The sequence below is a fragment of the Psittacula echo genome (genome assembly GCF_963264785.1).
Source record: "Psittacula echo genome assembly, chromosome: 2".
Classification (NCBI taxonomy): domain Eukaryota; kingdom Metazoa; phylum Chordata; class Aves; order Psittaciformes; family Psittacidae; genus Psittacula; species Psittacula echo.
In genome coordinates this window covers 86204342-86271214 of record NC_137737.1, presented here as the reverse complement: position 1 = coordinate 86271214, position 66873 = coordinate 86204342, and the positions used below count along the sequence as shown (strand labels likewise).

The window sequence follows — 66873 nt, the reverse complement described above, 5'->3', positions numbered from 1 at the left end:
AAATAAGTTTACTCTATCCACACATGATTTGGATGTGATCACCAGTTGCATCTCATAGCCAGGGACACGTTGGGTGGCTTGCTGGCATTCTTTCTGAAGAGAGAATTAACAATGCTGGAATAGTTTTGTACAAACGTGTCAAATGTTTTGAAGCTATTGTCTTTTGTAAGGTTAATTCATTAAAAGTTTATATGTACTTTGTCTTACTGTTGCTGTCTCTTAGTTTTGCTTCCTTCTATGGCTTCTAATGCTCTAAACTTCTGCATCCTCTGCTGCTGCTGCTGCTGCTGCTACTGCTTTTTATTCAGCAGTTAGATGTTGAGGCAGACTATTAGCATCAACCATTACGAAGACCAAGGTTCTTAATAACCTTGGTCAATAATATCTGCTAGGCTTGCTATTTCCTTTCAGAAACTGAATCACCTCTATTGTCTTCCGTCTTGGGTGGCATCATAGGCACTTGCAGTCATTTACTCCCTAGGCGATACAGAAGACTTACCTCAAATCCATAACCACAAGCAAAATGGAGGATACTGGAGACAGCTGCAGTGTTGCTACTTTGCAAGTGGCCTACAATGCTTAATGGCTAGGAGAAACTGTTTAAGAGAAGAAAAGTCTTGTTTATTTTGCCCTTTGACAACCTCTTTTGCCCTTGCATGCCTATCACTTAACCATTACAATGCTGGATTCCATAGAATCTCTCAAAGAATCTATTTTATCAGGACATCAGCAGAAGACACAAAAATTGCTAATTTGTGGATATTTGAGATTAACTTAAATCCCATTTAATTTACAAGTCTCACACTTCATAGATGAGCTAGGTGAAAGACTGAAAAGGCAAGTAATTGTACTACCTATGCTCCTTTGAAGGAGCATAAAGATTAATTTTTGCTTTGCTCTAATCACTACTTGAAATTAACATATTCTTTCAGTCATAACATCCTAACAAGACCAAAATTAATAAAATCACAACAGCAATATAATATATAATTGCAAAACAGCATATAATTACAAGATTTTTTTTTTCTGACTGATACCATATGAATATAGAAGTCAATTTATGTGCTATTAGCTCTGGCATGTTCTTAAAATGTAAAAACTATTCCGATTTCTCAATCACTAAATAGATATTTATATTTGTATTGCATCGGTGTCCTTTCAGAAGGAGTTCTCAAAATTGTGGGTCACAAATAAACGGCATGAGGCCATGGTCTCAGAGTGTGGCATGATTTACTCACAGCAGCCACCTGCCCACTATGGGAATGATAGTAGATTTCAAAATGCCTACATTTGCAGTAAAATAGACAATCTGAATTTTGATCTCTTTAAGAGAGTCTAAAAGCAGAATGCAAGCTATTTCAGTTATGTCCAACATAACACACTTGATGTTTCACCCAGATCTGAGAACGTGATCAGTAACTCTCAAGATAGGTGCTAAGTCTCATAAAATATCAGTAAAAATATTTTGCTGTCTTTATGATTTCTTCCTTTTAATTAATAAGTTATGATAAATATTTTCCAGTGGAATTAAAAGACTTTACAAATAGCTCACATGGCAGCAGAAACAATGTCCCAGTCATTGCCTAAAACAAGCTATAACTTAGCTATGCTTAAGACTTCCCCTAAATCCCTCCTCCCCAATAGCTTATAAAACCTATAAAGGAACAATTAAAAAATATATGTATTAATCTCTTTCTTAGATTTTGAATGCACTCTGGGCCCTTAAAATCATTCTGGTATTATTACAGGTCAAAGCAATCGTTTCTTACTGTGTATGAAAACTCTTTCCGTAAAGTTGATTATATTGTCCTGTAGTATCTATGTGTATAAAACCTGTAGAGTCAGGATTTTGCTTTTCATTTCTTTTCTTGCACATCAGTAGCAAACCTTGTACATAGCTCAATAGCCTTGTTTCTATGATTTTTATAAAAGTGAAACAATATTATATTTCTGTAAGCCATGAAAAGTTAAAACATTTGAATGACTGTAAGCTGACTGGCCCAGTGAAATATAAGATAGATATGTGCCCTCCAAGAGCATGTTTAAAATGCCCTTGTTCAGAGCACTTGTATTTCACTGGTGTTCTCCCATTTTTTAGTTGCATTTGGATTATTGCAGCCAAATTCTGCTAAAGAACAAGAAAGCCGGCAAAAGATGATCATGTATGCAGTATGATGCCTAGACAAAGAGGTGCATACCATCCTCTTTCTAGCCTTCAGTTGCTGAGTATTATTATTATCTTTCTAGTGCCGAGAAGCTATTTGTAACCAATAAATACTTCTTGTCTTCCAATGCATTTTACATCTACTGTTTATACTGTTTTATTTTTCCCTTGTCTAGATTGACCTAGAGTTCTTGTATCTTCTCTCATCCTCTCCTGCAGCAATTTCATCTGCCTCAATAACTGGATGTAACGCTGCTCATGTATCAGTGTGTAACTTGAAAAGCTTTATCATAATCATGCAGATCAGTATTTGACATTCCATATATTCTGCATCACAGTAGGGCTCACCAGGTTCTACAGTTTCCATGTTGGTGCCATAGTTCCTAGGTTGGTAGCAAACTACAAAGAGTGTGACTTCCAAAAGTGCCAACGTCTTTCACACCATGAGGCAACAGCCAGAAGACCGATGTAAGAGTGACTCACTGCTGTATGGGAAAACGAAATCAAACAGGAACACCTGGGGAGCCTGCTGGATTTCTTTTTCAAAGGCAATGCTTTGCTCCAATTTATGGAGGGCTACCAGAAGACAGGAAGAAAGATTAGATTTGCAAATATTTTTGTGGACTACAAAAATATTCGAGATTACCTGTAAATTAATGCTATTTAGCTGCTGCTTCTAAAGAAACATTACCCTCTTACTTATGCTGTGTAAAGCATTTTTCATTCTCTTTATATTAATTTATGTTTCCTCTATTTTGTAAAATACCTAAAGACCTTCTCTTTTTCTACTGAGATACAGGTAGTTCAGTCTGCTTGTTTCTAAAGTGACAGCTGAGCATATATGAAGGTAGAGGTGTTGAAAGTCTGTCCTCTTTTCAGAACCTCATATCAGGACAAATAATTAGTTATGTTGTCAGGATGCTGCACATAGCAGGAGATTTCTGTTAAACGCAATGATTACTTTTGCCTTTGATGTGTAGTTTTCCTCTTGGTTGTGCTTCTGTGTGATGATATTTTAATTCTTTTCATTTTCAGTAGCAGATCCTCCTTCACCTGACATAAACAGAACTTTTCAACACTTTTTACTGGTGGACCCCAAATGATTTTAAGACTAGGACTTTTTAGTTTTACTTTTTCTTTCTTGTCTAGAATAGTGGAGTGACTCTGGGAAGGAAACAAATGTAGAATGAGATATATGTGCCTTAAATAAAATGCAATTAAGAGATTATTTTTGTTCCTTGAAGTACTTCAGATTTGTGTGGATTTGTCAAAGCTGGTGTATAAATCAACTGTAGCTGGTTTGCTACATATTCATTTTAAACATTTTCAAATTTAGAGACAGGAATTATTCATGTCAATGTCATTTTTAATATGCCAAAATGCAAGATAAGGACATTTTAATCCTGTTTGCAACTATGATGATATGAACCCCTTTATGTTGTAGGATGCCACTGTTCAAAACAAAGATTCTGCCAAGAATTGATTGAAATTTTTGATGGAGTATCTTTCAAATGTATCTGTAGCCATTGAGATGCTCTTCAGGAAAATCTCAATTTTGACAGGAAGAAATGAACATAAAGTAATTTGAAAGATTAACATTGCTCAACTAAAGTTTTCATGTTTGCATGCCAAAATGTTACAAATAACATCTGTTATGAAAGTCAGCTCATGTATAAAGTCATGTATTACTCTACTTACCAATAGAGTTATTGAACAGCATATTCATCTGAATTGGAGTATCCATTCAGCAGATGCCAGTCAGCTGTACTGGCTTTGCATGGCAAGGTTTTGGTAGTGGGAGGGCTACAGGGGTGGCTTCTGTGTGAAGCTGCCAGAAGCTTCCCCCAGTGACCGATGGAGCCAATGCCAGCCAGCTACAAGAACAGACCCACTGTTGGCCAAGGCGGAGCTCATCAGTGATGGGGGCAGCACCTCTGGGGTAACATAGTTGAGAAGTAGAAAAAGTTACTGCACAGGAGCAACTTCAGCTGAAGAGAGGAGTGAGAACATGTGAGAGAAGCAGCTCTGCAAACACCAAGGTCAGCACAGAAGGAGGAGAGGAGGTGCTCCAGGCACTGGAGCAGATCTCCAGCTGCAGCCCATGGAGGTCCATGGTGGAGCAGATCTCCAGCTGCAGCCCATGAAGGACCACACGCCAGAGCAGGGGGATGTCTGAAGAAGGCTGTGACCCTGTGGGAAGCCTGCACTGGAGCAGGATCCTGGCAGGACTGTGGCCCTATGGAGAGAGACCATGCTGGAGCAGGTTTGCTGCTGCGGGCGAGTCTGGATCCGTGGAAGGGACACAGACTGAAGCAGTCTGTTCCTGAAGGGCTGCACCCGTGGAAGGGACCCACGCTGGAGCAGTTCATGGAGGACTGTCTTCTGTGAGACGAACCCCAGGCTGGAGCAGGGGAAGAGTGTGAGGAGTCCTCCCTGAGGAGGAAGCAGCAGCAGAGACAACGTGTGATTAACTAACAACCCCCATTCCCTGTGACCCTACGTTGCTGCAGGGGAGGAATTAGAGAAAATCAGGAGTCAAGCTGAGCCTGGGAAGATGGGAGGAGTGGTGGGAAAGTGTTTTTAAGATTTGGATTTATTTCTCATTATCCTACTCTGGTTTGATGATAAATTAAACTGATTTCCCCAGATTGAGTCTGTTTTGCCCATGATGGTAATTGGTAAGTGATTTCTCCACGTCCTTGTCTTGACTCACAAGCCTTCCACTGTATTTTGCCCATCCTGCTGCGGAGTGGGAGTGATAGAGTGGCTTTGGTGGGCACCTGGTGTCCAGCCATGGTCAACCCACCACATCAGCATACAAATAATAATTGCAAATTAGATCAGTCAACGAGTTATAATTTTATAATTGCTTTTAAATTATTAAAATAATTAGGATTATTTGAAAAGTGTACTTCTCCAGTCAAGCACCTCCTTCAGAAAACTTCTGAAGTCTTCCTATTTGAGATGGGCAATCTTTCACTAATTAAGATCTAGAAGAAACAGGCACTTGTGTAAAATGACTGGCTTGGACCAAAGCTATGGTAGTGGAAAGGGGACAGAGGTTTTGAGCCATTTTTGTTCCAGCCTTTTCTCCAAGGGCCATCAATGGAACGTTTGTTGCTAAGATTGTATCTTTCGTGGCTCAGCTGAGGGTAGGGAACACACAGCAATCTGATACACATTAAATGTCAAACAGCAAGGACAGGAGATGAATTGCTAAGCCATAACTTGACAGCGGGCTAGCCATCTCAGATATAAGTGACATGAGTTTAAAACAGATACACCAGCCTGTAGTAAGAAAACAGCTACTGTGGTTTTTCTGCATATCAATAACCTGTCCAGTTATATATCATCTGTCCTCCTGTGTCCATCCTGTCTTCTTTCCCCGTCTTTGTTGTCTCTGTCATGTTCCTTCCTGTCCCCCTTACCATTTGCTTCACAAATTAAGAATTTTTTGCCTTTGAGACATTTATGGCTATAAAAGTACACATCCGGAACCTTAGAAGAACCTGAGAGAGATATTACTGCTCCCTAAAAAGGCAGGCAATTGAACTTCTCCTCCTTCAGACACTGAATTCAAAGCAACTTTTAACACTTTGGTCTCTGAGCTCAGCTGTATTTGAATGCGTCATTTTGACCATATAGCTTAAAAGTGCTCCATCGCCCTCTCACAATTATTTACATGTTCATATTTAAGTTACTAGGGAAAAAGACTGACCTCCTGTGCAACTCTGTAACCGGAACATGCACTTAACAGTAGCTCATGATCTCAATCTGGTTGTAACTGGAACAAACACCCCTGTGCATTAATATCCTGCTTCTGTGAAGCATACAAAAGGTGATAAGGAAGAAAAAGCCTTTGCAAGGTTCAAATAATTCTATAATTCTGAAGGGATTCATACCTTCATTAGGAAGGAAAAATTAACTGAAAAGCATTGGGTTTAATTATGTCAAATGGGGGACACACACACAGCACAGACCTATAACAGGCATCCAGCAATATTTTTAACAATCTGAATTACATTGTGTAATTCAGTTTAATGCCATCTTAAATGTTAATCATAATGAGTTACATGTGAACTGTAGAAGGAAATCTGGAGAGAAATCTTTCAGATGTGACTTCAGAGATCTTTTCTAGCTTGGTTTATATTTCTAGCGAATGGTTTCTTGCAGCTCTATTTATAGCTGTAGCTTCAGCTGAGCTGCTTTTTATAAATGGGCATGCTGTCTCTTGCTGCTTGGACTAAACTACAAAAAAAGCACTTGCACAGTGGCAAACGTGTCTCTGCACAGGAAGCTGACGTAAGACAGCTGCTAGGTTTTCAATTCCACTGCTCACGCTGCATTAATTCAGCCCATGCTACAGAAAGAAGAGGATCCTAATTGATAAGGAGATGTTATTAGATAAGCAGGTGGGAATTGTCATGAATGATTAAAAAAACACCCACCCAAGTCTGTAGAGTATAAATGCCTCCACATAGCATCTGCAAGGAAGTAAGAGGTTATGTTATTCAGTGCACTGATGGGAGAGTGGCAGCAGGGATGGGACTTGTAAATCAGTAGGCATGAATTATTGCCTGGGTCCAAGATGCCCAAAACAATCAGTTGTGAAGACTCCTGGTACTCTGAATGTTGGTGTTTATAAAATAAATCTTGCATGTTCAGTAGAATTCAAGATGCCTGGAAAAGCACTGTTGCGAAAGTGCTTGCCAAAAGACACTCAATAATAGTAATGCTGTACCTAGGGCATACTAGTTCTGCAACTGTGGCTGCAGAAAAGAAAGGTAAAACAAACCAAGGTAATCAGTCACACATCCCCAAGCAGCACAGTAAGAAGCAAGGCTTTGCTCTCACTCTCTTCCCCAGCTTGGAAAGACATAAGGGATGAGGGAGCTGGCCTGAGGGAGGGCACTGCTGGAGCCCCAGGGCAGCATGCGGGACATGCTATCTGCTGAGGTGGTACTGAGGCCGCTGCTTGAAACTGGACCCAAACCCTCACGCCTGGCTGTCCGGGCATCCGCACTTCCAGGTTTAACACCACTCTGTGGAAACGCCCGGAGCTCTCCCGGCGCCCCGATCCCATAGCCCAGCCGCGCCCGGGCGACCGGTTCCCGCCAGCCTGCACCAGACCCCTTCTAGGGAAGGCCTGATCCGGTGCCCCCCGCCTCGGCAGCCCTTTTCGCGGCGCTACGGACTCTGCTGCCCGCCTCGGCCCAGCAGCTTGGGCCCTCCCTCTGGGACGGCGACAGAGCGTTGCCGAGTAACGGTGCCACTCGGCATCATGGCCTCTCCCGCCCCGGGGGGCGCAGCGGCCGGCCATGGCCCAGGAGGGTCGGGAGGTGCTGAGGAGACGCTCGATTTTGCGGCAGGAAGGAAAAGACAGCCTCCCCTCGCCGCCCAATCCGCCTTTAGCTTCATCCCGACCAGTCGGCAAGGCCCTCCGGAGCTCAGCTACTTCAGCCGGAAGGCCAAGGTGAGGGAGGGAAGGGGACGAGCCAGGGAGTCTAGCAGGGCCCAACGAGGCAAGGGACAAGGTTCCCCCGTGGGTTTCCCTGCGCTAGCTAACAACATTGTGCTCAGTCTGGGTGCAAGGGCTCAGCCCTCTTCATGAGGGACCTGATCAGGCAGGTGCCTAAAAAGTTCCATTCATATTTTAAATGCCAGCGGAAATGCCATGTTGGCCATGAGCAAGGCTATTTAATGCCTATATAGCAGGTTTCATTTTCAGAGGCCTTTGCGAAGTGTAACGTGTGCCTGCTATGTGCGGATGGAAAATCAGGGTAATGTCTTTCACTTGATGGCAAGAGAAGGCAGAGACATAGTATGCTGGGGATTAAGGTACGTGGTATCACTAAAACCTGAGATATCTTTAGGGAGAACACTAGCAAGGCATCTTGTGTCAGTGGGGTTGGATGCAGCACATATGTTTTTTCTGGTAATGTACAGTCTCAGACACGCTTTAATAAGAAACTGCTCCATTTTCAATAGAGGGAAAAGGCTTTCAATGTGCCTTGCTGAAATTTTCCATATGCTCAGCTTTAAGCAAATCAATAGAGATATTTGAAACAATAACATCAATATATACCTTGATAACTGAATGCTTCTGAAGGTGTTACACTGACACTTAACATGTAACTCAAATAGACTAGCAGGGAGCCTCACTCCTCAATGTCTGCTGTGTTATGTTATCCCTTTCCCTCATTCTGTCTTCATATTTTAAAATTATAAATTAAAGCAATCTTACACCTTCAGCTCCAGTTGCATTATAATTCCTGGGTGGCAAATCTTTCTAAAGAGTTATGTGAGACATTGAACTGTAGAGCTTTTTCCTCAAAAAAAAAAAAACAACCAAAACTAACCCTCCCCCAAAAAAAAACAAAACCAAAAAAACCCCATTAAAAAGTTCTGAAATGTCTATTAGATCGATGTAATATAGCAATATTCTAGCAACATATTTATTTATAATAATAAATATACTCCATGAATCCTCTCCCCACCCAAATGACTGACTGGTGAATGCAGAGCTCTGGGCAGTGGTGAGTTTGCCCATTGTGTGGCCCTGGGATGTGGGTAGGGTGCAGACCACAGCACAGCACTGGGCATAAAAGGGACAGCATATTTCCTGCATTGACCAGGTGGCCCTGCTAAAAGACAGGTAGATTTGTACTGTCATACTCTTTTGTGTTGAATTCTGTGTTTCCTTGGGAAGGTGTCTGAGCCAAACCTGAGCAGGCACAGTTGGTGCCATGCTTAACAGAAAACGGTAAAGAGAGTACAACAAGAGTAAAGCTGGAGCAGGTCAGAGGGCTGGCATGGTGCTCTTGGGCCTGGTAGAGCTTGCAGTCTGTGTAGAATTAGCAACCATATGGTAGACCCTTTGCTTACAATATGAGGACTGTTTTCACACTAGTGATTACATGGTTTGTGGAAAATGCTGCTCCAGTGGCATGGATACAGCTGTTTAATAGGTTTCTTCACAGCACAGGCCTTGGCCACAGGGGAGGAAGCAGAATCGACCTATTCTTCTTCACAACTAAGGAACCAGATCATTCAAATTTTTTATTTATACAGGAAAAGGAATTGCATTCCTTTTTGCAGGAATGTCACTAAAATCAACTGTGTGTCAGAGACAGAAATGGAGAGACTTAAGAGGAAGATGTGTCCAGCACATAGCCAGAAGCCAGAAATTCCTGCCTTTTAACCCACTGGCTGACAGTTGCTCCTTTGATTGTTTTAAAAAAGTTACTGTAGCCACCTTGTGTGGCTTTTTCTCTTCTTTGACATGGAAAACGCTATTACTTATTTTTTGTGTGTCTGGAATATTAATGAAGTGCTTAGCTTTAGTAGTGGTACACAGAGGATGCCCACCCTGAGTGCAAGCTTATTATCTGCTCTGTATGATTAACTTGTTCTGATGGGTTTAGAAAGCAGGTCACCACCACCGCCTATGCCAACTAAGTCAGCATTTAACAAGGAGAAACAACAGCAAAAGTTCATCGGTATACTGAGCACAGAAGTGTTGCCTCTTCTGGCAGATCTTAAACAGATCACCTGGGACAGGGCTAATTTTTAAAATAACAGCCTGGCTACCTATCTGCGGAATCCAGAAAGAATGAATTATCTACTCTGACATAGGTAACAAATAATGGATGAATAATGCCACATGAATGAAAACAAAGAAGCAAATAACATTCCCAGTGGTGAGCACAAATTAGATGCCCTTTAAAATTCTGAATGCAACCGGTAGCAGCGGAAGGAAAAGAGAAACAAGGAGGTACAGAAATAATAGTAATGATGGAAGCGAGAAATCAAATGCAGGATGTTCTTAAATGTGCCTGAAATTCTCTGATGCTTGCTAGTTTCTCAGAAATGGAGGTTTAAATCAAACCACCTCTCCTCTTGCCAGAACCAAGTAATGGAGATACTCTTCCAAATTAAGCCTGTGATTAACAGCAGTGCCTCACTACACTCTTAACTATGGTTTCTTTTTAATCTTTCAATGGAACCATTACAGCCTTCTTGACCTGCCCAGAGTTGATTATTTTTGGAAGATAGCATTGTGAATTGTAAGACTCAAAGTACAAGAGGTTTTTCATGGCTAAATTGGGCACACTGTAAAATTAGAGGAAAAGAAAACCCAACAAAATGGACAATTTTTCAAATTTGTAGTCAGCCATGCAAAAAAACAGTGATTGATTGACATGTTTACAAAAATATGGACCTTTTAATGAACTGACAGCATATTTCAAAAGAGGATTTTGCTTTTCTTTCCTTGAAAACTTTTCTGGTTTTGAAATACCTTTGATTCCATTCATGAAACTTCTTGACTGGATTTCACAAATGCATTTGTTAGCAAATCAGATCTTTAATGTTGCATATTTGGATGCAACTATGTCAACAGGTACCGTAAACAATAATCTGGCTTGGGTTGTGCTGTATTTTCATACATGACAGATAATATGCATACTAGAGGATCACAAGATTACCACTGTGGCATGTTTCTGAATTCTTCTCAGTTCTGCTTTAATCAGCAATTAAATGGTGATTCCACTGCAGGATACCTTTGTCTTTTTCATTCCAAATGATTTTTGAAACTGCCTGCTTTCCTTTCACATTACAGTGACAGATCATTTGACAATTACATGGAATTAAGAAGGAGAATATAAAGTTCAGAAATTAAAAACAAATAAAGCGGTTAAATTTCCAGAAGTTACAACAGATTACAGAGGAAAATGAGCTAAGTTGCCACAAGGGAAATTTCAGAGCTGAACCGACTTAAAAAAAGATGTCACATGTCATTAGGTTTTTGTATTGCAGACTGATCCAAATGAGTGACCCAAACTTGCTAATGGTAGCTTAGTGATACTACAGTTGTCATTGTCTAATGAGACATGTGAACCGTTTAAGTACTGATTTGACTACATATATTCTGTAACCTGTAAAGTTAAGCAATAGTGTGAATTAGCCATCTTCTCCCCTTTTCTCAAGACAGGAGATGTTTCCACTTATGATGCCATTTTTAAAAGACAAGAGGGTTACAACAAACATCTTCACCGAAGTGACAGACAACATGCAAAGAGTCGTGGTCTTAACATTATTGAGGAGGTAACCCTTTGATAAATTCACAGTTATCTTTGTTAAAGGTATTTCATACTTTTTGACATGATTGGCGACCTTAGGCATTGTTTTACCCTTTATAATGCAGTATGGTAGCAAAGGAATCGGAAGGAGGACATTGTTGTCCTCAGCCTGGAAGTTTAGGGGAAAGCATTAGCTAGAGAAGATACCTGAGTTAGTTCCTGCTCTTTGGCATCCTGTAGATTTTCAGGTGACAAGGCATATGTGAGATATACACACAGCAAGGCAAACCCACAGCTGTTTCTGTTATCCTTGGAAACTCCTTTTCCCAAGAGGACTGGATTCAGGGCCCCAAATCAACCACTGTCCTCTGACATACACCCTCCCTATGACAGCATTAGTGAGAGAGCCCAAGTGCCTGATGCTGGTGAGTTTGTTATACAAACTTAAAACAGATTGCCCTGCAGGAAGGAAATTCACAGTGAGCTGGTGCAAATGAGAGGTCAGTCAGAAGACCATGGACATGCCAGGAAAGGCTGGGCAAAGCATTCAAGGCCAGCAGAATCTGGGTTTGGCATGCAGCTTGATAGCTAAGGAAGTATGCAGCCATGTTTTTAAACAGCTGCCTTGAAAACAGAAATACTGTAATATATATGCATATATATACACATACGCATTTTTCCATGCAGGAACCTGAACAATACACGTGCATACAAAAGTGTTTATACATTTCTGTTTCTACACACACACACAAAAGCTGTCAAAACCCAAATGAAGTGCAGCTTCTGTGAGTTAATGGCCTCAAAATCCTATTGGGTTCATGGGATGCAAAGAGATGGGTAGGCTAGGAATGGCTCCCATTGATGATGTTGGTGATTATATATGATAGAGGTGGAAGAAAGGAGACAAAAATTAAAATTAGTTTAATTGGTGTGCAAAAAAAAGGTTGATATTTTGTGACAAAGGCCACTGCTTATGATTCGTCTCACTAGCAGCTATATATGCCAGACATTTCAATGCAAGTGCGTAACCATAATGCCCCTCAACATTATCACACAGTGCAGGGAATATTAGGTGCTCCCAAAGGAATCCCAGGAGTGCCCATTCCCATCAGCTGCTCATGCCTAGTAACTCAACTGCAAATCTGCATGAGACCAAAAGCCATGCAAATGACTATACTCCAATTAAAAATTAACCTCTTTTTTTATTTAAACAAAACAAATATAAACCTCCTTCCCCAGTTTCAAGACCAAACTCCAGATAGGAAATTTGTATATAAACATTTTATCAGTGTAGAGTTAAGGTTTCTTACTGAGCTCTTATATCAACTAGAAAAACATGTATGGGCCAGAATTCATGCCAGCTTTGCTGGGCAGTGCATGCAAGGGACTCTGCCTGAACAGGTGTCCCTTAATCCAGCCCTTGAATTAGCATGGAGACAGATCAAACCCACAGCTGTTACAACATGATCCTCCTGCACTTCATGACACCCAACACTGGACTTACCCATAGCTAAGTTCAGGTCACATACTCAACTCCTGCCTTAATTACCTCAGTGGTCCTCACAGACTTTTTATAATAATAACTACACTAGAAAACATTATAAATAAGAAGGCCACAATTCACATCTTTCTAGTACAATGCTGAAAGCAGACAGGCTGAACCCCCCACAGTACACTGCTTTCCTTGAAGTGGAAAAAAAACATTGCAAGTAAGCCCTTCATTTGCCGCAGAGCCTGGGTGCACCCTAGGAATCCAATAGTACCGTCATAGATTCTTGGTTTAGCTACATGTAGCACTGTGACTGCAGCAGAGTGTTTGCAGAAGGCTGCTTTCAAGTGTTCACAGTGCTAGAATTACACTTTGTGAAGGCGTGTAGCAGGACACTTCCCAGCCAACTGTTGGAAAATCTGCTGAATGCTGAAGCCACAAAGATGAAATGCCACTGTGCACAGTCAGCGCTGTGCAGCTACCAAAGATGCTGAAAACTCAATCATTTATTTAAAGGGAAAACAAATTATCGAAATTACATACTGCTGCCTGTCATCAGCACTGTAAACCCTGTATCACTAGCAAAGTCCTTCTTGATGGTATAAAGATTCTGTTGTTTCTCCTTTTTCAACATTTTTCCTCAACTGGGGTGAGGGAGGAAATGTTCCTGGTTTTTGACTGCCACTCTTCTTGACTTGATTTTTTGTTCTGGTGGAGTTAAAGGTTGGTGTATCAAGTAACTTTTAAAGGAGTGGAGCAAGGAAGGCAGGAAGGGTCAGTGGAGAGTTGAGGAATGAATGGTTGTTTTGGAATGGGCTTTTCTGTTGGGTTTTTGGTTTATTTTGGGACTCTTTTTTTTTTTTTTTTTTTTTTTTTTTTGGCTTTGTGGGTTTTGGTTTGGTTTTTGAAAAAATGGTTTATAGCATCTTCCCAAGAATCACAGGTCAAGTTCTGGCCATAAGTCTAGAAGTGTCTCTCAGCTGACTGCCCAGCTGAGACCTCTTGGATCTGTGCTCCCACCTGCATCCTCACAGGAAACATAGGGGCTCATGGGTTCTATCATAAGTGCTGATATGGCTCAGGCTTGCATCTGTTGTAGCAAAGAAGTCATTTGTTTGCACTTGAACTGGGGTGTGGCATCAACATTTTGATTCTCCTTTTAGATATCATTTATATCGTAAGACTAGATAAGCATATTGGGGACCAAGACTTACTGTGTTAGCCACTGTGCAAACATACAAGCAGCCTGATAAATGTGAGACCTTTGGCTAGGGAAAGAAAAACAAACAATTCCCGTCTTTCCCTGATGACTCCTGAGCATCCTGTTGCTGTAGCACACGAAAGAACTGCAGATTGCAGATAGTAATTGCACAGTCACTTAAATACAGTTTTCTAAGAAGAGGCTTAAAATAATCTTTTCTTGGTTAGGTTATTGTTCACAAAGTCCACTTCCCATCATTGCAGAGCAGTTATTTCTGTAATCTTACAACTACAATAATTTTTAGTAAATCCTTTCATTGTGCAAAAATACACCAATATATGCTTTATATCCTTCAGGGAAAGTTTTCATGGACTAATGGTTGCTCAGAGTTTTTCTTTAGGCTCTGAATTTTTTCATATGGGGCTTTCACTGAATTGTGCAAGCAGCATAGGTGTTCCTGTAACAAGGGACACAAATCTCTATTTTTCAAATGAATCACACAAGTCACTGTACAAGAAGAATATGAATGAAGGGAAAATCTATGCCACTTTCCAGTAACATAGCATTTAGTTTGCCAGTAATCACATAGTAATCATCTCTTTGTGTGTATGTGTGTGTGAGTGTATAAAAAGTTACCAGTCCACAGTAACTCATGGCACAGACCCATATCTTACCATCTTGTCATCTAGTGATACATTCATGGTTTATTAATATACATAAAAAACTAGATCAGGGATGGAACAGTCAGAGTAAAGATCACTGCTAAGTACATATACATCTGTATAGCAGATGCTGTACAGTCCTGTCATTTTGCCTCTGGCCACAGCACATTTAGCAATAGGTAACTGCCAAGTATTCATGCTGTGATTTTCTCATAAGGAAACTTCTATATTTTCACAGGAAATGACAAGACCTGTCGCTGTTTTGTCATCTTCAGAGTATGGGAAGCGCATAAATAAGCCCTTAGAGCAGCCAGTTAAAACTCATGCAAGGATTAATCATGTGAAGGCAGATTTCTACAGGAGAAATGGCATCATCTGCTTAACAGAAAGACCTTGTCCAAGCCTGGATCCATGCTAAATCTCTCGTATCTGTCATTGCCAGCAACATTTATGTGGGAAAAAAACCCACCTCCTGTCAAAAAGCAATATGGTGCTCTTTTGCCTTTTCCTCTACATTTTAGTTAATGAGAATGATTCAGATTAAAAATAGGATGAAACAGCAACTGTACTTTTCCTCATACTTATTCAAATGCATGTCTTCTTCATACAATCTCATGAAAATCTCATGAAGAACAGCCATCAGCAAGAGCTGAGCATTTTGGGCAGCAACACTAGAAGCAAGACCTAGAAGACAGCTGTCTCTCTGCAATTTTAGGCAGTGCTTCTACATAATTATACACAGACTTAACATTTAAGCAAGATTGATCCTCAAGGAATCAGTTGTCACTGACTTCTTAGTCCTTACAATGTTGTTACAGAATTTCCAGGTGCCATTTGATCTGCCTAACAGCTGAATGTGGATCCAACCCAGATTTTCCACAAACGGTGGGCTTACCCATAAGAAGACAAGTAAAGAAATTATCTGACTTCCAGAAGTGCTTAGCAGTTTCAGTAGACTTCAGGTGGATGACCAAGTAAAGGGAACTTCTGTGTATTTAGCATTTCGATAGACAAAATCTGGGTTTAGCTGATTTCGGACATCCATTTTGCTGACTTTCACTATACAAATGATGTCTGAGGGATTTGATCTGTTCAAAAGTATCACAAGAAAAATCATCTCTGGTTCTGTACCCAGTGCTGAAAAATAGAAATAAACACCACCAAACAGTAATACTAGCAGAGCAAGCACTAAATAGTTTAGCAGAAAGAATGGAAAAAGCATAAGGATTTGAGCAGTAGTCATTTAAAAAACATGTTTAGAGTAAATGTCTAATCTTGCTTAAACATTCAGTGTCTTGTATTCTCACTGAATCCAGCACTAAGGTAATTTAAGGTAATTTCAGGAGAAAGAATATCTCCTACAGGGTATGCATCAGTTTGGTTCTCAAGAGCCATTGATCCTCTTGCTATTTAAAGCTGATGCAGTATTGTTCAAAAAAGAACAACAGCCAGGCTGATTATACCAGAACAAGGACTGGAAGTCCACAGCTTTAACTGACACTGGAGTTCTGTCAGGTAGTTACATAGTATCATTTGTGAACACAGTGAATCTCTTAGTGAAAAATAATAAAACCAAATAACTTATTAATCTGGGGCCTGGATAAGTAGGCAATCAATAGCACTTGTCTGGCATGATGTGAGAAGCTAGGGACAAGAAAGCAGTAACTGCTACATTCCTTTACAACAATAAATACTTCGTTAAACAAATCCAGTAGCATTAAATGAATCACAGTAAGAACAAAGTGAGAAGGAAATGTTTTCTAACAATACCAGAATGCTTTCTCAAAAATCAGTATCAGATGTATACCAGAGAAGAATGAGCTGGAATACAGCCCTATTCTAGGCAGGTTATTTTTAGCTTGGGACAGTCAGTACAAATTACTTGTTTTAATTAGTCTTACTATATTTACAAACCATCTGTGTTTGAAAAACTACTGGAAATCAAATTTGTTTGGGAACACCGCCACCTTCTGGCCTACGTGAGAAATAGGCATCACCGGCTCATTTCCACTGTGGCGAATGCCGTAATTCATCAAAACACCGGTCTGAGTTTTCCTATCTCATTTCTTTGCTTATGTCACCCCCCCTTCTCTTTCAGTCCCTTCTCATCCCTCCTCACTTTTGAACTTTTCACAAGTTGTTACAACTACTACTTGTTTCTCATTCAGCTGAGTGGTTGACTTTTCCCTTCAGCTCTGTGTCAGAAAAGTACCGTAATGATTTCTTCCATATTAGGGAGGACTTCTTTATAAATGTCTGCAAGGACATTTCAGTCCTTCTTCAGTTTGTTTCACTAGCATGACAACTGCTAGATTACCAATGTGCTGTGAGCTTGCCGCTGTACAGTTGTAAAGTATCTCATTACCTCTTTATGCTGCCTCACCTGTTAGTGCTGAGGTACTACTTACTGTAAGGGTTTTGTACATGCAACAAATTAACGTGAACAGACTGCACAACACGACACAATGTAAATCATATTTTGGATCTGGATTTTGCATAAAAAAATCTCCAGGGATTGTTGGGACACCCACAACTCACAAAACAGTAGCCTTAAAAACTAAAAATGGCCACGTTCCGTATCTACTGGTGAAACACAGAACTTTAAGGATGTGCAAGTTTCACCTTTTTTGTATCAAATCCTAACAGTTAAAGTCAAACCAAGTGATGCTGGGAATTCTGCTTTGCTACTTACAAATAACAATTCCACACAGGACAGGATGCACAAGCTAACATGAAAATGTATTTACATGGCAGCTCATCAAGTATTAAAAGTAAGGTTATGTTCATCTGTAAAGAAAACATGTTGACCCAAGTTAGGGCACCCTTGTTCCAGCTGACATGGTTACTGATTCCAGTTCTTAGTTCTACCCTTCTGCCAGAATTAATACTCACACAAACAAAAGGACTGCGCAGGACATAGCTATTCTGAGCTTCAGAGTGTGTTCAGTTTAGGCTTGAATGGCAGACTGTAAACTGAAGAAACTCTGGAGCATATACAATACCCCATTTAGACAGTTTAGCTAAAACTGCCACCAAAGACAAAATTACAATTAGTATGTATTAAGAACTTCAGATGGCCCTCAGAGAGACAGCTGTGCAAGTCCACTATCCTGTGGCAGCTTTCTTTTACAAAGTAAAGTGAATCTTTAATAAAAACACTCATTTTCTATAAGGCACTGCTATTTAGTGAACAGCCGTCTGAATCTCTTTAAGCATGAGCCATAAGCCAATATTGCTTGTGCAACTACTGCATATTCTGGGTTTATGAAGCACTGGGGAAATCACATGAACAGCTATAAGCAAGTTGCACAGTTCCTTTTTATACTGTTAAGAAAAGCCCTGACTGGTAGGTAGCATGGCACATTAGGTACATTCAGACCAGCCAGTATCCCTGATTTGTCTATCTGCAGTTGTGAGAACCAGTGATGATACAAAGGAAACACAGCACTGACTGGCACTTATATCTGTTAGCTTATAATAAATATTTACACAAAACTTAAAAAAAAATGTGTCTCTTTATTGCTGTTTACATATCAACTGTTCCACTTATTGGAAGGTCTCATATTCAGAAGCTCAAATTATCTTAGGTGGAGTTATTTTAGAAAACAGAATTGTTCTTCATGCACAGTATTTACAATATCTACAGTAGAGGAAGCCAACCTGTGATTTAGTATTATTCTCCAGTGTCAGCAGCTGAGTCCATATGTATGAGAAAAGATTTTTTTGTGTAGATATTCTGCCATTTTTCTGCAATTTTGTAGACTCTCTATCTCAAAAAATGGAATCTGGAAACAAAACAAAAATGATTGCTGGAAATACATTTAATAAACAACTGGATAAGACTGATGTTGGTTAAACAGATGTAAAATCACCCATCAAAAGATTTGTCTGTTTTAAAATTAAACATTTAAACCCAATAATATTACTGGTCTTTAAATCACCTGAATAAAGATTACTGTAAAATAAAGAGTGATAGCTGCTACAGTGTAAGTTAAATATAATGGGTAACTGATTATAAATAGAAAAGAAAACCTCAAAAATCTGAAAGAACTGTTTTGGTCCAAAGTATGTTTAAAAAAACCCCTATTAATTCAACAGGCAAAATAAAGGATATACTGTATTGTGAAAATATTATTTACAATACAAGCAGTTTGGGGTTTTTTTTAACGCTTTTTAAACTCTGAATTCAGACCTTTCTAAAAAATTATTTAATTAAAAATTCCAATTCTACTGAACTCTTAGATAACATTTTCCTTTAAGTCAAGATTTGGACCTTAATCACTGCAGAGAAGTAGTCTTTCAAGCAGCCACTATTTGGCATAAAACACAGGAAGAATACACTAACTGATCCAAGGAAGAAAAACGAATTTCTGTAACACCCTCCAAAAGGCAAATCCAGGCAAAGAGAACACAATACAGAAAGGACAAGACTGTATCTGCCTTGGCAAGTAATTGCAACTACAGTTTTAAGCATTAAATATAATCATTTTTCACTTGTTTTGTTAGCCAGAGCAAAAGCAAACCACTGTCTTTGGACTTTACCTGTACAACTTCATAACCAAGTAACTGAAGATGTCTCTGTTTGATGGCTTCTTCTCCCAACAGATTGTGGCTATTAATGCAAAATCTATTTTGACCATCGACACAGAGGGCAATTCTACAATCAAGCACAAGAGTAGTATCAAAAAAAACCTAAACAAAACAAAACCCAAAACCAAACTAAACAACCCAAACAAAAAAAAAAAACAAAACACCTCAGTTATTTTAATAACCACAACTGCTGCAGTTCCTAAGAACCAGGAGACAGTGCCTCTACTCTTACTCCCTAATACCCCTAGAATTAGATGCTGTAGGATGGTAGTTACCTAGTTCAGGATGATTAAAACTGCTCACTTTAACGGTGGGAGGGGTAAAGCCTGAAAGCTCAGTGAAACTGATCTGAAAAGCTTATTTATATGCTCTGAACAAAAATAAGAATTGATAAACAGTTTTGAATTCTTCTAGAAGGAAAAGCAAACAGACTACTTGTCTCAGTCTGGAAACATTTCAGCAGTTATATTTATTCAACTTATTACTGTACCTGTTAAATCTGTTGGGAGTTCAAGTTAAGTTTGAGATAAATCTGTTCAAGTTAAACCTGTACGGATAGATGGCAGCATCATGGATTATAACTGTATTTTTTCTCCTTGGTGATAAAAATCACATCAGCTTAAATCAAAATTTGTATATCCACTGTAAAAAAGTTGCTTAAATTTTCAGTATGTTAAGTATATTGTGACCTTATTTACACATGAAAGCTGTAATTTAAAAAGGAAAAAATCAAAGCCCATTCTTAAACATTTAAACATGGGATTTTGGAAAGAATCTATATTAGTCTGTGAGTCTTGGGAAGGTTAAGCTGAAGAAAACATAACCTTTCCAAAGACTTTTTCTTAATCCACGTAAGTGCTGTTGCAGATATGACACAGGCAGGTTGCTTAACTTTGTATCTGAGGTTTCTCAAAATAATCCTTGTTTAAAGCATTTTTTAAACACTTGTGCATTTTCCAATTAAAAACAGCATCTGTGGCAATGGCAATTATCTTCATTACACAGGATTCCTTACAGAAGTAAATCTGTGAACTCAAACTGGCTTAAAATATGTTAAATCTATGCAGACATGATCAATTAGAATTAATTTGATAATTAATTACAGAACATCAAAATACATTACTATTCGGGATCACTTTGATCCTGATCATCTCTTTACCTGATCAGGTAAAGAGATCTGGGTAAAGAGATTGTCTGACACCCTATAGTCAGGAGAAAAAACAGTGACGAAAAAGTACAGATCATTAATTTTGCCAACTTTGTCCTTTTGTCAGTGGTTTCAATGTGAAACCGGAACTTTGTTAGAGGTCAATGGCAAAACTCCAATTATCTTAACTTTTGCAAGGGTCTTACCCTGGATGCTCTTTGTTAGTGTTAACTAACATTTTACCAGTGGTTTATTTGCTTCTCTTACCGTCTGTGTACTTCTTCACATTGGGCAGCAGGCAATACAAAACCTTCTTCGTCTAATTTAATCTCAATATCTAGTATGAATGAAAAGAGAAGTGACATTAAAACTTCATATAACAAACTTTACTGTAATTCTCATCTTCTTACAGTTCATTGTTATAACACTATTGCAATAATTTTTCTGAATCACAATGGCTTGCAAAAGATGTGTATAGGCTATTTAATACAGAGGGTAACACTTCACTCAACCTTTCATAACACTAACAGCAAGGCAGTATTGCAAGTTCACTAAAACGTATAATGTAGTTAAATGACACTAACTGTGTACAAAGTAAGTAAAAGAGGAGCTGATAATAAAATACAAGAGTTAGCAGCTATTTTCAGTGCAGACTGGCTGCCTAAATTCCAAGCAACACTGCATTTCTTTTCTCTCCCTGTCCTCTTCCTGACTTTGAAAAATGCATTTCCTTGAAGTTCCCATATTTCCTTATTGCAGACTTTCTACAGAGTTTTGTTTTCCCGTTTTCTTTTTCTGTATTTGCACAATTTAGAATTCCCAGAAAAGTAATAAAAGAAATAATTTTTATTTCTGGAAAATAACTGAGTTTAGACAATGTAAGCACACATTTTATTATTAATCTAAAGAAATTATACTTACCAAGTGTATAGAAATACGGTGTTGATACCTCTGACGAAAAATACATTCTTTTTTTCAGTAAATAAAGTAAACCAGCCTTCACCCTTTTGAGGAGCTGAACATCCAGAGAACTGTCAGATGTGAGAAAGGCCTTCACTTGATACTTTGGAAGGAGTTTGGGACCCTACATAATGACAGAAAACCAAATCAAACAAAATAAATGAGGAGATAACATTTTTTGTAATTACCTCATATTAATGTAGCAAAATGTATTCTGTGCATTTCAAAGCCAGGTCCAGCGAGAGAGACTTACAGTCCAAGGCATGATCGGCTGGAAACTTAAGCAAGCAACAGAACACCACAGAACAACCACCAGCACATCCTCAACAGGCTTCCATGCTATCACACTGAACATATCACTTATGAGAAATGCACAACTCTTTCTCTGCAGTCAGGCTAATGTCTAAGTGCCTGATCCCTTCTGTGCTCCAAGACTTCCCAAGCCAAGCATAAAAAAAAAAAAGAAGAGTTGTTGGAAAAATAGTTGGAAATACACAAAAAGGTACTTTAACTCTGAACTAGTCAGTTCTGTCAAACACACAAATATTGATACAAATATATCAAGTCAATCAAACAGGTAGAAATGCTTCATATTTTCATCAAAGAAAACAAAACCCAACTGTTTCATCCAATTCCTATGGTTTTATGCAGAAGACTGTCTTCAGCTAATTATCAAATTAGTTTGTTAACATCTGCTCTGGTTTCATATGCACCGTACCTCATAAAATGGGCACTCCAGGGTAACAGTCAGAAAAAGCTGGGTTAGCTGGGTGGCAACAGTTCTGTCCAAACCAGGTGGCTGAGCTGAAAGAATAATATTGAGGCTTTCAGGTGTACCTTCAACATAGTATTTTTACACAAAATCATATGGAGGTGTTCTAGAAGCTTACTAGACTGGGGCAAAAATACAATTAGGTGAAGGCAGCCCTTGCAGACAAGACAGTCTTAGAAGCACCAGGTGAACAGACTCTGAGATCTCCTAAGCAAGATGGGATAAATCATGGGAGAGATTTTTAAATGTCATCATGTTTTCCTCAGTATTTTAAGACGCAGGGCCAACGACAGGACTGTAGTGCTTGTCCAGAGGTAGAAAGGAAAGGAGCTCAGCGCATGGAACAAAGATGGGCACACAAAGCCTCCACCAGGGGAGTGCAGTTGCAGACAGGATGCCAATGGAAAAAAGCATCACATCACCATATCAGATTCTAGATTAAAAGTAATTTAAAAATCAGGAAGGAGCACCAATTTTATGCCTGTTAAAACATATGTGAGCCTTAGAATTCAATTTACAATTTTACCCAGATAATAAAATAAAAAAATACCAGCCTGTCCTTAACTGCTCACATTTATTATGCTGTTACGTTTTATTGGTTCAGATCTCACTTCTGGTTTAATTAAGCCAACAATTATACTCTGCAAATTAATTTTTTCAGCTTTATCCATTTACCCCTTTCATATATCACAAGGTGACTGTGATAACAATAAAAAAGAGAAATATACCAAGTTGGAAGCAAGAATGCAACACAATAATTCTTATTCTGAAAGAACAGAAGTGGAGATGACAGCAGAAGTCCGTATTTGGTTCTACCTTACCCCACAAGGAAACAACGTTCTCTGGACTCCTGATCACTACTCTCCATTCACTTCAACCAGGTCATTGTTGATTTGACAGATGGCAGTGGTAAGAAATGTGTGCTTGACAAGAAACACACCATGCAGCAATAAGAAATGCAGAATATTGCAAGAGAAACACTACTTCTTACCTTGAAGCTGTTGCAGAAAATAGGGACTAAATATTTTTGGCAGAAAATTTACTGGATAACGTTGAATAAGGACACACGAGTGCAGCAAGTTCAGCAAGGTGTGAGGCTGAAAGTGACGAAGCCGAGTATGCAGTACGGTTTCAAGCTTCCTGAACAAGGAAGAAGCACTTGGAGGCAGATAGTTTAATGTCCCAAATGGCGTAATACACTCAGCAATCTGTTCAGTGGTAAATCTGTCAGCATCAGAAATGAAATCTTCTGCCACTGCATCGAAAATGGGCTTAGAAAGGATCCTCTTTTGAGAGCAATACTTCATGACTTTGCTGACTGTTTGAGGCTGCATGGTAATGATGGACTTGGGAACATGTGCTTCCAGTGCCACTGTAAAAGTTTGTTCATGATGTCCAAAGTATAGGAAAGCTTCCAGTACATTTACCAGTTCATCACCTGTGAAATATGGAATATGCTTCACAGAATGCCTATACAGTGCTGTGACTAAGGGAACTGCCTGAGTCTGATGAAGGACCACCAGTGAATTCAGTATAATGCTTGTGAACTTCGGGCTTAGCTGGGAAACTATGGATAAAGTGACACCGTTCAGCCTGTTTAGCAACTCTTGGTATTGTTTCCCTTCCCCAACAGTCCCCTGCAGCATCTTATAAACCATCACTATTTCCCATGGAGTCCACATCTCCATGTCTTTTTCTTGCATGTGGTTCACAATTTGTTCCAGTGTCGCACAACTTGGGCCTTCCAACTCAAGCAAACTCTCCCCAAGAGCACAGAGATTTTTAACAGTCCACTGCCCTTTGCCAAGCCGTTCCTCAGCCTCTGAAAGCAAACTTGCCATCAGCATACTCCGCGGATCTATACGCAGTTTTATCAAAGCCTGCAATGCATTCAGCAGCCCAGTGTTTGACAGTTTTGAGGATTCAAATTCAAACTGGAAGCATAATGCCCTGAAAACTTCATTCTCTAACACTCCTTCAGGGTTTTTCAGACCATTGTCATCCATCTCAACTTCAGAAATCCTCTGCAGGGCTCCTGATGCCATAGTATCAGACATGATTTCCACAGAGTTGAGAAAGTCAAAAATCTCTTTTGATGTAGAAAGGCTGTTCAGCTTTTGGAAAAAGTGCTGTTCATCCATCCACACATTATTAGGTTTAGTACTGCTCCCAGTATCCCCACAAAGGTGCACAGTTTCATTAACAGAAAGGGACTGTATCCGCAGTTGTACGTGATTTTTTCTACAAAACATATACTGAGATTTATCTTTGAAACATAACATCCTCATGGTTACAGAGCTACAGCTTTGGGGCTTTTGCTGCCCACTGATAAAGCTCAACCTTCTGTTTAGGGTCATCAAAATGGACCTGCTTGCTGCTGCACTGGATGAATAAAACTGGAAACTTTTTTGGCTAATCAAAGCCATATTGGATCAAGTGGGTTCTCAAAAGATACCTAGAGGAAGAAAAATACAGTTTGGAAAACAGCACCAATGTCATTAAAATATAGCAAAAAAAACCCTACCCAACTTTTAGTGGCTGGACACATCTGGCAAGATCCGTCTCCCACGACCACGTGCATAAGGCAATGCAAAGAGAAGATGAAACTACCGGGAGTGAGACCTGAGTGACAGATTGCAGCGCATCTCTGCCCCGTGCCTCCTAAGGACACCACCGATCGCGTGCGACACAGTCGGCGCTCCACGCAAGAACCGCACGGCGGCAGCGCCGGTCTCTTTACCCTCGAAGGCTGGGCAGCAGAGGGACAGACCGCCAATACCCACGGCGGGAGCGGGCCCAGAAGGGCTCGCACCGGGGAGAGATATCTGAACGGGACAGGCGGAGCCGCTCCGTCCCAACCCTCCTTCGCTAACAGCAGCGAGGTACGGGCACGGCCCAAAGGCACCGCCGTGGATCGAGATGCGTCCCTCCCACCCCAGCGCCTATTGCTACCGGGCCCGGGGCGTCGCTCTCCATCCGCCTTCCTCCCCCCTCCGCAGCAGGGAGCACCGGCAGTGCCGGTGGCCGGGCCGCTGGAGAGCGGCACGCCTCACCTCCACCGCCATGACGGGCACCGCTGAGGTTGCCGGGAGCTTCCGGCTCTCCCCTGGCGACTACCTCCGGTCTCCGATAGCCGCCGCTTTCCGCTGGGGATATCTACGCGCCTCGAATTACCTCGGTCCGCCCATTCGCCTACTAGCTGCCGCCGGAGGTCTGGAGTGGCGCGACAGTTCCCGGGCGGCCGCGGAGTCGGATCTGTGCCTGTGTACGTGTGGATCACAAGCGCGCCCTCCAGTGCAAGTACTCCCGCTCACCGCGGGCTGGCGGGTGCGCGCTCTGGGGGGCAGCCGGGGCCGGGTGGGAGGCAGGCGAGGTGCACCGCCAGACTTGGCCCGCCTCAAGAGGGCTGGAGGTACCGGGTCTCTGGGGAGGCTGTTGCTGCTGCCGCTGGCGGTGTGTAGCTGGCTTTAACTCACGAAGATCGCTGTCCTTCAGAGACAGCTTTCCGCCTGCGTAGCGGGTTGGTACAGCCAAATTTTTCTGGGCGGAAGGTCAGCTCGGGGCCGCGGAGGGTTTCCCATGCGGGTTACATTGAAGGTTTTGTGGGGTTTTATGTTTGTCTTGGTTGTAGAGTGAAGGTGATTCTGAGCAAGTCACTAACTTAATAAAATGATAAGGGAATAGCTTCATGGCTCTGAAGGCGTGTCCCCACAGCCCGGTGTGAAGCCATACAGAAGTACGTAAAGGTAGTGGAGAAGTTTTTTGTGTTTTTACTCTGCGGCCATGCAGTTTGACATTTTTTGGCAGATCAGGTACATGAAGTAGTTAGTTGGGCTTTATTTACAGTACAGCTGTGTAATTGCTAGGGCCAGCACATCTGGTTCAGTGAAACTGCGTAGCTTGTTTGCTCGTATGTTGTATTGACTTATGAAGCTGATGGAATCCCTGCTAATCTTTTGCAGACTTTTAGTTTTCTGACTTCTGAGTAATGGATCAGACAAGCTATAATTTGAAATTTCTTCTTTAGTTTCATGTTAAGCCTTGGTTTGAGCCAGCAAATCCTGGGTTGTTTTCCTAGCCTAAACATTGTTTTGGGTTTCTTTGACATGTGAGTTCCAGCACATCACCATGTTAAAGGCCACTGATGTGGTAATACTTTTAAAGCTAGAGAGATTCTTTAGAAAGCTTACTAGTTTAGAATTACCATTTTTGCCCCTCTTTATTTCAATTAAACTTCTGTCACATAAGTAGAAGTGGCGTATCATCTTTGAAGAGTGGAGCAAAGCAAGAGCAATGTGGACAGTACATTCATCTGAGTGCAAGTGTGCTCCTGCTTTTTAATTGTGATCATCTGCAGGTAGGCATGATTAATTTTCTTTTCTCCTAGCAGGCATCACTTGATCAGTTTGTGCATGAAGCTTTTCTGTTTGATGACAGAAGATGCTCTAACAGGGAGAAACTCATCAACTTGTGTAGTTTGCATCACATCAGGATCAAAGGAGTTTATTGATCTATTGGTGATGTAATTAACTGCCAGGAAGTTAATTTAACTGCTGTTTAATCAGTTAATTGAACTATATATTCAAGGTCAATAACAACAGTGGAACAGATATGATACGAAGCACTTAATGTTAATAAATGTCTACAAATATTTAAACACCCTTCTTTATCTAATTCTAAGGATTTGTCTAATTGCGGCCTGCCACCTTCCCACAAGCACACGTTCTCACTGTTACATACAGGCAGTCCCCTCTCTCAGGAGGAGCACATCTCAAGCATGAGCCCCTCTTCTGGCCATGTGGGTTCTCTTGTTTACATACACCTTCTGTGGGAGGTGTGGTAGCTCTAATTTTTGTGTCTCTATACAACCTACTGGTCCCCACACCAATGAGAAAGCTCCCCACAAGTTCACAGTCATGCACCCAAGATCTGGGTAGTTGCTTTTTGCACCCTTTATTGTTACTGTACTAGCGGAGTGGAAGCAGCTCACAGTGTCTTATGTAGGGGGCTGCTCTGCCTGGCCTACGCAGGGGTCATAGCACTATCAGGGCAACATCTAGCCATGTCAGACCACATCATGACTGTTGTTCTTTTTTGTTGCTCTCTCCTCTTCCCCTGCCGTTGCAAATTTTCCTGCTTCTGTTATATATTTTCCCAAGCTGACTCTTGCTTGAAGTCTGTTGGTTATCCCCTTGCTTCTCTGCTGTGATGTGGTCCCTGTAGAAAATTGATTATCTTTCTCCCTTTCCGAGGTGTAAGAAAGAATGTAGTAATGACAGGCCACTTCATCTTTTGCTTTTCTCCATTTATAGTTGGGCAATGCCACCTACTGACAAGAGAACAATTGAAGTGAAAATATAGCCTATGACTAGGATAAATCTGTATTACTATAGGGATCTGAGGGCATTTAAATTATTTTATATGAATCACTGTAATTTGTGTGTCATCAAAGTTCTTTGTATTTCTTTTGGAAAAGGAGACTGAAAAAGGTTGTGGATTGTTTTAGCATATGCATTGTCTGTGCATATACATATACACGTGAAGCTGGTTATTTAAATGAATTTATTTAAAGCAACTGTTAAGGTAATTATTAATATTTTTAGGTAATTAATCAATTTAGAGTGAAAACTGTAATGGAAAATGTACAGAACAAAATACAAAGAAAGCCTTGAATTTTTCTATTAATTACATCTTTCATGGAATTCATGTACGGCACAGGCACTGTACTCTTAAGAAGCTATCACTTAGTTTCACCACATCTGTTTTCTCTTGAAAGGAGCAAGAAAGAGATATACCTCAAATCACTTTGCCACAGGTTTCCATAAATCACTGTTTGTGGCTTGGACACTGATAGCTTTTTGTAGTTGAATCTGTGTGGGAGCGGTAGGTGGAGTACAGCAAACTGGGCACAGACACATGAAAAAAATCTCAGGTTTGGAACTGAAAATGACTCAGTTGTAATTCTAGGTGTTTGAGTTCTACTGCAGCTCTCTAGCAGAGACAAAATAGAAGATTAGTTTGTAATATATGCATGAGAGACATTCTGCTTGTCTCTCCTTACTCACTGCTTCTTGAAGTTGTCCTTGATCTGTTGTGTTCTGTCTATGTCAAAATCATGAAATAAAGCTTCTCTCATTCGAACTTTTATGGGACAGGTGAATGGTGATGGATATACATCTCATTCATTGTAGCTGCTTGCAAGGCTGTGAGGTAGTGGCATTGTACACTACAGCAGATTTGTCTAAGATGTTTTCTTATTTTTAGGAGAGAAAAGCCCAAGCAGTCAGTGGTGTAGTTGCACTTATAGAAGAAGCTCCTTTTTGAAATATGAAATGAAACCCCATGTTTGTGTTCTAAGGTATAGACATCGTGGGCAGTGAAATATAAACACATTCAGGCAAAAAACACTGATTTAAGGAAGGAAGAACCTGAGAATTTTAATTTTTTTTTCTTAGGCAGTGTAGTTTGATTTCAACAGGTCTGTATGTTGTTTTGTTTTCAAATACATATCAGAAAGGTAACTAAAGCAATCACTGATTTTAAAGTGGAAATGTAACTTACATAATAAAAATAGTATATATTTTCATGAAACTAGTTTCTCTGTTGTATTGTTTACAAACTAGATTCTTGATAGAGGGATATTGTAATATGACTGCAACATTGAGGCAGTACAGAGCATACGACCAATACCAAGAGTTCTTTGCAACCTGGCCTGCAAAGCTTGGTTATGAGAAATGGTGCCTCTTCAGAGCAGATGCCTCATTTCCAAGTTAAACACAGATTCTGCTATCCTTCAAAGTATGATTTTTTAATTTAATAAGCAAAGCAAAATCTTGCTGTTTTGCATGTAATAAATTAACTTTTTCCCCTTCTTTTTTTCTCCTGCAGTGTCTTTAAAATAAAAACAAAACAAAACCAACTCTGTTTTGGGAAATGTGCTGTGGTTTAAAAAGGAGGTTTTTACTCCTCTATGCAACACAAAAGGGGCAGGCAAAAGCCATAGCTGAGGAAATATGGCAGCAGGCAGGTGCCCATGGATTTGAAGCTGATATGCACTGTATGAGTGAAATGGACAAGGTAAGATAATCCATGCTGTTTTGAAAGAAAGATATTTAAGAGCTGCATTTTTCTTCATGTGCTCAAGTAGTGGGTGTTGATAATCATGAAGGCTGATCACATGCACCCACCTAAAATACCATCTAGTTTTAAATTTTTAGTTTCTTATGAATCACTAATTTGGACCAGTACTCACAGACATTTAATATCCTTCTGCCAAGGGTACATCTTTATTGTGATTTCTGTTATTAGAACAGTAGATGAATATATCTTTGATCTCTCATCTAATAACAGCATGGTGAGTTCTTGAAAACTATTTATGTATGCCGACAAATTCTGTATTTTACTGGTCAGCATTCCTGTTCTTAGAAGTGCCACTTTTTTTCCCCCTGTTGTTTTTGTGTTGGATTGAGGCCCTGTGTTCTGTTACCTGAGCTCCAGCACGACCCTGAGATTTTTTTAGGGTCTTCTTGAGTTACTTAGCATATGCGCTCACTCCAGCTCACACTGGATATGTTCAAGTTGCATTCTAGAAAAAAGTTAAAAGCTTGGCCTAAGCAAGGATGTGACTTTTTATTGTTTGCTATTTTCCAAGGATAAGAATCTGAAAACTGTTAGCATCTGTCTGTAACTAAAGCAATATGGACTGTAATTTCCTTCACAAAGTATTTTCAACTATATGTCCTCAAACAAAAACATTTAAAAGAAGAACCCCAAAACAACCAAACAAAACCTGATAGTCTGGTATTTTATAGGAGCAGAAAATAACACCTGCTTTTTCATGCACTTGAAAATGTGAGAAGCTTATAAAACTAAGTTTCCTTTTAGCAAGTTGCTTTCTTGGGTATGCACTACATGGTAGGTAGCTGGACATCTGCTTTTGAATTAATGTTTACTAAGTGTGGAGCAAAGTGTTAGGAAGAGACTTATGCACCCAGTAGGGAAGGCGAAGTTTCTCCTTATGTTCTTCCATTTCATTTCTTCTGCATTTGACTTCTGCTTGAAATGAAACATAGTATCTCTTGCAGTCTTTATTTATATTTTCTTGTAACAGGGCTATTTTATTAAACTTGGAATACTGGGAGAGAGTTTAAACTGAAACCTACAGGGAGCAGTAAAAAGAGCTTAGGTTACTTATTATGGCAAAAAGGAGGATAAGGAGTGACCTAATAGCAGCCTACTTGAGCCAAATTCTTCTTGGCAGCAGAAAACAGGAGGCAAAATCCACTGAGTGCAGCCTGATAAACTCAGATTTCACAGTAGTGGAGAATTTCTGGTTGGAAAAGGCTGCCAGTAAAGTGAAATCTCTGCCCTTAGTTGTTTTCGGACTTCAATCAGTCACAGCTGACATAATGCAGTTTTAGCAGTTAGTCCCACTGAAGCATGGGGTGGGACTAGATGACATCCAGAGGTCACTCCCAAACAAGGTGTCTGTAATTCTGTGGAGCTGTGTTTCACATAGGTCACTAGCTGTTGATTCAAAACCCATAGCCTGCAGAGGTGCTGTGAAACGGCGTGTTATATGGGTGACCTGACAGACAGCATGCTAGCGCAGTGCTCAGTGCTGCAGCCTGCTATCTGTGGAAAGATGGAATAATCAAAGAAACAGAATGATTTTTACTTGATTAAAAATAAATGGTTCCATGAGGCCTGAATTTACGGAACTGTCACACAATCCCAAGCATAGGCAGTTCTTGACCTGATGTGATGAGAGAAGCTCCCATAAAACTGTGAGAAGTGTGGAAGATTGGTATTAGCAAAGGGTAGAGGAAAGAATTTGGGTCAGAGGAGTGGGGCCAAAATGAATTAGACTGTAGGGCACAGTGACTGATTATCACTATTCAGAGCTGCTTTAGTGTTCACCCAAGGCACAGCTTGTGGGTTTTCTTTTGGTTTTCATTTGGTTTGGTTTTCTTATGGCCAGGACAGATGTAATATGGAAGTTATCAGAGAGAACCAAGTGATCCCTAATGGAATTTGGAAATGATCCCCTCAGTTTGTATGGCCACCCCCCCGTTATCTGTGTGAATTTATTGGGATTATGGCTCGCTATGTGATTGTGACTGTATGTAGATAAATACTTTTTCCATTTTACAAAGCAAATACTCTAGGAGTTATGTATTTAAGCTGCCTGAGTGCAGTTGTGAAATATTCTTTGCATGCGGACTAGCCTGCTCAAAATGCTGCCCTTTGGCATTTGTGTGTGGGATCATAGGTTAATTCAGATTGGAAGGGACTTCATGAGGTCATCTCACAGCAGGGTCGGCTGAGGTCAGAGCAAATTCCTCAGGGTTTTACCCAATCTTGTCTTGAAAACACCACTGAGATTATAAATTGTATCCCCAAAATTACATGAAAGACTTTCTGTGGTTTAACACAGTTGAGATTAAACATTTTTCTGTGTACCTTTGGGGAAAGGAAGGATGACAGTTAATATCTAAGGCTACACATAGGTATCAAATGGCACCTTGTAACTTACTTGTTCTATTACTTGTAGTATAACCTGGAAACAGAAAAGGATCCGGTAGTTATTGTTATTTCCACTACTGGTACTGGAGACCCACCAGACACTGCCCGCAAGCTTGTAAAGGAAATTCAAGACACCACATTGCCATCTGATCATTTCGCACATCTCCAGTATGGATTGCTAGGTGATCTAGTATTTTGTATGTTATTGCACCACTTGTCTGTAGGTGAATAATTTTTGTTTTCCTTTACTTGTGAATAGGTTGTTTGAGGTTTTTTAAGTGCTGATAAAACATTTATTTTTATAATATGAACAGGGGTTTTTTTGTGTAATATCCTCTATGAGCAATAAAGGAAAAGTGTAACAGAAATTATCTGAATGTAAGCTACCAATTTCATTTATTTATAGTTTTACTTTCTTTGTATAAACAACATGACTCAAGCTATCTAGAATTGTTTGATTTCATGTCAAGTGTCTATGGACTAGATGGTTTTACTTGACTTTGCGAATAATAAGGCATTTTTCTATACACAGGGAAAGGAATTATAAAATGTCCTTAAAAATAAGGTTTTAAGATCATCTCATCCCTTTAAATTTGTAATATATTTAAAAAATTTTGAATGTCATACTCGTCAATAGAAGGAATGTAACTTCAGGTTAGACTAATGTGCAAAATACAGATTTGACAAAATACATCTGATATATCATGAGTTGATGGTAAGGTCAGTTTGTTGCTTCCAGATTGTATTTTAAGAAACTTCTGTTTGAACCTAGGTTATTTTTGCCTGACAAGTTTAAGTTGAGAGGTAGGAGTGAGGAAACTTCTAGGTTTCTAGTGAGGAAAGTACCCACTAGAAGGAGATTTCTAATGGATATATAATGTGGAAGTCTGAAATATATGCATTCTAGTCATGTAACATTTTGAGAAGTTGTTATGCTACTGCCGAGTTACATGTCACAGGTTTTGAAATGATCAGATTTTTCATTGCTGACTGAATGCATATATACCCATGCATATATGAAGATAAGCATTGTATTGATACTAATCTTTGTTGTAACAGATATTGTAGGATCTAAGTTATAATATGTTTTGTGATTTTAGTCTAAAAAGTTAACCAGTCTTAAAATACATTCATGGCGTCCATTTCATCTTATCCCATGAGGTGTGTACTGTAAGTACTGTACTTGAGAGGGAACAGAAGTATTTTTTAATAAAAAAAAAAAAGGCTGTTATAAAGAAGAAAGGAATCATCCATTGTTGGGTTGGAATAATAAGGATCTGCTGGTTTGAAACTGCACACAAGAAAGGGTCAGGCTGTGAAAAATTGTGATAGGATAGTGAAAGAGTGCCATTTTGGATTACGTACAGACTTTGTGAGGACTACCTAACTAGTGGTCTTTGGGATTGTTAGATAAGCATCTGTTAAGGATGAGTTATGTGTGGTTGATCACTTTTAGGGTGAGTCAGTGGTCCTCCATGAACATACCTCCTGATGCACCTCCTGATGTTTAATTGATGACAAAGAGCGTCTTCTTCTAACATAACATCTTCATGATTGTTAAAGGCAGAAAAGCTAGTGCAGTGAAAATGAGATCTACAAAGAAATCTCTGATTTCTGGGGAAGAGGATATTGGACCAGATGCCTTTTTCCTACATTTCTTATTTCATACTGTTTTAAATTACTTATATATTTGATAATTTTTTTCAGGTTCCAATATTTTTCAAATATTTTTCCAATATTTTCCAGTATTTCTTCAGATACTCTCTCAGTTACATTACTGACATATATTAAGAATTTTAATCTGAAGGTGAGAAAATTTAGTTTGGTAATTCACATACAGTTTATCAGTTTCACTCTTTTTAATTAATTCAACTTCTTACATTTTTCCTGTAATAGCAGTTTTGTATTTTTTCTTCTGAAATATAAGATACTGAAAACTAAATGTTTTCACAGAAATTCTGTCTTACATTTGTGAAGGAGAAACCACTTTTTCAGCTCTAGTTTAGGACAAGCACAATTTTTTTTCAGAGGTCATAAAAGTGTCCTGGTACTAGCCACTTTGCTATATCAGATTCTTTTGTCTGTCTGCAAGAAAACCCTGTGTTGTCTTTGCAGATCTTTTGCCTGTGTAGCCTGGGTGGCTGGCTGGTTGACATGATTCCTCTTTCCTTGAATTTGCTAGGTCTGGGAGATTCAGAGTATACGTTCTTCTGTAATGGTGGAAAGATAGTAGACCGACGACTTCAAGAACTTGGAGCCCGGCACTTCTACGACACAGGATTGGCAGATGATTGTGTAGGGTAAGAACTGGATGAGTTTGGATTTTATTCCATCAAGATGCAATAATTACATGTGAATTTGGCTAAATGTTCTGAACTCTTTGAAATCAGTTGGACCTGAAAATTCAGCACCTCATAGGAACAAGTCCTGTCCGAACACAGTATGCCTTTTCAATCTCAATCGCCATTAAATAAAACTCAGTTTTTAAAATGTGAGTGAACAGATATACTCCCTGGAAAAATAGAGGGTATTTAGCAGTTCTTGAAATTAAGTAATTCAAAATAAGTGGAGGGATTTAAAAATGTACTCTGTTTACTGAAGCAAATAAAAATAAATGCAGTTCCCAGAATGTGTGGTACTGGTAATGGGATGTCTTTCTACATACACGTCAGACTTTAATCCAAGCTCACATCTTGCAGTAGAGCTAATTTAGGCAAACCCTACAGCGTTTATTTAATTTCTCTCTCTCTTCCATAATACATTTTTCCTGCCTTTTTTTCTTTCTTTTTTGGTGGGATGGGGGTTGTTTGTTTGATTTTTGCTCACTGTAGAGGAATTATGAAAGAAGGGGGTAGGGAGTTTATTGCTGTAGAGGAATTATGTGAGAAAAGAGCTCCCTTCCAGTTCTGTTGCTCTGTCTGGCCAGTAGGCTGCAGTCTTGGCTTATTTATTTTGAACTGGAGACTATATCAGCTCTGTGCATGATGTTGCAAGACAGTTGAACACAAACATTGCCATAACCATAAAACTTATATGTTGTGTTCTAAAATAATAAAAATAGACCATTAGTGTAAGCTTTTAATGTTGCTGTTGCACGATGAAAAGTTGCATATTTTGCTACCATCCCTTTAACTTCCTGTCATAAAATTCAGCATGAGAAAATAAAAATGAAAAACTAGAAGAGCAAGGCTGTTATACACTTTAGACTCCATAAATTTAGACAGTTGTAATAACTAAATAAAAATAGCTTTTTAACAAAAAAGTCATCTTGATAACTGCTGCAGAGATATATTAAAAATTGAAAACAGTGGTTTTAAGTTTTGTGTTATTTTCATTATTTGTAAATTAACATTCCAGTAAATTATGATAATTCATCCATTCCTTTCTTTTTAATATTTTTTTTTTTTTCCTTCCCAGTTTGGAATTAGTGGTTGATCCTTGGATTCATGGACTTTGGCATGCTCTCAAGGAAGTATTTCTATTGCAGAAAGAAAGAGAAGGCATGAATAGTGCTGTTGATGCTGTTTCGAACTCTCTCTCTGCAGCCCCGCACGTTGTGCATGAGCTAAACTTAAGCTCCGAAGTACAGAACTTAAAGCTGGAAGAGGAAGGAGTGAAGAGTTCTGATGTTCTTTCACAGAAACTGGTTGACATCAGCCTTGTGGCTTCAAATAGAGACACTGAAGCTTCACTTGTTTATTCTGTCCCTCCAGTCTCTCAGTCTGCTCTTAATATTCCTGCCTTGCCACCAGAATATATAGAGGTGCAATTTCAGGACACCCATGGTGAGGTAAGGACTTAAATTTGTATGAGGAAAGCCTCCAGCTCTGGTAAAAGCATGAGTGTATATACTACTACATATATCTCAAAAGAGCAAGCTGATTCCTATATAAAGGAGATACATCCCTGAACACAGGAGGTTTTTGAATTGCAAGTGATCAGGTTCTAATATTGGTGCCTTAACTTCTTTGTAAATAGAGAAAAATAAGTAAATACTGCTTTCAAGCAGCAGATTGAAGAAGCTGAATCCACTAATCTGTGATTCAGTGTACAGGTTAAAGATTATAGTCTAAGTTTCAAGTATAAAACTGGATAGTTGTCTTGAGTCTTGGAAAGAATCAAATGGAGGTTTGTTTTCTTTTGGCACCGTTTTTGACATAGCTGGCTAGACCTTGTTAAACAAGTAGGTGCCATGTAGGATCAAGTATGATTTTGCGAATATGACACAGTTGTCCTTGGTTCAGCAGTAGCAGTCACTTTCCTCCTTAGTAGCGGCTGCAGTGCTGTGTTTTTGACTTTCAGCCTGGGAACAGCGCTGATAACATTGATATTTGTAGTTGCTGCTCAGTAATGTTTACTCTGACGAAGACCTTTCTGAGCCTCATGCTCTGCCAGGGAGGGGAAGCCAGGAGGTAGCAGAGACAGGACACCTGACCCAAATTAACCAAAGAGGTATTCCATACCACAGCATGTCATGCCCAGTATATAAACTGGGGGGAGTTACCCGGAAGGGCTAGATCACTGCTCGGTCAGGCTGGGTATCGGTCGGCAGGTGGTAAGCGGTTGTATTCTCTCCCCTTGTTATTTCCATTATCATTATTATTACTGATGGTAGCAGTAGTGGGTTTGGTTATACCTTAGTTACTGGACTGTTCTTGTCTCAGCCCGTGGGAGTTACACGCTTTTGATTCTCCTCCCCATCCCTCTGGGAGTGGGGGGACAAAGGGGAGGAATAAGCAAGCGGCTGCGTGGTTCTGGGTTGCCGGCTGGGCTTAAACCACGACAACAGTTCATGTCCTTTTCCAGTATGTCACATTGCAAAAACTGTAGGTATTTTTTGCCAAGTACATCTGAAATTGGCTTAAGAAAAACCAAAATGGAAAGACACCCTGCTATTTAAAGAAGGCTGGGTACACAGTCTCTTTAGTTGCTTATATGGTCTAAGTCCTGGGCAGTTGAGTCTCAGGACTGAATTAACAAGCTGCTGCTTATTAGTAGTCTTGCAGTACGGGTCTGCATCTTAAGCCTTTATAGCAAGTGTAAGATAATGCAATTTAGAATCATAGAATCATAGAAAGTTAGGGTTAGAAAGGACCTTAAGATCATCTAGTTCCAACCCCGCCGCCATGGGCAGGGACACCTCACACTGAACCATGCCACCCAAGGCATCATCCAACCTGGCCTCGAACACTGCCAAGGATGGAGCACTCACAACCTCCCTGGGCAACCCATTCCAGTGCCTCACCACCCTCACAGTAAAGAATTTCTTCCTTAGATCCAATCTAAACTTCCCCTGTTTAAGTTTTAACCCATTACCCCTTGTCCTATCCCTACAGTCCCTAAAGAAGAGTCCCTCCCCAGCATTCCTATAGCCCCCCTTCAGATACTGGAAGGCTGCTATGAGGTCTCCACGCAGCCTTCTCTTCTCCAGGCTAAACAGCCCCAACTCTCTCAGCCTATCTTCATATGGGAGGTGCTCCAGTCCCCTGATCATCCTCGTGGCCCTCCTCTGGACTTGTTCCAACAGTTCCACGTCCTTTTTAGGTTGAGGACACCAGACTGCACACAATACTCCAAGTGAGGTCTCACAAGAGCAGAGCAGAGGGGCAGGATCACCTCCTTCGACCTGCTGGTCACGTTCCTTTTTGATGCAGCCCAGGATACAGTTGGCTTTCTGGGCTGTGAGCGCACACTGAAGCTGGCTCATGTTCATTTTCTCATCGACCAACACCCCCAAGTCCTTCTCCGCCCGGCTGCTCTGAATCTCTTCTTTGCCCAACCTGTAGCTGTGCCTGGGATTGCTCCGACCCAGGTGTAGGACCTTGCACTTGCCATGGTTAAACTTCATCAGGTTGGCATCAGCCCACCTCACAAGCGTGTTGAGGTCCCTCTGGATGGCATCCCTTCCCTCCAGCGTATCAACCGAACCACACAGCTTGGTGTCATCGGCAAACTTGCTGAGGGCACACTCAATCCCACTGTCCACGTCACTGACAAAGATGTTGAACAAGACCGGTCCCAACACCGATCCCTGAGGGACACCACACGTTACCGGTCTCCAGCCGGACATTGAGCCCTTGACCACAACCCTTTGCGTGTGGCCATCCAGCCAGTTCTTTATCCACCGAGTGGTCAACCCATCAAATTGATGTCTCTCCAACTTAGAGACAAGGATGTCGTGTGAGACAGTGTCAGACACTTTGCACAAATCCAGGTAGGTGACGTCAACTGCTCTACCCCTGTCCATCAGTTTTGTAGCCCCACCATAGAAGGCCACCAAATTGGTCAGGCAGGATTTCCCCTTAGTGAAGCCCTGCTGGCTGTCACCAACCGCCTCCTTGTTTTTCATGTGCCTTAGCATGCCTTCCAGGAGAATCTGCTCCAAGAGTTTGCCAGGCACAGAGGTGAGACTGACTGGTCTGTAATTCCCCGGGTCATCCGTTTTCCCCTTCTTGAAAATGGGGGTTATATTTCCCTTTTTCCAGTCATTGGGAACTTCACCTGACTGCCATGATTTTTCAAATATGATGGCCAGTGGCTTAGCAACTTCATTCGCCAGCTCCTTCAGGACCTGCGAATGGATTCTGTCATGTCCCATGGACTTGTGTACATTTAGGTTTTTAAGATGGTCTTGAACCGGGTCCTCTCCTACAGTGGGCCTAGGGTCTTCATTCTTACAGCCCCTGTGTCCGCCCTCCAAGACTTGGGTGGTGCAGTCAGAGCCTTTGGCAGTGAAGACGGAGGCAAAGAAGTCATTAAGAACCTTAGCCTTCTCCAAATCCCAGGTAGCCAGTTCTCTCGATAGCTTCAGGAGGGGGCCTACGTTGTCCCTAGTCTGTCTTTTACTCACTACGTACCTATAGAATCCCTTCCTGCTATCCTTAACATCCCTAGCCAAGTTCAATTCTAACTGGGCCTTAGCTTTCCTAACCTAGTCCCTAGCTTCCCGGCCAACATCCCTGTATTCTTCCCAGGCCGCCTGTCCCTGCTTCCACCTTCTAGAAGCCTCTTTTTTCCTTTGAATTTTCCTGAGCAGCTCCTTATCCATCCAAGGAGGTCTCCTGGCCCTCCTGCTGCACTTCCTTCTAGTTGGGATGCAACACTCCTGAGCTTGGAGCAGGTGATCCTTGAATAACAACCAAGAGTCTTGGGCCTCCCTGCCCTCTAGGGCTGTATCCCGTGGAACCTTACTAAGCAGGTTCCTGAGGAGGCCAAAGTCTGCTCTCTTGAAGTCCAGGGCAGTGAGCTTGCTGCACACTCTTCTCACTGTCCTGAGGATCTCAAATTTGACCATCTTGTGATCGCTGCAACCAAGGCTGCCCTGGAGCGTCACATTTCCAACCAGCCCTTCCCTGTTGGTGAGCACGAGGTCAAGCATGGCACCTCTCCTTGTCGGCTTCTCTATTGCTTGCAGAAGGAAGTTGTCTTCCACACAATCAAGGAACCTCCTGGATTGCTTGTGCCAAGTTAGCTTAAATCTTTCTCTCATTGTGCCTTGAACTTGACTTGAAGGGAATATGAATGTGGACAGTTGTCACAGTCCAGCTGATCCACAGTAACTTGATATGGCCCAAGCTGCTATTCACCATGTCAAATTTTTCAAGAATAATAAAACTTCGAACTGTTGGTCTCAAGTAATTTTCTTGCCTTGTCTTTTTGTAAATAGGAAGTCTTCAGATTAACAAATACTCTCTTATTGGTAGAATAATTCCTTTCCATATGAGGGTATTGTTATGGACATTTGGTATCTCTTCTACCTCTTCATTTTTGTCTGTAACTCAGATGAAGTTTGCTGACAATAGTGATGGAGAAATGAGGACTGTAGTCTAATCTTCAGCTGACATCCTTTGACAGAGGTGGTCTGGGATTATTCTTTATGCCCATCTACAATCATTTGGGCACATTTTCACCTGTGTAGGAATGCAGCATAGCATGATGCTGTTTCATAGTGTGGAGTTTGCTGATTGCCTCTAAATTTAACAGTATTTTTAAAAAATCCTTTTATAAATTGTCTGTAATAATAGCCCTGTCTACTCCCTGAAGTCTTAAACTGTACATCTGCAATGATATTTTTAAATAAATTCTGTTCTTACTCCTTAGGTCTGTTCTGTGCACCTACTAATCCTTTAATTAGGTGGGAATTCTCGGCATTTTGACATAAATGCCATTCTCTAATTTGACTGTTTTCAAAGCAACTCTTGAAAAAGGAACAGCGAGCTGCAGTTGATGGTAGTTTAGGCCCATTATGCTATTCAAGCCTACTGACTTTTTATAGTTGAATATGTGCCTGTTACTGCTTGGATATGATTTTTAGGAAGGTAGAACAAAACAAAGTTATGTATGTAGAATATTCATGTTTTTCCTTATTGTTCTGAATTTTTTTTTTAAGATTGTGACAAAAAAAAAGTGGCAACAGTAATTCCTGTATATCATAATAAGATGTCATTCAGCTTTTGCATTTTTAGTGTAAGTTTTCATGTCCTTTTTTTTCAGAATCCACATTTGTCCTCACTGATTTTAGAGGGAACAGTCTTTGAAGTGCCAGTTACAAAAGCAGTCCAGCTCACTAGAGAAGATGCAATAAAAACAGCATTACTCTTAGAACTTGATATTGCAGTAAGTTTGTGATGGCTTCTGCTTTAGTGGGTTAAAATAAAGGGTGAAAAGCATGTGTTATATATAGTAGCTGGGGGAAATATGTTTACTAGACTGTTGAAAGTTAAAAATCCTAATTCCTTATACAACAGGATGTCAGCTTAAGCTGATCCATTTTGCAAATGCAAAGGTTGATTTATTCACTGAAAGGCATGACTATGTGGAAGTCAAAACAGAAATAAAATGTCAAGTTAATTTCTTTGTTGGTCCATGGATATTGTGTTGACTGAAGTACCTTTTTGAAGAGAATTTGCAGGGAAGAATGGCAGGCAGGGAATATTGAAAATTAATAATCTTTCATAAATATACAGTTCAGGGAATATTTACGAACAGTATAGGAAATTGTGACTATTCCTTGTGGTAGGTAATAATTTGATTAATACGATCAAGTGATAAGAATTGTTAACTCTTGAGCACTGCTTCTGCCTCTGGCATTCATTTGCTCTGACTCATTAACATACTATTCAAACTGTCAATCTCTGTTACTTTAGGTGTAAAAGCTGGTTTAGATTATTCAGGGAAGATCATATTTTGTATACTGGTTTGGAGATGAAAGGCAGAGAATGCTCAATATTACTTTACAAGAAATCTTTAAAAGGAAAATATCACAGTATCACAGTATGTTAGAGATTGGAAGGGACCTCAAAAGATCATCTAGTCCAATCCCCCTGCCGGAGCAGGAACACCTAGATAAGGTTACACAGGAATGTGTCCAGGCGGGTTTTGAATGTCTCCAGAGAAGGAGACTCCACAACCCCCCTGGGCAGCCTGTTCCAGTGTTCTGTCACCCTCACTGAGAAGAAGTTTCTTCTCAAGTTTAAGTGGAACCTCTTGTGTTCCAGTTTGTACCCATTACCCCTTGTCCTATCATTGTTTGCCACTGAGAAGAGCCTGGCTCCATCCTCGTGACACTCCCCCTTTATATATTTATATACACTAATAAGGTCACCCCTCAGTCTCCTCCAAACTATAGAGACCCAGCTCCCTCAGCCTTTCCTCATAAAGGAGATGCTCCACTCCCTTAATCATCTTAGTTGCCCTGCGCTGGACTCTCTCCAGCAGGTCCCTGTCCTTCTTGAACTGAGGGGCCCAGAACTGGACACAATATTCCAGATGCGGTCTCACCAGGGCAGAGTAGAGGGGGAGGACCTCTCTCGACCTACTGACCACCCCCCTTCTAATACACCCCAGGATGCCATTGGCCTTCTTGGCCACAAGTGCACAGTGTTGGCTCATGGTCATCCTGCCGTCCACTAGGACCCCCAGGTCCCTCTCCCCTACACTACTCTCTAACAGGTCGTTCCCCAACCTATATTGGAACCTGGGGTTGTTCCTGCCCACATGCAGGACTCTACACTTTCCCTTGTTATATTTCATCAAGTTACTCCCTGCCCAACTCTCCAGCCTGTCCAGGTCCCGCTGGATGGCAGCACAGCCTTCTGGCGTGTCAGCCACTCCTCTCAGCTTAGTGTCATCAGCAAACTTGCTGACAGTACACTCAATTCCCTCATCTAAATCATTGATGAATATATTAAATAATACTGGTCCCAGTACTGACCCTTGAGGCACTCCACTAGATACAGGCCTCCAACTGGACTCCGCCCCATAGACTACAACTCTCTGGCTTCTGTCCTTCAGCCAGTTTGCAGTCCACCTCACTACCTGATCATCCAGGCCACACTTCCTCAATTTAGCTATGAGGATGCTGTGGGAGACTGTGTCAAATGCTTTGCTGAAGTCAAGGTAGACCACACCCACCGCTCTGCCATCATCCATCCACTGTGTTATTTCCTCATAAAAGGCTATGAGGTTGGTCAAGCATGACTTCCCCTTGGTAAAGCCATGTTGACTGCCCCTCATAACCCTCTTATCCTTGACATGCCTTAAGATGGCATCAAGGATAAGGTGTTCCATCACTTTCCCAGAGATGGAGGTGAGGCTGACTGGTCTATAGTTACCCGGGTCCTCCTTCTTGCCCTTTTTGAAGACTGGAGTGACATTTGCTTTCCTCCAGTCCTCAGGCACCTCTCCCGTTTCCCAAGACCTTGGTAAAGATGATGGAGAGTGGTCTAGCAATGACTTCCGCCAGTTCCCTCAGCACCCGCGGGTGCATCCCATCTGGACCCATGGATTTATGGATGTCCGGATTGCCCAACTGGTCCCTAACCCATTCCTCATCGACTAAGGCAAACTGCTCCAGTGACCTGACTTCATCTGAAGTCACAGGGGTACAGGGCTCTTCAGGACTGCCTCTGGCAGAGTAGACTGACACAAAGAAGGCATTCAATAAATCTGCCATCTCTGTATCTTCTGTCACCAGGGCACCCATCCCATTCACCAGTGGGCCAACCTTGCCTCTGGTGTTAGTTTTATCAGCTATGTATTTGAAAAAGCTCTTTCTGCTGTCCTTGACCCCTCTGGCCAGATTTAATTCTAAGGAGGCCTTAGCCATCCTAGCTGCCTTCCTACATCCTCTAGCAGCAGCCTTATATTCCTCCCGAGTGGCCAGCCCTTCCTTCCATGACCTGTAAACTCTCCTCTTCCACTTGAGCATACCCAGCAGTTCCTTATTTAGCCACGCAGGTCTCCTGACCCTCTTCCTTGACTTCCTACGTGTCAGGATGCTCTGCTCTTGAGCTCAGAATAAGCAATCCTTGAATGCCAACCAACTATCTTGGGCCCCTTTACCTTCAAGCAGCCTTGCCCATGGGATTTCCCCTAGCAATTGCTTGAAAAGGCCAAAGTTTGCCCTGCTAAAGTCCAGGGTTGCAATTCTACTTGCTATTCTACTGATCCTACCACACAAGATCCTGAATTCCACCATCTCGTGGTCGCTGCAACCAAGGCAGCCCTCAACCTTTACTGCTTCGATCAGTTGCCTTTGAGTGATTTTTCCAAATTTGGAGAATAATGCCTTTTGGATTTTGTGATTTTGTCAGTAACCTTTATTGGACTCAGCCTCATCTGTGTCAGTATCCATAGGTCATCTTTAAATCCTAGTAATAAATAGAGTCTATTAAGTTTTGAGCAACTGAGGCTCTGAGATTACATGGGGTTTTGCGTTTATTTGTGTGTATACATGTATCCTGTCATCAGCACCCACTGAAAATTTGAATGTTTTAGGTCTTTTTTTCCCTAGCATTCTCAACAGTCGTGTATGCAGGAAACTATTTCTGGTGCATATGAGAAATATAATGATTCAACTGCAATTCTGTATGTTTCTATAACGGCAGAAGTTTGACTAGGCTTTCAGCAGTTGCACACAAGAACCTGTGATCTGGGCTGATTATATAACACATCCTCTTAATACATATTTATTTTCCTTCTGTTTAGGCTGCCAAGCAGTTTTTATTGAAGAGCGTCCAAATATTTAAACCAAATAAGGAAAGATTTTTCTATTTAGTAAGGTTAAACCTGAAAAGAAAACAAGTGTTTGTGCTCCAACATGTGCTCCAAGCAGCGAAGGGCTTGTACAGAGTAAAAGAACATGTGACTTTATGTGACTGCGATAGCGAGAAGATTGTTGTTAGGAATGGGAATGCTAGTGGTATTGGTTTGTGATACAGCTTAATAGAAATTATCTTATATTTTAAAACAGGATACAGTCTTTGACTACCAACCTGGAGATGCCTTCTGTGTAATGTGTCCCAATAGCATCAGTGAGGTAGAAGAACTTCTTCGCATCTTGGAACTTTCTGATAAAGGAGAGTACTTCGTTTGTGTAAAGGTTAAGCAGGGCACTAAAAAGAAAGGTATGGTGCGATGTGCTGGTCATGAACAGATACTCCTGTGTTAGTCGTAGCTGGTATGCATAGTTTTGAATGGTTTTATCTTTAGTATTGGGACACAGCAGTCACTTCATGGAGGCATGTTGGGAGTCACGGAGATGTGTTAAAAAAGAGAGGATGCACTGACTTCCATCCACTGCAGTTAGGAAGTTAAATGGTTTAGGATCAAACATAAATTAATTCCCCTGGAGCTTTTCTGGTGAGCAGAGACTCATTAAGTTACTGTAGCTTAATTGTTGCCATTCTTTACCAAAGGATTCATCTCTATAATGTAGTTTTGCAACTCCTAGCAATGTTCCAGTGTTGCTTTCCTTTTGAGATGGTTGTCTCTTAACTGTATTAAGATTTCTGAGGAATTTGTAGTAGTTACTACAAACTATTACGGTTTTGGGTTTACCGAATGTAAAGAACTGAAAAGCCTGGGAGAAGAGTGCAAACAGCAGGCTGTGACTCTGCTGTGTCGTCAGGATTTACCAGGAATTCCACTGAATTTTGTTCACAACCTCTCTTTGTTCAGTCTGTGAGTTCTTTGGTGAAGTAGATGAGATCAGCTGAGAGAAATTATTTGCAGTCTGGTACAAAGTCTGTTGTTCAAATATTGGACTTGAATTTGAAGAGCATCCTAGGAAGAGATTAAGTGCTCCTTGTAACATGCTATTTGCATGTTCAAGGAAAAGAAGTTTATATAAATGTGAAAGTGGATGCTTCTTTCCTGCATTATATTTATGCCAGTCCTCTTCTGAAAGTAAAATTTGTTCTTTGTAGCAAGGGTTCAGTCAAGTAATGCTGATACAAAGAGGTAATTTAGCAAGTTACATAGGTATGTTCTTGGAGCAAAAATTCTGTAGTATTAAAGGGCTCTTGAGCATGGAAAAAACACAGTAAGAATCAGTAGCTGGATGTCAAATCTGAGAAACATTGTAAAGAGAAATGCCAGCAATTTCAAACCTGCAGAGCTTATTAATTAAAGGTGTTTTGTCACATGAATGCTCCTAGATTGGTTTTGGGATTAATTTAGAATAACCACTTTAGCATGACGTGGCATGAGGCTGATAAGCCAAGCTGCACCCTAGCTGATTCCATGCAGGAATAGATGGGATGTCAGTGTACCTCCTTCTCAGAAATGGAACCTTTTCAGAGTAAAGGATGGATTATTTGCTTGTACAGAAACCCCTTGGGTCTGCTGGGGTTCTTGGAACCCTCAGAAGCTCCAGCATGGAACTGGCTGCATACATCTTTGGTTAGATCATTCGAAAACCTCAGCATGTTCCAATTTTCAGGAGTGCTTATTGATGGAGGGGAAAAAATGTGGATGTTCCTTTCTTTAGTAAGCCTTCCCCTGAATTCCCTCAAGGTAGAAAGTAGTAAGAAAGCCTTGAGTGGTTTAGCAGTGAAATTTATTTGAATACTGATGTATTGTACTCCTCCTTTTGTTTTCTGTAAGTTTTCCAGTAAGTTTTGACTTTTCATTGGAAAATTATTATTGATACTTCATTGGTAAACTGTCTTGCTGTTTAGTTTATAATTTTCACTAACTGGCTGGGGCATAAGCCTACAGAATTGAATGCAGTTTAGCTGTCTTGTATTTCGCGAAGGGAAAAGCACTCTCTGATGCCATTTTTGGATGTTAATAGACTCCCGTTTTGTTTTTCTCCCACTGAACTAGGAGCAGCTCGTCCACAACACATCCCTGAAAGAAGCACTCTGAAATTCATTTTAACGTGGTGTTTGGAAATAAGGGCAACTCCCAAAAAGGTGTTTATGTGTTTGTTTTCTTAAAGATAAATCCTTAGTAATTCTATGCTGTGTGGGCTTTTACAGCTCTGTACTTGCTTCATGTGCAGTTACCAGGTTTCTTGGTGCATAAGGATTGTCAGTTTGTATGCTACTGTTTGTACTTCATTGTGAGAAATTTCACTTCTGGTACTTTATCTGGCAAACTATGAGATACTGAAATCTCTATTCCTGTTCTGCAGTAACTTGATTCATAACTAGTCTGGACATAAACAGAAGAGTATTAGATGCTTGGTGTCAGATAACTGAAGGGCTGACTGAGGCTGGCCCCATAGGCATTTTAGAGAAATCATTCTTTCTAATCAGAGGGAGCTGTATCTGTCAAGTTTTGTTGCTGAAAATGTGCATGTTGCTCTATGCAAACATACCATAATGACTTTTAAATTATTTTAAAGCTTTTCTTTAGCATTTCAGTAGCCTGGCAGAATTTGAAGAAATATTTTTGCTTGTATAGTATTTGTTCTCAAAATGTGTGACTATTATTTTCTTTTCATTCTGTGCCTACAAAAAAATGGAAGCTTGCAAGTGGAAATGTGTGTGTATTTCTGGTACTGTCAAAACACATTGTAAAGATAACTTTGGATGAAGGATAAAGCTAAACAATTGTGTTGGTTTGGTCTCTGGGGAGAATCAGTTTTTGGAAGGACCTTTTCACTCAATTTAGTGGATTTTGCAGCAGAAGAGAAGAGAATCTTCCAATTGTTTCAACCTTTTCAAAACTGCATTTAACAATTTGGAAAATTTGTCTCCACAGTAAGAATAGGCAGAGAGTGCTGGCTGGGAAATATCACCCAGGCTAGTTTTTATAACAATCTGCTTTATTACCTGTTCATTGTAGAGTGTGCTTTATGTAACTCTGTACTCAGAACTGTTGTCTGAAAGCTCAGTGTTTGAGTACACTCAAATTACTTTCCAAGTATTCTTTTGTGTAGAATACGTTGTCTGATTGCACTTGGTGTTTTGGATCACTCGTCTTTTATGCACTGTGTTTATTTCCACCTTGCTTTTGGAAAAAAAACCTGTAACACATTACGTCTGATTTTTACTTTATCTTGCAATGCTCAGTTTAATTTTCCCTTAAGAAAAGCTTGCAGTACCATTATGTAGGCATAAAATATGGAATAAAGCACCACAGCAATATTTAAATGACTCATTAAATACCATACTTTATTTACAGTAATACCTTTCCTAAGACTTTTTATTCCTTTCCTGGCTTCTGAACTTAGCAAGTGGTGTTTTGTCTAGAATTAATTTGTATTATGGAGCTGTTTACTTAACTAAAGTGCAAATACATAAATAAGAGAGCCTTTCATAAATTTGTTTTTTTCAGGGAACGGGTTGTGACTGTTTATTTATCTCTTCCCTGCTCAGGTTAAGTAAGATTTTTCTGACCTGCTAGCTTGTAAATTTTTCATAGTAGGTGAAAGTGTGCATTGGGAAATAAATTGTGTTATCCACTAACCTGTCGGGTGACTGTTTCCTGTTCCCAGACATCCCAAGTTTTTCCCAGTTTGTTAACGTTTTTCCAAATGGACAAGTATTTTTACCCTTTACTCTCATTTTCTTCCCCCCAGGCATTTTTGCGAGCTCTTGTAGAATGTACGAGTGACGTGGGAGAAAAACGGAGGCTTCAAGAGCTTTGCAGCAGACAAGGAGCCTCTGATTACACACGCTTTATTAGAGATCCTAATGTTTGTTTGCTGGATTTACTACATGCTTTTCCAAGCTGCAAGCCTTCGCTTAACCTGTTAATTGGTAAGTGACCAATTTAGATTGAATTAGATTCAATTTCTGAAAATACATTAGTCTAAATGTTCAATTTTCCAAGAAAGCGGAATAACTGTTCATTTAACTGCTTTAGAAATATTATAGTATTCATAGTGATCAAACTAAAACTACTGTTGGGGAGCAAAGCTCTGTTTTTCACTTTCTAGTGTTTGGCCTTCATTCTGGAAACAGTTGGGTACATACCTGTGCTTCAGTTGACTCTGGATTGCTCCTGTACATAAAAAATAAGCATAAGGTGTTTGCAGGACTAGGGTCTTTAACAAAGAGTTCATAACTGCTTACAATTAAAAAAGAAATGTTTTTACAACTCCCGATGTCCCTGCCTACATGTTCTTTTCTTGCACTTTTACCTGTTAAAACCGAAAGCTTTTCTTAGTGTATTGATATTTATGTAATGTCCAACATGCTTATTGCATTCCTTATATAAAACATTGAAGGAATGAGATTCCAACTGAAACCATCTCAAATACATCTAAATATAATGACAGTTACTTTCCAGATGAAAAAGCCCCAGAATTTCTTGACATGTTGCATTATATGAAGCAAAAACAAAAATTGCTTTTTATTTCTTGCTGTCACCTTCTCCACACCTACCTTAAATCTCTCCTTCTTAGTACACTGTGGGGATTAAAAAAAAATACATACAAGCTGTGCTCTACTTTATACGAACACATGAATCTTCACAGTGAAAGCAAAACTACTTTGCTTTCCAAAGGTGGTATGGAATGTGCTGTAGCAACTGAACTGAACAAAAGGAAATATTCCAAGTTCTTGAAATGTGTTCCCCCAGGGAAGTAATGTTCTGAATGGTCTTAAAGTCATCTTTAAGTAATTTCACTGAACTAGCTTTTCTTCACACTGATTTGCAACTATTTTATGTAGCAGAGCATCTTTAAAATGTGTCAGGGTGTCCATGTACTTGTTGGAACATCTGCAAAAGGGTGGTACATGTAGAAAACCAACTAAAAAGCAGTTAAACTGTAGGTTACCCTGTTATTCCACTGTGTTTTCTGACATTTGCTATGCCAAATTTTTTCTGGTATTGGTCACTTACTGTGCCCACCACACTGTTCACTTAGTGATAGATCTGTCTCCTTTCAATATACTCCTCTCCTCAGCCAAAATTTGCAGTCTGAATCCAAGTCATTCCTTTGAAGGCATCCGTGAGTTTGACCTTTGCTGTATATGTAGATAAAAATGTGGTGCGTGATATATAGAGTGGACTTCTCATTGAAAAAATGCCAAATAAAATCCTGTGTCTGTTTGTTTTTTAGCTGTGATTTCAAAAAAATTTGCTTAAGTACTCGCAGTGATTTAAAATTGAACTGGCACATCTGTTTCTGGGACATTCTATATAGGAAACTTTAAGTGAAGCAATTCCTATTCTGATAGCTTTTGAGCTCATAGATGAAAAGTGGTCAAATTTAAATTTCAAGCTTCACCTTATCCACCAGCTCCTGGCATCTCTTCTGTGCACCTTACAGTTGTATTTAATTGACCAAGAGCCCCATTAATTAACTATTGTGGTCTCATTTTTATAGGTTCTCTAACAGATGTTCCATGAAGTTTAAAAACCATTCAAAATAGAGTTCAGGTCTTAATAGCTTATTTCTGAACCACAAACACTGAATGTTAATAGAGTAAAATTACAGTTAATTATAATATGCTTGTACTGTGTTGCAGTGTAAACACTTACTATATGATATTTGCATTTGGGAGAATCAAGTAATAAGTGACGCTGCTTTTTTTAAATTTTTCAGAACATCTTCCTAAATTACAAGCCAGATCCTATTCAGCATCAAGGTAATTAAATATTCAAACTGTATCTCCTTTATAATTTAGGTATGCTTTTTTATTCAGATATGCATGTGCATGGTATAAAGAAGAAAGAGAGAAATGAAGGCTAAAACCTGATGATAAAGTGATTGTATACATGTTGCAAAAAATCCCATGGGGTTTGACTGTTTCTGACAGCATTGATTTTGAATGTCTGGCAAGACTGTAGAATCATAGAATCATAGAATAGTTAGGGTTGGAAAGGACCTGAAGATCATCTAGTTCCAACCCCCCTGCCTTGAACACTGCCAGGAGTGGAGCCTTCACAGCTTCCCTGGGCAACCCATTCCAGGGCCTCACCACCCTTACAGTAAAGAATTTCTTCGTTATATCCAATCTAAACTTCCTCTGTTTAAGTTTTAACCCATTACCCCTTGTCCTATCACTGCAGTCCCTAATGACATCAACTGCTCTACCCCTGTCCATCAGTTCCGTAGCCCCATCATAGAAGGCCAGCAAATTGATCAGGCAGGATTTCCCCTTAGTGAAGCCATGCTGGCTGTCACCAACCACCTCCTTGTTTTTCATGTGCCTTAGCATGCCTTCCAGGAGAATCTGCTCCAAGAGTTTGCCAGGCACAGAGGTGAGACTGACTGGTCTGTAATTCCCCGGGTCATCCATTTTCCCCTTCTTGAAAATGGGGGTTATATTTCCCTTTTTTCCAGTTGTCGGGAACTTCACCTGACTGCCATGATTTCTCAAATATGATGGATTTGTTGGTGGTTTTAAGAACAAGCTCACATACATGTGAATCTGGTAGGAATTTGGATTCCCTTCTGTAGGTAGTGGCGTCTGAGTTCAGTATTAAGACATTTTCTGTCTATAGATAAATACCACACTGAATACTGAGAATCTTGATTCAGTTAATGTTGTTTGGACTGCAGATTGACCTGCTGTAAGGTTGTACAGCTATCTCTCAGGGTTGGTTGTTGTTGTTTTTGTGGGGTTTGGGTTAAGGGATTAATTTTGTTTGTGGTTTGGGGTTTTTTTGTTGTGGGGTTTTTTTAGGGGGTTTTGGTGGGGTTTTTTTGTAATTTTATTTATTAATACTTTTGTCTTTTCAGTTCAAACTTATATCAGCCAGGGAAACTGAGTTTTGTATTTAGTATTGTGGAGTTCGCTGCCTGTCCCACTCGACCAGTCTCACGGAAAGGAGTATGTACAGGGTGGCTTGCGGAGTTAGTTGCACCTCAGCTGCATGCCAGCAGAAACACTGTGGATACAAATGGAGAAAGCTGTTCAACTGAAAAGGTATGGGTATTAGATCTAAACTCCTTAACCATTAAATTTATGCATTTTTGAAACAACTGCAGTTATTTTGTTCACTGCTCTGGTGTAATGCAGGTGTTTTGGCAGTATGTATCTTCATTTTGCAGTTCTATCCTACTTGTAAGTTCACCCTTCCTTCTGTAATATGTCTAGAACTTAATTGCTAAGTTGCTAAACTTGTATTTTACTTTATCTGTGGATACCTGAATTGTGAAACTTCCCATTGCTGAAAGACCAGGGTTGTTTTCCACCCCATTGTAGTCCTAAGTGAGTCCTGGAGAATGTTCTTGTGGACTAAACTACTACTGTGCCAGTAAATGGTTATGACTGTTAGTGTTGTAGAGGAGAGGTGCTTTGTCACTTCCAGGAAAGGGTGGCAGATAATCAGGAAGAAACTGAAAAACTCTTTTTTTGTCAGGTCTTGCACAGTTTGCAAAGGCCAAGTTATTGAATATGATACAGGGTAGAGTTGTCTGTGGTATTTCTGATGTGCATCAAAGATTGTTTGACATAATGGGTATTATTAGGAGAAGGTACTTTATTTTTTCCCCTCTTTTCTTTTTGTAGCAGAGAATCTGTCTCAATAAACAGGCTCAAAGTTATTAGGTGTAAGCTAATTATTAAAAATTTGGAATTCTACTACATAATTAATAGAACAAAAGAACTACTGCCAGTCTAATTTATATTTGATTAAGAATAATGAAAACTAGCATAGAATTTGATTACAAGACAACTGTGCCAATAATTCAAGGTGCTGGTCTGACAAAATGGAAGGAAAACCCATGCAAGTTACCTTCCTTTATTTAAAACTAAGTCATAAGATAGACTGATTAATATGTGTATCATATATCTTATTCCAGCATTTACATCTGCTCTTTATTCAAAATATTAGTTAATTTACAGTATATTAACGATCAAACATGAAAAAGAGGTGGAGTTAAAAAAGATTATTACAAAACGAGCAAATGAATTTCACAATTATCTGCAGTATAAATGTGTTTACCATTTGCAGTATTTTTTAAAGGAATGATCAGTTTGGAATCATTAATAGGGAAAATAGCCTCCTAACTTAAGTGTGGTTTGAAGGAGTAAATTGCCCCCCACAGGCAATAATTGTAACATTATTTTTAATCATCATGAAACCAGAGACTTTCATCATCTTGTAAAGAATTAAAACTAGTCATCTCTCATTTTCTGTACATTGTTAACCATGCCTCAGAGAATAGTTATGGAGGTCCTATGAAAATTATGTTTAGATTTTTTTTCAGACATAGCTGATGATCAGAATAAAGTGTTTATCAGTGGAGTGATAAAAACCATTTTCCAAGATCTTTGAGCAGTTATCTGCCTCCTCTCACCTATATGCATTTTTGGAGGTCATGTAAAACTTAGGGAAATTAAGAAGACAAGCTCAGTATCAGTAGGCTTCAGTTTGCTGTAAGCAAATTCTCACCTCCACTGGAATATTTTAATATGTCCACAGTGTAAAAAAAGATTGAGTTGCTTATAATAGCAATAAACTAGCTTTATTTCCCTTTGGGTACCAACACCAAACTTTCCATGAATTCTGTAACAGTATTCCCTAAAATTTTCATAACCAGAAACTTATGTTCGTGTGGTTTTCCCTAGTTTTCCTCCAGATGGATTAATAAATTTGTAAATATGATGTGGTTTTTTTCCAGAAACTCATCTGAAATTTTATTCTAAATGTCTGTGTGGCATTAAAGATAAACTTTGAAGCTCAGGTTTTGGAATGTTGTGTCAACACATACACTGGGTAAATGTCCTCAAGGTTCTAAAAATTTCATGGTATTTTCACTTCTTAAGAATGATCTTCAGTTGTATTTTATCTAATTTCATTTTAGATATCTATTTTTGCTCGTCCAAACAATGCTTTCCACTTACCTGTAGACCCATCTGTCCCACTCATGATGGTTGGTCCAGGAACAGGAATTTCACCATTTATTGGTTTCCTACAGCATAGGTATGTACAAAGTTGTTATCTAGAAAGCAGCCTTCTTATGTTGAAGGCAATAAAGCCTTAGTTTTTGAGTGCAAATGCAGTTAATCTTTTTCTTCCTGCCTTCCTGCCTTCCTTCCTGCCTTGTATGAGGAATTGGGTGAATTGCAGAAATGTTTATAAGAAATTAAATCTTTTATCTGTGTGTTACTAGTGGAAGTCATGTAAGATGTTGGTACTTATAGAAACAGTGTTGATTAACTCTGTGGATTAAGTTTGGTATTCAAAATCCATTTCATTCAGAAGTGACATCTGTATTAAAAGCCTTGGCATAATGAATGTCAAGGTTTCTTCCATATTTTCTTATTTCTGTGTGTTTCTATATATTGATGTTTTAAAATGAGGAGCTTGGAACATGAACCCTCAAATGGGCAGTGGTCTTGGGTTTTGTGGGTTTTGTATTTAAGGGAAGGTAGATCCCTTTTTTCCCTTCCTCCAGCTCCAGTAGTGAAATTTTGCAAGGCTAGGTGTCGTGGTTTAAGCCCAGGCCGTAAATCAGAACCACGCAGTCCACTTCCCCCCCCACCTTTCTTCCCTCCGCTTCTGGAGGGACGGGGAGGAGAATCAAAAGAATGCAGCTCCCACGGGTTGAGATAAGAACAGTTTAATAACTAAGGTGTAACACAAATCACTACTGCTACCACTAATAGTAATAATGATAAAGGAAATAACAAGCAAGAGAATACAACCGCTCACCAACCGGTACCTCACCCCCACCCTGCCATGATCCAGCCCTTCCGGGAACTCTCCGTTCTACATCCTGGGCATGACGTGCTGTGGTATGGAATACTTCTTTGGCTAGTTTGGGTCAGGTGTCCTGTCCCTGCTTCCTCCCGGCTTCTCCTCCTCCCTGGCAGAGCATGAGACTCACAAAGACCTTGGTCAGGGTAAACATTCTGACCCACAACTGAAAACATCGGCTTTATCAGTATTATTCCCAGGTCGAAAGTCAAAACACAGCACTGCACCAGTAGAAAAAATGACTGCTACTGCTAAACCAGGACACTAGGAGATGCTTGTTTAAAAATTGACAGATACCACATCATCAAGAATGTGTAAAAATATGTTCATTTGGAGGAAATGGAAGAACAGGAAGAGTGAAATATTTGAGTGGGAATGGTTGCAAGTTTTGTAGGTAACCAATATACGATTCCTATGTAACTCATTAGTTCTAGCAAGATTATTCCTGCAGCAATTAATTTTAAACCATTTTAGCTGAAAGAAAAGTGAAAAGTGAAATTTGGACACAGTGTTTCTGACTCCATGCTTCCACTTTGACCAAATCATTATGTACAATCTTTATGTCCTTACTCCTTAACTTTACCTCCCTAATATACTTTTTTTCTCCCAGAAGTATTTTGCATTTTATTTTAAAGGATTCATAGCATTTCATAAGCATTTGATCAATGAGAAATGAAATCTCTCAAAATGTAACTAGAAAGTTGCAGCTAAAACCCCTCTAAAGTAATACCTTCAGCATTATTTCAAGAAAATGCAATAACTCTTCTGATGATGAGTAGTAAATAGATTATTATTCATAAAGTCTAGCAGGTTTCTACAGCTAAATGGAAAGCATGCTAAAACTGCTTTGTGCTGAGTTTTCCCTTTCCAATGAAGGATAAAGGGTAGTGATCTCCTTATTCAGCAGTCACGATTGTTTTGCGGGGTGCTTGGAAGTGTCAGTCTTGAGTATTCTGAAACTGGCAAAAAAAGACCCTCTTTGAAGTTGATTGATTTTGAGCTGTGCCAAAAGTGAGTAGTCAAGAAAATCCAGTAAGTAAGAAGGGTTTGACTGTGATTTACTTTAAGTCATTTCACATTTCTGCCAATTCAGAAATTTATTAAAGCACTACTTTACATGAGAATTAGGTTATAGATGTTTTAGATTCTGCACTTGATAAAACAGGATTGGATTTTTTTTTTTTTCTTTTGGTCTGTTTAGGCAAAAGCTCAGAGAGGAACATACAGACTGGGAATTTGGAGAGACATGGCTGTTTTTCGGTTGTCGCCATCAGGACCGAGACTATTTGTTCAAGCAAGTTCACTATTTAGCATTCATTTTGTATTCATGAGGAATGCTTCTCTCTGAGCTGTTACTAATAGCTGCTATTGCCTTTCAGAGATGAGCTCAGATGTTTTCTGGAAAATGGCACATTAAATCATCTTAAGGTTTGTTTCTCAAGAGACTCTTCTTCAAATGCAGAAGTAGCCCCACCTAAATATGTGCAAGATGTCGTTAGGCTTCATGCTAAGGAGGTTGCCAGAGTCCTGCTGAAAGAGAGAGGTTACTTCTATGTATGTGGGTAAGTATAGAGTGGAGATGGGCTGTCTCAGAAATAGAACAGAGTTGGCAGAAGTTTGAGGCTTTACAAAGACTTAGTGGTGTCTGAAAAAAAGGACCAACATGTGTCGTGGTTTAAGCCCAGTCAGCAACTCAGCCACACAGCCCTTGCTCACTCCCCCCCCTTCCTCCCCCTGCTCCCAGAGGGATAGGGAGGAGAATCAAAAGCGTTGTAACTCCGACGGGTTGAGACAAGAACAGTCCAGTAACTAAGGTATAACACAAATCACTACTGCTGCCACCAATAATAATAACGATAATGGAAATAACAAGGGGAGAGAATACAACCGCATACCACCTGCTGACCGATACCCAGCCTGACCGAGCAGTGATCTAACCCTTCCGGGTAACTCCCCCCAGTTTATATACTGGGCATGACATGCTGTGGTATGGAATACCTTTTTGGTTAGTTTGGGTCAGGTGTTCCGTCTCTGCTTCCTCCCAGCTTCCCCTCCTCCCTGGCAGAGCATGAGCCTCAGAAAGTCGTTGGTCGGAGTAAACATTACTGAGCAGCAACTAAAAACATTGGTGTTATCAGCGTTGTTCCCAGGCCGAAAGTCAAAAACACAGCACTGCACCAGCTACTAAGAAGGGGAAAAATGACTGCTACTGCTGAACCTAGGACAGTATCCACCCCTTATTCCATACCATTCACATCATGCTCAGATCCCACATTTTCAATGTACCATCACTCTTATGTATATATACATATAGATATACATATACAAACAGAGAGCGAGCGAGAGATCATTCCTTAGTGCATGAACCAATCCCTATAAAGCTGCTGAGTCCATCCGGTCCATGATGTTGGGCTCCATCTCTTGTAACAGTCTTTCGGAGCAGGAGAGGCTGTGTGCAGTGTTCACACTCAGAATAACCTGGGCAATAGTGTCCATTGCCAAGTCCACCCCTCGATCACAAGTCCATCTCTATGTTGCATCTCTGCCCTGATGGCTTGAAGTGTCATGGGCCCACCAGGCTCAAAATAATTCACCCTCCCCTGCAGCAGTCTCTGCAACTTGTCGCGGGGGACTCCACACAGCTGCCTTCCATCTCCGACACTTCCGAAGCACTGGAGGGGCCCAGTGGGCTACATACTCGCCCAGGCTGTCCCACACACCCTGCCTACTTATGACTGTCCAGCCTTGGGGAAAATCTCTCGGTCCTCCTATATTGCCATCTAACCCTAGACAAGACCCAGACCCGACCCTGCTTAACTTTCAGGATCAAACAAAATGGTCGTGGATAAAACACACTCTGTATGCATGCCAACATGGTGATCCCCATCACGATCAGCAGGCAGGTCTCAAGGGTACCTAAAGGCCATTCAAAACCTTCAGAACTCTCAAATGCTGCTGCTGTACTTGTCACTGGAGCTGGTGTAGCTGCTGTTCTTGGAGCTGGAGTAGCTGCGCTGTCTGCTGCGGTCAGAGTTTGAGTAGCTGCTGTACTTGTCGCTGATGTTGGTGTAGCTGCTGTGCTTGGGGTTGGAGTAGCTGCATTATCTGTTGTAGTCAGACTTTGAGTAGCTGCTGTACTTGTGACTAGGGTGTGTGGGAATGTCTCCCTCATAGGCTTACCACCCGAGGAGGGGAAAAAAGATGTGTAACTGCTATACAGTTCTCTATACTTTGGGAGGTATATAATAGGTGGTGACCACAGTGGGAACGCAAGCCAGATCAGTTTCATGATCAATGATTCTATTGTATTACCAGTCATTATCATAAAGTACAATGAAACAAGAACCTTATGAATGCTTATCACAAATACGATTGGACACACTGGTCAGATCTGTCGTTATCTCAACCATTCGTGCCCCACGTTGGGCACCAAAAAGAACTGTCGTGGTTTAAGTCCAGCCAGTAACTCAGAACCATGCAGCTGCTCTCTCACTCTCCCCTTTCCTCCCCCCTGCTCCTGGAGGAATGGGGAGGAGAACCAAAAGAATGTAACTCCCACGGGTTGAGATAAGAACAGTTTAATAACTAAGGTATAACACAAATCACTACTGCTACCACCAATAATAATAATGATAAGGGAAATAACAAGGGAAGAGAATACAACCACTCACCACCCGCTGACCGATACCCAGCCTGACCGAGCAGTGATCTAACCCTTCCGGGTAACTCCCCCAGTTTTATAGTGAGCATGATGTGCTGTGGTGTGGAATACCTCTTTGGTTAGTTTGGGTCAGGTGTCCTGTCTCTGCTTCCTCCTGGCTTCCTCTCCTCCCTGGCAGAGCATGAGCCTCAGAAAGTCGTTGGTCGGAGTAAACATTACTGAGCAGCAACTAAAAACATCGGTGTTATCAGTGCTGTTCCCAGGCTGAAAGTCAAAAACACAACACTGCATCAGCTACTAAGAAGGAGAAAAATGACTGCTACTGCTGAACCCAGGACAGCATGATACTGAAAGAGCCTCCATGGAATGCTAGAATTTTATAACTATGTCTGTTTTTTTCAATACTGTCTTGAAAGTGTAGCTTGTAATCACGCAGATCCATGGTTGCTTTAATTACTTCTTATTTCTTTTTCATTTCTTAATAACAGGAGGTTTCAAGATAGATTTCTCTTGAGAAAATGAGATGAAAATTTGAGTACATGTGACTGAACTGCACAGCTGTGAGATAGCAGCAGTCTTCCAGGCTTGAATGGGCCAGAATGCTAAATCTCAGTAATATAATTTACAGTGGAAGTTTTATTTGTGGCTGCTAACTTACCTGAAGGTTTGAAATTTTCAGGAAATTTGTTGATAAATTGTCAGAACGTTTGAATATGAAACCCAATGTCAGTAGATTCTTCTGCAGGAATAAATTTGAGCAATGTGTATTAAAAATACCATTATTAATAAGTGAGGAGTTTGGGGGTTTTTGTTTTGTTTTGTTATATTGGAACCATATGGTGTTATAATAATAAAAGATACTTCAGCAGTCGAGTTCTCCCTAAAAGAAAAGTTATTCTGTGACAATTCAAGTAGGGTTCCAAGGGATTTTTTTCTTATAAATTACAATATGCTGAAAACTTCGTAATGTTTGATTGAGAGAAACCCTTGTTGCTGTCAGTGCTTAGCTGTGTGAGAACTTAGTGAGAATTTTGCTGTGCTATATACAAGCTGTATTTTTGGTTTGGGTTTTCTAATGCCTCTTTTCCAATGTTATCTTGCCTCACCTCTGAAGCTACTGATAAAACCAAAAATACACTATTACGCATTTTCCTAGTATATGTCTTTTTTTTATTTCAGAGATAAGAAGCACATGGCTGATGGTGTAAGTGATGCTGTAGTGGACATTTTAAGCATGGAAATGGAGGCTGACAAATTGGAAGCAATGAAATTCCTGGCCACGCTTCGAGAAGCAAAACGTTATTTGCAGGATGTGTGGAGCTAAATATTTAGCATTTCCTATGCTTTTGTAACACTGAAGATTTTGTTTCACACATGCTTTTGACTAAAAGTTATTGTCAAAAGTGCTGTCTTTAGTCACCCAAATCTTAATTTTCTCCATTGACCTTTCAAGCAGGAAGATAAACACGTTTTAAATGACAGGAAACCAGGCTGCCTTTGGAATTGCATGGTGGTTTTTAACTATGTTACATCATGGATTGTCTCAGTGCCTTGATTCTCTCATTTTAATGTCAGTTTAATGCAGAAAGTAAATGCTTCTGCACTTGTACAAATATAATTGTATGTTTACATTTTATCATCGGGGGTTTTTTTCCTATAATGTATACATGTATGCATCATCAAAAATATTACAGACTTGCCAAGACTGCCTCTGTAAACCCTTTTCTGCTCAACTTTGTGAATAGAATAGGAAAAGACTTTAAAACAAACAAACAAAACACAAAAAAAACCCACAAAAAAACCCCAAAAACCAAACCCTTGGCTGATAAACTTTCCTTTTTACCTCAAGGCAACAGGACAAAGTCAAGTTGTATGCTGTGCTTATTGAACCCGTTTCACACATAAGTCTTACCCTATTTTCGGTTGCTCCTGGGGAACATCTAGTGTGTTGCTGACTGCATGGAGTTTTTGGTAATTAAGCCCAAGGCTACTGTTTTCGGCTTAACTGCATTCCAGTTTTACTTTGGAACTAGAAATGGAGTCTGGAGGTCAGCTGAGGCCTCAGCATATAGTGTGTACACGAGGCAACTGGGAAGGGCAGGCATTTAGGAACAGCTACTGGGTGGACTGTGTGTCTAAGCCTAGCTACTGGTGGGATCCACAGTGTATGTGTTCGTTGTTGGAATCCACTTTACTATGAGGGTAGTGAAGCTCTGGAAAAGTTGTCCAAGGAAGCTGTGGCTGCCCCATCCCTGGAAGTGTTCAAGGACAGGTTTGACAGGGCTTGAAGCAACCTGGTCTAGTGGAAGGTGTCCCTGACTGTGGCGGGGGCGGTGGAAATAGATGATCTTTAAGGTCACTTCCACCCAAAATAGTCTGATTCCATGTATGTATGTGTATATTTCCCACCAGACCTTTAGTCTGGTCAGCTGGAGGGAGGGACGACTGGTTGGACCTGGGATCACTCCCAATTCAGGTGTATATGTGTATACTGGGGAAAGTCCTTGCCCTCAAAGAATGCAGTTTTAAATAAAATCCCAAGCGCACATTTGCCAAAAACTTGGTGGGTATCTGTTTTGTTTGTTGTTTTTTTGTTTGGTTTGGTGCTTTGTTAGATTTGTTTCATGCTTCATTACCTGGTATTTAGTGCATTCAGATTAACTGAAGATGAGGCCATGTATGTTTTTCTACAAGTGAAGCCACACACAGATTTTGAAGCAGAGGTCTTGTGCCTGCTCTCTCTGCCCTGAGTGCCCATGTGTATAGGGGTAAACAGAAAGTCAGCGGAAGTCATAAACCATTTCTCACTCCTGTGACATCCTTTTTACTCTCCAGCTACTTTCAGTGTAGCTGTATGGCTGGTGATTAACACATCAGCTGCTGCCACCATGTCCTAACCCACTATGGTGGGTTATAATGCCTTTTTTTCCCAAACTCATTCTATCTGTGCCAGTCATGCTGGGTGTCTCAGCAGACATCATCAGATGTGACAGTACCTCTTGTGCCCTTGAGCAGATTCCAGCCCAGAGGTCTCTGAAGCCCAGGTTCTGTTTGGCTTATACACAGCAACATGCTGAAATCAGGTTGTGGGGTTTTGTTTATTTGCTTGGGTTTTTTGACAAGGTGTATTTTTTATTGTATCCTATCTATACATCCGCTGTTAGTTGTTAGCTTCAGGTATGTGGGACGGAAGGATTTTCTTCTTCCTTGCCCAACAAAAATATCCATGCAGCAGCCTGTTTCTTCTGGAGGGAGCGTCTTCTTGTTACTATTCCAATATATTAAATGAAAAAGAGATTAAATTTATGCTTGTTCTTTGCAGTCATTCATATTGCTGCTTAGGGCAGGATATGCATGGAATGCCAGTTAGTGTCATCTATGCATGTTTTATATGGACTCTCCCACTAACAGTGGCTTACTGTGCCATTAGGTGTTGTAAATACTCTGAAAATCCAAATCTTTTTTTGAAACCATCCCTGCAGATACTTCTCCAAAAGTTGTATTTCATGTTGCAATAGCAGTTGCTGTTACTAGGCAAAGATGGGTTGTTACATAAACCATGCTGAAAACACACTGCATGTTTTAACTAAATGTTACCATATGCCTTACTAAGAGTACTTCCCAGATAATAGTGTTTCTGTTGAGGATAGAAATACTTTGTTAAGTTCCATGCTTGGCTAAAGTAGTGTCCATGCTGGATATGATCTCAGAAGCCTATACCTGAAGACTTTGTGCTTTTTAAAACCTTTGTCGACACCATGGCATAGATCATTTATATATATCTTACCCATAAATCCTCTGCTTGAATGGACAAATTCAGCTGCAGCTGTATATAATGCTGAATTCCCCTTAAATAAGCATTTATAGTCAGTCCATTATTCTGTAGATGATTTTTCTTAAAGAAGAATAAAAGAACACCTATAGCGAACAGTTATGATATGACCTGTCTGAAGCTCAACTTTGAGCTTTAGGGATCTCATGAAATCATATGCTTGCAACTTTTATTTTCTACGAAGTAAATATGGGTATTCTCATTGTGTGTTTATGCTTTTAGCAATTTGGTATGTGGTGGCCTTGCAAAACCAATATATTAATGTCTCAGTTTCACTGGATATCCCTTCTATAAAAAGGCCTGGGATTGTTTTGCTCAGCTGTCATCCTGGGTCTCAGGCTGACACAGCTTCAGTTTTTTTCCTGCTCTTTGAATGGAAACTTTATGCCTCCGTCTCTGGAACCATCTCACTCCAGTTATGCTTCATCTGAGTTGGGAAGACCAAAACTGAATCCAGTAATCCAGTTTCAGACATGACAGTGATTTTATAATAAATAACAGCAGAATATATTCAGTGTTGCTTTCTGTTCTGTTCTGGGTTTTGGGATGTTGCGGAGAAATAAAAATGGAAGAACCACTTGTGCCTGCTGATGGTTATAGGAAGATCATTACGTTGCTGAAAGTTATGGTCTACAAACTCTGGTTGCTTATAGTGAATTGGGAGATGAATCTACATTGGCAGAATGATACGAGCAATTGATTTGGATCTGAAAATTGAGCTAGTTGATACAATGGTTTAATATAAGAGCTATGATTTTAATGAATCTTGAGTCTTCTCTCCAGTTGAAAAAAATTATGTAAATATAAAAAGATGCTCAGTATTATTAGAGTTGCCCATCATAAAGAAATCAAAATACTTTTGAATCAATAGCAAAAGCAGTGTATCAATTTGTTTAGTCTCAGAACCATATTCAAATATGTTTTATATTGAAAAAAATCAGTTTCATGCAAATGCAAATTACAGTCTTGAAAAGTTGATTCAGCAGCACTACAAATTGCATTACTTTCATTAGCATTTGAATAAATGCTGCACTTCTGGTGGAAAAGGTTTGTCGCATTGACAAAGCACTCAAAGCCAATTGTGCTGATTAAAAAAGAAAAGGTTCTATAGCGAGTTTGAAAACAGTTTTGTAAGGCTCCATCAGTCAGGGATATTAATTTCTAATCTGCTTTTAACTTTATTGCTTAGATGATTGATTGGTTTCCCTTAACTTTTTTTTAAAATTTATTTTATTGTAGCTTGCTAGGAGATCAGCGGGGCTGTTTGCATTGAGGAGTCTGCAGTACTCCTCAATGGTGGGACAATGGCATTGTTTAGTTGTTTGTCAAGTGTTGGGAGAACACCAACGTGTCAGTTGCCCTTGACTTACGAACACAAATGAAAGCAGAATTAGGTGGCTATGACTGCTCAACATTTTTGGGTGGGGCCAGATGTTGAAACGGGCGCTTGTGCCTGGCTTGCAGGAACCTTTTTCCATGTTTTTGTGTAAACTGCTCTGTCTCCCAGTTGAATGCCAGATACCTGCTTATAGTTCTTACAGACCACTAGTTCTTAAGGCTACGATGTAGAATCATAGAATCAACTAGGTTGGAAAAGACCTTTAAGATCAAGTCCAACAGTTATCGCAGGACTGCTAAGTCCATCACTAAACCATGTCACTAAGAGCCTCATCTACACGGTTTTTGAACACTTCCAGAGATGGGGATTCCACCACTTCCCTGGGCAACCTGTTCCAATGCCTGATCACCCTCTCTGTGAAGAAATTTTTCCTAATATCCAATTTAAACCTCCCCTGGTGCAGCTTGAGGCCGTTACCTCTTGTTCTATCACTTGTTACCTGGGAGAAGAGACTGACCCCCACCTCGTTAAACCTCCTTCCGGCAGTTTTAGAGAGCAGTAATGTCCCTCCGAGCCTTCTCCAGATGAAACAACCCCAGTTCCCTCAGCCATTCCTCATGAGACTTGTGCTTCAGACCCTTCACCAGCTTTTTTTGCCCTTCTCTGGATCTGCTCCAGCACCTTAATGTCTCTCTTACTATAGTGAGGAGCCCAGAACTGAGCACAAGATATGAGGTGTGTCCTCACAAGTGCAGAGTACAGGGGGATGATCACTGCCCTGGCCCTGCTGGCTGTGCTATTTCTGATGCAGGCCAGGGTACTATTGACCTTCTTGGCTGCACCCTTTGGTGGGGACAGATTCCTGCAGAACAAGCCACCCTGTGTCCCCGGCACTTCTTTTTGTTTTCTGTGAAGATGAGAAAGGAGCAGTATAGGAGCAGTCAGATAAACAGCCTGTTGTCTTGGAAGACACTGTTCTCAAGGCACAATCTCTTTCCCCTTTTCATGTTACAATTCCTAAACACAATGGAAGGGGGGGACATGTGGGGCCAGTGGAAGTAAATTTTTAGGTTTTCCTTGCATAAGAACAGCTGGAGCAAACACAGATAGGAGGAGGAGATAGGGATCCTGTAGCATTTTTTAATATAGATGATTTGATGTCCAAGAATTTCACACAAGTTGGGTTTTGAAACATCTGTTCCTCTGAGAAGTAGAACACACTGATTTATTTTATTTTTGTAAAATTCTCAAACAAAAAGCTAATTGCTAAACAGAAATGGCAGTATTTCTTTACCAATGCACAAGTTAAGGCTCTTACAGTTTTGCACAAGTTAAGGCTCTTACAGTTTTACACAAGGAGAGTATTGCATTTTAAGGTAAATGGAAACATTTTTCATGTTTTTAAAACTTCCTGCAACCATCAGTTCAGAACTCTTAGGAAATGGGGATAATAATTCTTCCAGCAGTTTAATTGTTTTGCTTTTTCTTTTTTAATGAGTTGTGTAAAACATCTTTGTTTTCTTCATACATATGCATGTATGTGTATCTAAATATAAAGATATATACCTATCCATTGCCAAGGTCTTAATTTATTTTTTGTCCTTGCTTTACAGGTTGTATTTTGAATCACCTGTCTGGATAACAGTGTCCTTCAGTTTACACAGCCGTATTTTGCTATTAAAATATATGTAGACCTTTATTTAGAAAATGCCAAATGGCAGTTCCCTCCATTCAGCACTAACAGAAGAATAGAAGACTCCTCTTGCTTTTTCATTTTGAAGAGAGGAAGAACTTTATGAGTGCACAAATGGTAAATAAAAAAGAAGGCATAAATCTGTAAACTGCTGTACTGAGTGTGCTGGAGGAAAACAAACATCACTCCTATCTTTAAGATGAACCAGAAAGAAGATCTGGATAACTTCAGGCTGGTCAGGTTCATCTTCATCCTTGGGAAGATGATGGAGCAAACTCTCCTGGAAACCATTTCCAAGGGCAGTGCCGTGAATTAGTCGTCATGGATAATGAGGAAATAGTGCCTGCCCGATGTGGTAGCCTTCTAAAATAAGAAGGCTGAGTGCTGGATCAGGGAAAAGTGGTGGATGTCATTTGATTTCAGCTGTAGTGAGGTTTTCAACACTGTCTTACTGATGAAATACAGACTAAAGAAGTGAACAGCGAGGTGGATTGAAAACTGACTGAACTGTTGGTCTTCAGTGGCTGTGATTAGCTCAGCTGGATGCCAGTCACCAGTGGTGTGCCTCAGGGGACAATACTGGGTCCAGTCCTGTTTAACATCTTCATTAATGACCTGGATGACAGGGGCAGAGTGCACACTCAGCAAGTTGGCAGGTGACACAGAGTAGGGGATACGGTTGTGTTTGACAGTCAAGATGAATGTGTTGCTTTTTAGAGCGACCCTGACAGACTGGAGCACAAGGCCAACAGAAATCTTACTTTCAAGTGCTTGTCTTCAACCTGACTGCTGGCACCTCTCTTACATGAAGCATAGTTTGCTGCAGATAGAAGGCATCTGACTTGAGCTTCAGACAATGAAAAGATACTCCCCAAGGAAACCTGCACATGAAGAGGAAGTCCTGTAGAGATTACTCAAAGCTTTCATGTTAGGGAGTTTGTGGTGTTCTTTGATGGCTCTGATATTTACATCATTATGGAATAGTCTACGGTCTACATTTTTTCTTTTTCCTGACACTTAATGCTTTCTGAAATGTTCAGTGTTACACATATTAAGAAGAGGCAGGGATTTCCTGCACCACTGCCACAGACTACCCAGTAGAGCTGTTTCCCTTTCCCTGATGTTTACATTTAAAATTATCATATTTGTTTCCTAATAAAACTTTATGTCAAAATTCAACAGTATTTTTCTTTTTCAAGATTTTCAGCAGCATCTTAAGCACTGCTTTGCGACTACATTTTATTTGTGTTTCTGCTTCCTTTTGGGCCAAAGCCAGATTAACGGCCTGAAAGAAAATACTGAAGTCATGGTATGAACTTCTGCAATTCGTCTGAGCAAGTTCATCCTCAGCAGAGATAAATTAAAACCAAACTGGTTGATTCACTGTGAGTCAGACTGCAAAAAGTATGCATATGGGCTTCAGAAAGACAAAGTATACATTCCAGGTGGCCTAATAAACTAAATTTTGTTTTATATTTTTAATGTTAGGCCTGTGCAAAGAATGATGACACTGATTTTTTTGAGTCATTTATTGAGGTTCTGCAGCACTGGAGAATAGTCAACTTTGATCTGGACAGAGATACAGGTAATTGTGAGCTTCAGATGATCACTTGCATTTTTAACGCATCTGAAGTGAGTGGTTAATACTTACTTGTAATGTTGATGTGTGGAGTGGAAAACTCTGAGAGTCTTAAGGAGAAGGTGCATGTTAATATACGGCTAAGCCTACCAAGGCTAACCCGGAATGCTCTGCATTGAAATAAGGGACTCAGATTTTGAATGTATGTGCTCCTGTCAATGACAAACTCTGTAAATTCTTGTATTTATGACCTAGTGATGGCTGAATAGTGAAGTGAACTGTTTCACAAGTTGCTTGTCATCACCTTGTATGTGCAGCATGCCAGTCCATGTTTTATCATATGTGATGACAGTCATTACGTTATTGTTAGGACTTCTGGTTCATTTTGCCAAAGATCTCTGTAAAATTCTTACTGCCCTCACTGATGAGTTATGGTTACTTGGGGCAACACAGTTGTTTTAAATTATTTTCTCATTAAACTTTGTAAAATCCGTAAGAATATATAATTCTTGTTAGATAACTAGTTTTCAGATTCCGCATAGCTATGAGTATAAATGTGAAGCACTGTCAAGGTGTTTCAAGTCTTATAGTATTATACACATTTTGATTTAACAATTTATCTCATGTTTTACAGTCCTCCATTGTCACCTTGCACAAACCACCTCCTTGCCTCTTAATTCTCATATCATAGTTTAGTGTCAATTCCTGCTGATTTTATGGAAAAGCTAGACTAAAGAGGTCTTTTCAATGATGTAACTGAGTGGGACCTCTGCAAAAGATTAGCTAATTTCTCTATTTTCTTTTCTTTCTTGCTTCTTTGTTCTTGCACCTTCAGGTATACACTTCTGCCATCTGCTTATTCTCTTTTTCAGATACATGTATTCCTTTGATAACCTTTCCTCTCTCCTCTGCGCACACTTGTGGCTGTGTTTCTCATGCTAGAAGGTATCCTGTTGGCACGTTTTGAACATATCTACTTCCAAAGGTGATTCTGCTGTCCTAATGTCTCATGTTTTCCATGCCTTTTTCTGCTTCATGACAATGATTCCAATGAGAGCATCTAGGCTGAAATTCTGTCTTTCTTTTCTCTTGCAGAGGTCTGGGACCTCTCTTGCAATAAAGCGTGAAGAAGGGTATAGAAATTGCTGAAAGCCAGGAGTCAGCAATGGCGAACTTTTTCCTACCTCTTGCTGTGTATTTCTGAAATGATTGATATAAAATCCCCATTTTTTGATAGGACAAATATTTTATTTGTCTCTTAAGGAGTTGATTCTGTGTCTCTAAAGTC

At 40.2% G+C, this 66873-nt stretch overlaps 3 protein-coding genes across 3 annotated transcripts; 2 read left to right on the top strand and 1 right to left on the bottom strand.

The window, feature by feature from the left end:
• Positions 1–7445: 7445 nt before the first annotated feature.
• CFAP90 (cilia and flagella associated protein 90) lies at positions 7446–15014 on the top strand (the record flags this gene model as incomplete). The annotated part of the gene is made up of 3 exons (XM_080609681.1): positions 7446–7637; positions 11153–11269; positions 14835–15014. The coding sequence occupies 3 exons, from the start codon at positions 7446–7448 to the stop codon at positions 15012–15014; spliced, it is 489 nt and encodes a 162-aa protein (XP_080465807.1).
• A 3258-nt stretch (positions 15015–18272) lies between these two features.
• Positions 18273–25386, bottom strand: FASTKD3 (FAST kinase domains 3). The gene is made up of 7 exons (XM_080610202.1): positions 25119–25386; positions 23057–24520; positions 22012–22097; positions 21255–21417; positions 20601–20670; positions 19139–19253; positions 18273–18381 (listed from the first exon to the last, which is right to left on the bottom strand). The coding sequence occupies exons 2-7, from the start codon at positions 24489–24491 to the stop codon at positions 18283–18285; spliced, it is 1968 nt and encodes a 655-aa protein (XP_080466328.1). The 5' UTR covers positions 24492–24520; positions 25119–25386; the 3' UTR covers positions 18273–18282.
• A 3428-nt stretch (positions 25387–28814) lies between these two features.
• On the top strand, positions 28815–59495 carry MTRR (5-methyltetrahydrofolate-homocysteine methyltransferase reductase). The gene is made up of 14 exons (XM_080610203.1): positions 28815–29142; positions 31619–31772; positions 33773–33890; positions 35008–35380; positions 40084–40206; positions 43844–43997; positions 45700–45788; positions 47402–47582; positions 49376–49418; positions 50516–50702; positions 52586–52704; positions 54683–54802; positions 54861–55043; positions 58322–59495. The coding sequence occupies exons 1-14, from the start codon at positions 28999–29001 to the stop codon at positions 58464–58466; spliced, it is 2133 nt and encodes a 710-aa protein (XP_080466329.1). The 5' UTR covers positions 28815–28998; the 3' UTR covers positions 58467–59495.
• Positions 59496–66873: the final 7378 nt, after the last annotated feature.

Bases quoted from the DNA above. Each gene is read 5' to 3' on its own strand.
- MTRR (XM_080610203.1), top strand. From the start codon at position 28,999: ATGTGCTGTGGTTTAAAAAGGAGGTTTTTACTCCTCTATGCAACACAA. The intron at 31,773-33,772 runs GTGATCTAGTAT...TGAATTTGCTAG, and splicing joins TCTCCAGTATGGATTGCTAG to GTCTGGGAGATTCAGAGTAT. The intron at 49,419-50,515 runs GTAATTAAATAT...TTGTCTTTTCAG, and splicing joins AGATCCTATTCAGCATCAAG to TTCAAACTTATATCAGCCAG.
- FASTKD3 (XM_080610202.1), bottom strand. From the start codon at position 24,491: ATGGCTTTGATTAGCCAAAAAAGTTTCCAGTTTTATTCATCCAGTGCA. The intron at 21,418-22,011 runs GTACGGTGCATA...GTCATTATGTAG, and splicing joins TGGAGTGCCCATTTTATGAG to GGTCCCAAACTCCTTCCAAA. The intron at 19,254-20,600 runs GTAAGAGAAGCA...GCTTGATTGTAG, and splicing joins TGTGAAGAAGTACACAGACG to AATTGCCCTCTGTGTCGATG.